The sequence below is a fragment of the Carassius carassius genome, chromosome 33, assembly GCF_963082965.1.
Source record: "Carassius carassius chromosome 33, fCarCar2.1, whole genome shotgun sequence".
NCBI classification, from domain to species: Eukaryota; Metazoa; Chordata; class Actinopteri; order Cypriniformes; family Cyprinidae; genus Carassius; species Carassius carassius.
In genome coordinates this window covers 18284778-18356866 of record NC_081787.1, presented here as the reverse complement: position 1 = coordinate 18356866, position 72089 = coordinate 18284778, and the positions used below count along the sequence as shown (strand labels likewise).

Here is a 72089-nt window from a genome sequence, read left to right as displayed (position 1 = left end):
TAATAAAGCACTTGCGTTGCTATGGTTTTTGCATATTCTTGTGGAATTTGTTACTGATTTTTACAAATTAAAGTTTGTCTATTAAATGTTTCATATGCTGAAAGTATTTCACTTGTGTATTCTTTCTGTTAGATTTTTGGCTAATGGTCAAATGTTTGCAGAGTAAATTCACAAATTTAAAGGGAAAGATCACCCAAAACTTTTCATAATTTATTCACCTTCAAGTTGTTCTGACCAAACCTGTATGAGTATCTTTCTTCTGTTGAACACAAAAGTGGATATTTTGAAGAATGGTGACTAAACCATTGACTATTGCTATTGACTTTATTTTTTTATTATATTATAATTTAGTTTTTTTCATTGGCGTCAACTGTTTGGATACCAATATTCTTCAAAATATATTTCACTTTAATACGTATCACGTATTGCTCATATTTTGCTACAGACATAAAAAAAAAACTCATATTGTGCAGCTTGTTGGGGAGAGAAGAGTTAATAATTTTCCAAGCATCTGGACTTGAGAACACTACATAGATTTTTTTTTTTTTACAAAGATCCATATCTAGAGACCAGAGCAGCATTGACACTTGAAAGCAGGCTCTTTTGACTTGGTTAAGTCAGCAACCACTTACAACACCATAGCAAGGTGCTAAAAACAAAACCACTACCAAACATAGCAAAGCCCTAGCAATTGGCAACAACACAAACAAATCATATTTTCTTTAGAAAATTTAAAATCTAATTCTAAAATAGACCACTTTTTAAATGTCAATGTTTAATAACCCAGCTGAATAAATGATGCATGTTACGTATTTTAAAATGTCTTATTTAAAGAATGGTTAAAAGATTCAGCTACCTTGCTTGCTTGTGGATCCATGCAAGACTGTGTGTTTTTGCTCTTGCCTGTTACATACCCACGCTCATGTTTTCAACGCAAGATGAAGCACATTCACACATGCATCAGTTGCACGCAATCATCCAAATTTGCTGAGTTGGTGCAAGATGATGACTCAATACCGGTAATGGTACCCCCAGCTTGTCTGTGATAACACGTCTTCCCTTTCAATACTTCACTCATACTGCGTCACTAGATGCTTATGGGGAAAAACTCATTTTATATATTGAACCGAGGAGCAGACATGCTATCTCAGAGCAACGTCCCCTCAGAGGAGTGGATGCTCCACCCACAAATCGTACAGAGAATCTGGGAGATCTTTGGCAGGGCAGAGGTCGACCTCTTTGCTTCAGAATACAACTCACATTGCCCAACTTATGATGTGTTGGCCCACAATTGGCCCAACTTCCTCCTGTATGCTTTTCCTCCAATCTTTTTGATCCCACAGGTCATCAGACAAGTCAGGGAACACACTCTGGAAGAACCAACATTGGGTTTCAGAGCTGTCTCAGCTGCTGATAGCAGCCCCATGGCACATTCCCCTGAATGAACCTTCTCTCAGGCGAATAGGATGATTTGGCACCCCTTGCTCGAGCTGTGGACTCTGCACCTCTGGGCTCTCAATGGGAATCAGTAGATCTCCCTGAGAGCATCCTGAATACTATCTCACAGGCTATAGCCCCGTCTACAAGATGCCTCTGTGCCCTTAAGTGGTCAGTCTTTTCTACCGTGTGCAATCCGTGGTGAAGACCTAATTTCATATGACATATTGGTGAAATTGTCCTACCTTCAAGAGCCTTCCATGCTCAAGGCCTATGTAGAAGCAATAGCAGCTTCCCATGCTCCTATAGCTGGACGGTCTGTGGGCCTGACCAACTTAGTTGTCTGTTTCCTGAGAGGATCCAGGAGGCTTGTTCCACCTGGTACCCCCCAGTTCCTGGGTGGGACCTGCACACAGTCTTGAGAGCCCTCAAGGGCTCCCCCTTTGAGCCACTACACTCTGCAGACTTAAAAACCCTGTCGTTGAAAACCACTCTAGCATGGGTCAAATGAGTAGGTGACTTGCAGGCTCTCTCGGTATGTCCTGCCTGTCTTGAAATTGGGTTTAAAGACTCCAAAGTCATCCTAAAACCAAAACATCTGTACGTTCCTAAGGTGTTGTACACCCCGTTTAGAACCCAGGTTATTACTCTCTCTGCACTTCCTCCTTATGAGGAGAACCAGGAGCTTAACCTTTTTGCAAAAAATTTCAAGTGAGCATTCCTTGCCGTTCAGGTGGTCAGAACAACTCTGTGTATGCTTTAAAGCAGAGGATTATTTGATGGATCGTTGATGCTATCATGCTAGTACTCCTCCCTGGGTCTCTAGAGCCCCATAGGAGTCAGAACCCATTCCATTCGGGGTGTAGCCTCGTCCTGGGCATGATCTAGTGGTGTGTCCATAGCAGGTATTTGTGCGGCGGACAGCTGGGCCTCACCGTCCACTTTCACCAGGTTTTAATTTGGAAGTTCCAGACTTGCAGGCTCGGATTCTATCTACTTAAATGGATACGCACCTTCTTAAGGCAGTCTAATTCTTCAGACATTGCCTATTGCCTTGGCCCTTTCAGTAGTGCTGAGGGTAAACAAAATTGTTGGAAGGATTATTCAAGGCCGGGTTGACTCAGTGAGTTCAGCCTCTTGCCTTCTGCAGGGCTCAGCCTGTGGATAATTGGTCCTTCGGAGTCTTTTATGCTCAAGGCCAGTTCATGTTAGTCGTTCCTGTTTCATAACATGGCGGGATTGTATTGGTTCTCCATAAGCATCTAGTAGTGCAGTACGAGTGAAGTATCGAAAGGGAACGTACTTGGTAAGTTACGTAATATCAGGGAACTGAGGTTAATTAAGGAACCGAGTACTTTGCTTCAGTACTTCAGGTACAAAGTTATTATGATTTAGGTCCAATTATGAACAGATGTGGTTTAGAGTCTTGCGAAACAGGACTGAACAAATGTTGCACACTGAATGATATTAAGGCGGACTGATTGACAAGTTTGATCGTGGTCACCTGCTGATATTTACATTTTCATCATATTGCGAGGTTTTATATTACTAACAAACCTTTAGTTAACTCATTAATGTTAGGAATTCGGTGCAAAAAGTGAAGCAAAATGATGTCACCCTGTTAGTGTTTAATGCAAATACTGATAATTCATGATTAATCTGGATAAAATTAAATATAAAATGTTTTAAACGATTGAACTTTTAGAGCACATTTTAAAATTTAAGTACATGTAGGAATGTATTTCTTACACCACTTTCAAAAAAAGATTTTATGCAATATTTGAATGTTGTTATTATTATTATTTACTTCAAATTTTTATAATTTACTTTTACATTAATGCATTTTGCAAACATTTTTATCCAAAGCAACTTGCAAAAGAGGAACAAAAGCAATTGGTTATGGAGCCAGCATTTGTAATATACGATTTAGTGTACAAATGTAATATACAACTAAATTAGGACGCATTCTATAGAAAATGAGAAATGTAGAAAAGGAAAGTTTTAAATTAATCTGGGAGAAATTCTTTTTGGTCCACATATGATTATCTGCAAAGTCAAAAATATTCTACCTTAACTATTGTACACAAACTGCTAAATAATATTCATCCGTATTTGAATATGCAGTGTTAAATTAGAAGTAGGAATTAATTTAGTAGGAATTTTGGCGCCTAGAAACCTGAATGTCAGTGCATTATGGGAATTTAAGTTTTTCATTAACTTAATGGATTTAAAGCATAATTCTTGACGATATGACCCTAAAAGTCATTTATCATGTTCTGTTATTCATTACTATTTCCTTTAGATAATTATATTATATTTAAAGAAATAAAAACCCAGTAGTTGTGTAGTTATTATGGCGGATGCTGCTTGTGCACACAGTCCATGAACAGCAACCATCTGTGATGCTTGAATCTTTCCCTCCCCTTCCCTTCGATCCGAGTGGCTCTGCTGTAGTGTAAACTAGGTGTGGAGAACTGAAAGCTCTTTCACAGGTAAAACTACACCTTGCCGCTGTCAGATATGAACTTAATATACTGTATATGTATATATACCCTAAAATATAAGTAATGGGACAATTGAAGTTTAATTTAAGACAAATAATATTTGTCCATGTATGTGCACTTAAAACAAAAATTAAACATAAAAACAAAATATATGATAATCATCTTCTACAGTAATTTTAGATTATTTTTAATTTAGTTTTTATGTGTACTTTATTATACAGTAAGATAATTTAACCAAACACTATGAACTAGTTTATACAGATATATGGCTAGAATATCATTCCATTCCTCCTATTAAACATGCTTTGTAACTCATGATTTGTCTGGTGTTGTTTGATTGTCCTTTTCATATGTTCTGTTTCATGTCTCTATGCATTAATTCAAGATTAATTAAAGTGAATATTGTTTTCAATAACAAGCACTTAAAAATATCCTAAAGATAAACAACAAGCAAATGTAGTATTCCTTTTGCAAACAAATGCAAAAGTGTATGAACTTCATTGTTAATGTTTCATTTAAATATTAACATGGAGAATATTGATTATAACTTCACATATTTGTTGTATTGATCATTTCTTTATTAAATCAAAATTAAATAGATTTTTACGTTATGCGCCCTCGATCCGAACGTTTCTTCTGAGCCCGCACTGGGGCAAGCTCCGCAGCAGGGTTTAGGGTGTCATTTGGGACAGGGCCTAAGTAAGAAATCTTTCATGTAATTCCCAGTCCATGCTATGCTTTTCCTGCAGTATTGCATATGGATGTTCAAGTCAGAGAGAAGAGGGACAGGTGGACAAGATTGGAGGGGGAAATGCAAACGGATCCTTGGCAGAAGATGCAGAGAGAGGAGGGAAAATTTTATTTAAAATTACAGTAAGAGTTAAACTATTCCTGTTAAAACTATTCCTAAAGGAATATTTCACCCAGAAATGACATTTTGTTAGAAAATCTACTTGTCCTCAAGCCACTGAAGATGCAGATTAGTTTGTTTCTTTATCAGAACAGATTTTGAGAAATCTAGCATTACATCACTTAAACACCAATGGATCCTCTGCAGTGAATGGGGGCTAAAAATGGACTACTATATAATTCTGTGGCTACTGTCAATTGTTTGTTCAAAATATCTTCTTTTTTGTTCAACAGAAGAAAGATACTCATACAGGTTTGAAACTATTTTTATTTTTTGGTGAACTATCCCTTTAAGCTCCATAGTCGACTGATTAATCCACAAAAGTCAAGTCAAGTCACCTTTATTTATATAGCGCTTTAAACAAAATACATTGCGTCAAAGCAACTGAACAACATTAATTAGGAAAACAGTGTGTCAATAATGCAAAATGACTCCCTCTGGAGTCTAAGGGTTTTTTTGGGGCCTGGAGAAGTTTACTCACTTACAGAAAACAATATATTGATTTAAATTTTCTAAGACACTTTTTGTTGGTAAAAGTCATATGCGAGTAGGCGTCAACTATCATGACTATCATTGTGATTTACAACTGAGAAGACAAAGGCCTGCATAATGAGCTGCATAATGAGCCTTTCAGTCAGCTGTAACACTGAGAGGAAGGAGTTACAAGAAAGAATGTGAGAACAAAATAAATCTCTATCATTTTATGTTTGTAGTTTATTTAGAATATATTTAATTATCCCACAACATAATTTAATATCCACTTTGGGGAGCAGTTAAACAGTTTATTAGGAACAATCAAAGCCGACTTTCAAACTAATTTTTTTGCATCATTACTCCAGTCACACAATCCTTCAGAAATCCTTTTAACAATCTTATTTTCTACAAAAAAAAAAAAAAACATTTATTGTTATTATTATTATTATCATTATTATTATTATTAATGTTGAAAAGAGCTGAGAATATTTTTCAGTTTTTTTAGGGGGGATAAATTAAAAGAACACCATTTTTTGTTACAGTCAATGATATCGCTGTAGATGAAGTGACCCCAACTAAGCAAGCCAGAGGCGACAGCGGCAAGGAACCGAAACTCCATCGGTGACAGAATGGAGAACAAAACCTTGGGAGAAACCAGGCTCAGTTGGGGGTCAGTTCTCCTCTGACCAGACGAAACCAGTAGTTCAATTCCAGACTGCAGCAAAGTCAGATTGTGCAGAAGAATCATCTGTTTCCTGTGGTCTTGTCCTGGTGCTCCTCTGAGACAAGGTCTTTACAGGGGATCTGTATCTGGTGCTTTAGTTGTCCTGGTCTCTGCTGTCTTTCAGGGCAGTAGAGGTCCTTTCTAGCTGATCTACCATCTGGTCTGGATACGTACTGGATCCGGGTGACTGCAGTGACCCTCTGATCTGGACACAGACTGGATCTGGTGGCTACGGTGACCTCGGAACAAGAGAGAAACAGACAAATATTAGCGTAGATGCCATTCTTCTAATGATGTAGCAAGTACATCAGGTGTTATGGGAAGTGTTCCCAGTTCCGGTTTACCTAATTAATGCAGCCTAAAAATCCTTTAACGGATTTGGATATTAAAAGCATATTAGTATGTTATGTGTAAGCCAGGTTAAAGAGATGGGTCTTTAATCTAGATTTAAACTACAAGAAGATATTAAACTAGAAAAAGCTAGTAATTAATCTAAACTATGTCTTGATCTCTGTGTGGTTTTTTGCAGTTCCTAACCCTTTTTTTCCAGGGGACCACTATTTTAGCATAATTATTTTTTAATGACCTCTATTAAATAATAATAAAATAAAGTTAAGTTTTAATAAATGCAACCACAGCAGAAACATTAAAATACTGAAATTAACAATTGATTTTAAATAAACAAAAATGTTGGTTGGGTCATACAACATGTTATATAATAACATGTATTACATGTTAAAATAGTTTTGACCAAAAAAAAAAATGTTTTGACCTTTTTCACATTTCTGCATTCTAAAGGTTAAAGCTTGGAATAGTTGTGTAAAATAACTTTCCCTGTAACCTGTATGAATAATGCCCATGTTGTTGTGATTTACTGATGTTCAATTCATCACAGGTGTTTCATCAAAACATATTAACCACAGTTTACAATCATTAATCAGGTATAATGATGTTATTCCTATGCATATTTCATTATTTAAACGGGAGCTCACAAGCCATCCTGATTGTGTGTATAATATTTACATACCAGTAGTCATTTTCCATTGGTTTGAATAGAATGGAAGACAGGCTGAATGAAAATGTAAAAATCCAAATAATGTCTGACAGCAGGTGTCACTTATGGCTTCCACCCCCCACTTTGAGAAGCACTGGTTTATTGCATCTGAAATTTTTACTATTATTTCACAGATCCCATATGGTTAAAAGTATGATAAAAATAGCTTCTAAAATCACAGAATCTCTGCCCCATTAAGTTTCTTCCATTACACATAACCTGTCATTGAATTGTTAAATCACTTAATCACCGGTAACAATATCTTCAAATGAAGTGTTACATCTACGTCTGGCTGTGTGTCTCTGTGTTTTTGTCTAGTACTCCACAGAGGGACATAAAGTTTATTTCTATCTGGAGGATGCTGCTGCTGCCAGTGCTCTGTGCAAACTCACACGCAGAGTCACAGACAGTGAAGGGAACAGAGTACGGTGCCGTTTCATCTGTTGTAAAACATGTTTACTGTCATGTAAAGTGGGCTGACATGTTTCTTGTTCTCCAGCTGGTTGTGTTTATGAACTGTTGTTCCAGTCCCCCTTTCCTCCAAAGAGAGCTGAAGCCACAAGATCTGAACTCTGAAGAGTTTAAAGCAGGGGTGTCGATTCGAGGGCAGGAGCCCTGCAGAGTTTTGTTCCAACCCTGTTCCAACACACAAACCATGTAGTTTTCAAATAAGCCTGAAGGAGTTGATTATTAGGTGTGTTTAATTAGGGTTGAATCGAAACTCTGCAAGGCATTTGGACATCCCTGGTTTAAAGGTTTGACTTACAGCTGCTTCTTGTTGCAGTAACACTTGTGGTCTACAGGTGGCATCTGTATTTTAATGTGAAGCATTGCTTGTCCAAACGCTTTGAAGGTTCCCAGAGATCTCTCGACCTGAACATCATCGGCACTGATCCAGGTAAAACTATAATGTCTGAATAACCAAATTAAAACCCTGACAGAGTACCATAGATTTCCCAAATCAAGATTACCACAGTTAACTGTTTGTCAGAAATTTTATTGAGTTTTTTTATTTTATTTTATTTTGTCATAAAGGAGGATATCCCGTAGGTAAGACTTAAGAGTTTGTTAGGTCATTAACCTAAATGTAAGTAATAGTGATTGTAACTGTAGCTGAATGAAATCCAGTAGTTGTTTTTGACTAATTTTGGGTGCTGATTCCAAAATGAGTGTCTGTTTTACTTGAACATGTCACACTTTCAGACAAAATTTTGTACCATTTTTGCCTTCGACAATAATTTGTAATGTGAAAAAGTCTCGTGTTATCCCATAATCACTAAAAAAAATTAAAACATTATTCCTGTCCTTTCCCTCTGAGCCTCATTACAACTATTGGATTCTCATCCCATTGCCACGTATCTATAATTCTAATACATTATTGTATGCTTAATCCTGATTTTAAAAGTTAGGATTATTGTCAGTGACAAAAGAAAATGCAAACATGACCCAGATGTATTTCTCTCCATCTGTGAGTGTTTTATTACATCCAAACAGCGACAGAAATGATAGATTTTGTGAAAAGGCTTATTTATAAACTCGTGTTTATGTAAAGTTATTTGACTTTAAATTGAGCATTTGATCATACCTTTTCACTCCTTTGCAGACTATAAGTGAATTGATAGACTTTTGAAGAAATTTTTACTGCTTTTTTATTTTGATAAGGACATCAAAACTGATGCATGCATATATAATTTGAAAAATCTCCATTCTTATTTTGTGAAACAACCTGTACATGATGGAATGTTTTTATTGGATATTTTTGAACTTTGAAGTTACTGGACTACATTATCTTTGCATTCAGCTGAATAATGTTTATGACAATAGCTTTAAGTTCCATGATGGTTTACGATGGTCATTTGAGAAGTGTGTTAAAGGAAGGGTATTCAATGCTTCATGACCTATTTCCTCCGTCTGGCAGCACTGAAGAATAAATATAGTAACTTCATCTAATCCAGCAATGTTCAGCCACAATGTCTGGACAAAAATAGGAAATCAAAACATCCTGCTAGTGGAAACATTAAACTATGCAGTTTTATTTCTAGGGTAAACAGCTGTGGGTAGGCCACACTCAGACACTGATTCCAGGAAACACTTTTGTTATTAATCTTATTAACACATTCATGAAAGTAGATGAAAGAATATAGTTGTTGATCATTAATAGTGTCACATGTGGTTCTATAATCAAGAATTAAGATTAAAGCAAAGGGCAACTGTTAAAACAGACAAACTTGCTTTCAGGAGTGTCAGAAGATAGATACAGTGTCCTATATTTCTGAAGTCTTCTGAAACCATAGGCTACAATAACTTAGTATAATGCAGGGATTTTTTTATAGACAAATATTGATTGTTTTCATTTTAATGTAACTAAATGTAAACTTAATATAATTTACTCCTTCTTTGTTAAAAAAAAACCTAAAGATAATAATTAAGAGTTTGAAGTAACAGTTGTCTCTCTTTCTTTGATCCGTCTTAGTTGTTGTGTTTGAATCTGAGTGAATGACATTGCAGAACTTGTGAACACAGCCCTAAACCTAAACCTGTCTCATAATGAGGTGAGAGACACTCGGGTTACTGCTGTTATCGACTGTTATAGTTATCGTCGCACAGTATTAGCCCATTTAATATTTCAGTTTCTATTTACTCGACTGGAAGCTCCACAGAATTTAGTTTCAGTATCTGTTGTGTTGCCATATTGTCTTCTCATTCTCTGTCTGCAGCTGAAGTCAGAGCGAGAGCGAGAGCAGGAACCCTCTGTGTGATGACTTCAAAGATCAAACCACATCAGGTCAGTGACACTGCAAGGTTAAAGGTCGAGGTTGGTATAATTAGTTAGAAGATTTTTTTTATATATATATATATATTTTTTATAATTATTATTATTATTATTGCTTATGCTAAGCTCTAAAATATTGTATTACTGTTAGTAGGAATTGTGAGTAAAAAAAAATGTTAAATCCTTAGGCATTTTGAATATTGTGGTAGATAATGGAGGGCCTTGAAGTCAGAAAGGTTAAGAACCACTGGCCTAAAAGAAGATGGACTATTTTCAATTTAACTAAGTAGAATCCATGATGTTTCACCCTGACACAGTTACAGTTAGTGCCGTAGACTCTTATAGTCCATCTTTTCTTATGTATAGCCTTATAGTTCCGTTCTGTACCACACAGTCTTATAGTACTTAATATACATGGGATATCATCAGAAATAATCATCAAAACCTGGCATTGCAGATGTTAACACATGAACACATTCATAATTCATTGCTTGTGGTTTCTTTCATCCGCTTCAGAGTATCCATCATTATTTAGTTACCGTGATTCAGAGCAAATTATGAGTTGTCTGAATAAATTGTGGTGTTTCTGTCTTTTAAGTTGTAAGTGTATTCACATGTGCAAGTGTGTGATGGACTGACATGTCAAGAATTTATTTTCATTTCGGTTGGATTTTCTTTCTTCCCTCTCTCCAAATCACAGTGGCAGCTGCATCCTGTGTTGATTCTGGGGCTTTCCAAACCCTTCATATTCTTTCTTTCCTCCATAAAGCAGCATTGACTATGCATGAAGTCGATCCCAGCCTTCATAACAGGGAACTGAATAGATAATAATAAAAAAAAATGTAGGTTGTTTTTCAAGACAGTTTAAGTTTAAATCAAAACATCACTTTTTTCCTTCTATCAAGACATCTACAGGAAAAAGTATGGCGGCATTTCAAGGGAAATCAGTCCACATTTTACATTTGCTGTAGAATGTAGTAAATGTTGTTTGCTCATGCTCATCTTTTCCCCATCCCTGTTTTCCTGCTCCAAACAGAGTGCTGTTTTTGGCGAGCATGGAAGGCTGGATAGCCAATGACAGGTAAGATCCCATTAACAGTCTGCATAAAGCTTACTACAAAGAGCCTACAATGAAGAAGGAAGTTGATGGAAGGAAGATGAATGTTCCAAAACTCCATGTTATTGTATTAAAATGGCTTGGGAACATTTATTGTGAGTTGGGAAATTCTCCTGAAAACAGCAATAAATGTATTATTAGTTAATCCTAATACAAAAAAAGAGGGTTGTTTATGTCCATGTGGGAAGCTGTTACAGGTGTAAAGGTGACTCTGTTTTGGAGCTGCTGGGATCGGTTTCATTGTATTACTGTTTCTCTCATAAATAACTTTATTTTAATGACTATGTTAAAATGGGTTTCAGCTGAGGGCCAGATTATCAAACTGAAAATTTGAGGTGGGCCAAGGGGGTGGGAGGCCTTTAAAATGAGAAATTAAACTGAATTGCATATTCAGCAGTAAAACGAACTGATATTAAACAACAGTAAACTCTATAAAAGTTATGACCTAATTTTATAGGGTTAAAGTATTCTGACTGTGTGGCCAAAGGTAAAAGCATTCATGGCTCCTCCTCATTAACACAGTTAAATATAACAATGATTATGGTTAAGGTTTCTATAAAACTGCTTGTAAATATGTATATATAACTACCTAATATACAAGTATATATACTGTACTGTATATACAACAGTTCTGTATACAGAATACCTCAGTTTTAATGTCACAGTTCAGTACAGTTTCGGTACAGCAGGGGGGAAAAATTATTTATGTTTTTGTTTTTCATTAAACAGTGGTTAACTGAACAAAAGGCTTGAAAGATCAAAGACAATTTTTTAAATAACTCCAACCGAATTCGTCTGAAAGAAGAAAGTCATATACACCTAGGATGACTTCAGGGTGAGTAATTTATGGCTTAATTTTTATTTTTTGGCTGAAATAATCCTTTAACATTAATGGCACAGACAGCAAAATGCTCTCAATTTCAGACTGAATGTAGGGATCTGACCACTTATCAATATATATATTCTCAATTATAGATCAGTGGATCTGACACACACATCAGATTTTCTCAGTTTACTTCATTTAAAACTTTTTTTACCGCCAAAGCGGCAATTTTGACTTAAGTGTTTTTTATGTGTATTTGGTCATTCAAGCACAATAAGATGAAAAGTAAACTCAGTTATGTGATGGTGTGCAGTCAGAGATGCGGCTCTCTGTGTGTGGGCACAGAAAACAGTGCTCGATTATCAAATTTAGCTCTCTTTAATGATTTTTTGCACCTGTTTAAAATCTTTTGAATGTTTTAATTGGCAAAACTTAAAAACACATGCACATAATATTTTGAGACGGGTCAAAAATAAAGCATTAAGCTGAAGCGGGAAATTGTCTATTCAAAATTGTTTATTATATACAAGTTTATGTTTGGTCTCACTTATTTTTTCTGTAATCTTGCAGGTGCAAATTAAAAGATTATCATGAACACAGTCACAACATTTGATCAAGTAGCGCTGTGTTCAACTCAGTGTTTGTTTTCCTCTCTTCTATCCCGTGATGACCGTTTGAGAGAACGTGTCAGGGCTTGTTCATCAATGTTCAAGCTCAGAATTCTGGGTAGAAAAAGCCGGCAGCAAATCACAAGTATGACTAAATAAAAACACTTTCTGCTTGGGACTGCTCTTCTTTTGCTTTTGCTGTAATTTTATTACTTAATATTTTAATACTTACCCCATGGATACAGAATTTCCCAGAGTTCATGTATGTGCATGTCTGTCCTTTCAGCAGACAAATAAAACAGTCAACCTTAGTCACTTGGTTCAAAATAACCTCTAAAGTTGACTGGTGCATGTTTATCGGTATTTGTTGCATCCTGCAGTCTGTGTGTCATGAATGACAAGCTTCTTGTGAGGAACACCACCAGCGAGGAGATACGTTGTGCATTTGCAGCACAAAGATCTCCTCTGAGATCAGGTGATTTGTGAACATGTTGTAAATCATTACTGTTAATTTATGTTGATTAGAGTTCAGATAGACAATCTGAGGTGGACCATGTGCGAATTGCATCCATTTTGAGACATTGGGACTTGTCATGTTAATTATTATCTTAAAAGGGTTTTACCTCAGATTTATGCTTGAATAAATAACTTTACCCTGTCTTTAACCAGTCTTAAGTCGCTGGGGTATATTTTTAGTAATAGCCAAAAATACATTGTATGGGTCAAAATTATCGAGTTTTATTCTATGCTTAAAATCATTAGGATATTAAGTAAAGATCATATTCCATGAAGATATTTGGTAAATTTCCTACCGTATATATATAAAAAATGTATTATCATTAGTAATATGCATTGCTAAGAACTTCGTCTGGACAATCTCAAAGGCGATTTTCTCAATAAGTAGATTTTTTTTTTTACACCCTTTCCAAAATACTCAAATAGTTTCTTGGCCAAATATTGCCCTATCCTTACAAAACATACATCAATGAAAAGCTTTTATTCAGCTTTTAGATGACGGATAAATGTCAATTTAAAAATAAAATGACCCTTATGAATGGTTTTTTGGTCCAGTGTCGCATATGTCTAAATCTGGTTGAAGAATTCAAGTTGACCGTCCCAACATGGCGATTTGACGCTTCCAACTTCCGGCATCTTCAGCTACGGTGACGTCATGACGCACACTCGTTCAGTAAGAGTATGAAAACAATAAACAACCCGTTGGCCAGAGGAACCATAGAGGACCTGTCGCATATTTCAGTGACACCTATTATTAAAGGTAGAACCGGAGTGACCCGGTTCAACACAGATATCTTTTTTAAACGCTGCTTTGGACAACCTAGCGTCTAAAAAACGAAGAACCAGGGGATTTTAGTGTCAAAGGACAGGAAGTTAGACGGTTTTGCCCCTTCTTGTCCATCGTAGTACGCTTGAATTATTGTATTCTCATTTTCACAGACTACCGAGGGGGGTTAAATCTGTTATGCAGGACTGGTGTCTTGTTCCGCCGCCTCTCTGCTCCCTCTCCCCGTCTGCTGTGGCCCTATGTCTCACTGGCTCTTCCCCTGGTCGGGCTCGATAAAGAAACGGGCCTGTCGCTACCTCCTGCAACACTATCTGGGCCACTTCTTGGAGGAAAGACTCAGTTTGGACCAGCTGAGCTTGGACCTGTACAATGGCAGCGGGGTCATTAGAGAAATTAACTTGGATGTGTGGGTAAGTGTGGGTTAAGACATGCCCAGGCCAATTACCTTGTCCGAGTGACCCTTATTTCCAGTATTTCGTAATATCTAGACTTGAGTATGAGATCAACACATCCTGTTAGTTGAAGGAACACCGTAAAGTCTATGAGAAACACTCATGTTTCCAAGAGTTTGATGACTTGAGCAGAAAAGGTTGCATCTTAGATCCTCTTCCTGGTCTTAAGTCACAGTGATCAAAGCTTACTAACTTTTGCTTTCACATTTGAGTCTAATTTATAATGCTTCTTCAATTTTTGTGGTGTTGTCATTTAGTTTTTCAAAGTTGGGCCTGCAAGGGAGTGCTAAGAAGTCTGTAAAAAAAATAAATAATAATAATTACATCTAACTCAATTAATAAAATTTTTTTTTCTTAAATCAAACAGTATAGTAATGTAAAACAGCAATGTAAATACTTTTTTATTGTATATATTGGGTCTATATACATACAAACAGTGGCAGCTCCAGGATTTTTTTCAGGATCTAAATAGCATGCAAATTCAGACACCTTGTGTTTATATATATATATATATATATATATATATATATATATATATATATATATATATATATATATATATATATATATATATATATATATATTAACACACACACACACACACACAGCAGCTTCGAAAAAGGCAATAATGTCTGTGGTATTCCAGTTATTAGTAATATAACTTCTAATGCTAAATGCCAGATATGACACTTACATACATCCATCCATCCATCCATCCATCTTCTTCCGCTTATCCGGGGCCGGGTCGCGGGGGCAGCAGTCTAACCAGAGAACCCCAGACTTCCCTCTCCCTAGACACTTCCTCCAGCTCTTCTGGGGGGACACCGAGGCGTTCCCAGGCCAGCCGGGAGACATAGTCTCTCCAGCGTGTCCTAGGTCTTCCCCGGGGTCTCCTCCCAGTGGGACGCGCCCGGAACACCTTCCCGGGAAGGCGTCCAGGAGGCATCCGGAACAGATGCCCGAGCCACCTCAGCTGACCCCTCTCGATGTGGAGGAGCAGCGGCTCTACTCTGAGCTCCTCCCGGGTGACTGAGCTTCTCACCCTATCTCTAAGGGATCGTCCAGCCACCCTGCGGAGAAAGCTCATTTCGGCTGCCTGTATCCGGGATCTTGTCCTTTCGGTCATGACCCAAAGCTCATGACCATAGGTGAGAGTAGGAACGTAGATTGACCGGTAAATCGAGAGCTTCGCCTTGCGGCTCAGCTCTTTCTTCACCACGACAGACCGGTACATCGACCGCATTACTGCAGAAGCTGCACCGATCCGTCTGTCAATCTCCCGTTCCATCCTTCCCTCACTCGTGAACAAGACCCCAAGATACTTAAACTCCTCCACTTGAGGCAGGAACTCTCCACCAACCTGAAGTGGGCCAGCCACCCTTTTCCGACTGAGGACACTTACAAATGAATACAATTCATGAACTCAAATAGAAAAGCGAGAAAGTAGGGATTTCTTTTTTTTATATTGTTTCATTTTTTTTTATTTTTTTTTTACCTTAGCATTTTTTCTGAACATCAAGTGTCAGTCACTCTCAATGCCAACTGGCAGGAAAACATGGTAAATTCTAACCAGTTTTTACAATAGATAAAGTGCCGACATTATTTCAACTCTATTAAACTATAGAACTATTTCCACACAGTGGCATAGCAGATGGGCACACAGTGGGGCCCCGCAATAACCTCCCCGTGCTGAGATGAGTCTTATCATGTGTCGACGATAGACAGATATATTGTCAAAAGCATCATAAATTTGCTTTATTTATTTAGGATAAAGTTTGGGCTAATAGCTTACTCCTCACTGAAAATGTTTAAAAATGTTTTTTTTTATTTTTTTTTATTATTATTTTTTTTTTTAACAGGTCTATTAATTTATACAATGAATTATAGGCCTATAAAAAAAAATATTAACACTGCAGTCATCATTGAAAATTAAAAGCAGCTTTATTTCGTGCACCGATTTTCAAAAGCAACCTGTTTCACACGAAATTCCTTTTTCTTCTCATGTTTTTCACTATACGGGCCACAAGATAAATATTAAGGGAATAATTTAAGACGGTTAAATACCGTTATCAGCATATATTCATATCTCGTTTGTCTCAGAGAATATGCGCCGTTAATGAAGCATTAGAAAGCTCCGTAATTATTCCGCGTTGCTGGCTTGTGTTGCCTGACCCTCCCCCATAATATCAGCTGTTTATAGGCCACATATTGGGCACTTTTTTTTTTAGGTTTTTAACGTTTATTTTTCTGTGTTAATGAAAGTGGCACCAAAAAACAGGAACATCATTAGGAAACCCTTGGGGGGGCTGTGCCGGGGCTAAGCATGTTTCTGATGGGGCTATAGCCCCCACTATGAGAATGATTATATTCTGTTGCATCTAAAACACTGAAAACCCCTGATCATCCTTCCACTCTTTCGCAGTCATTTTGACATCTTCTGTTCTTGTATGTGATCACTTGTTCTTGTTCTTCAGATACTCTGAATCCTCTTTTCAGGCAGTGAACGAGTTGTTGGAGTCATTGGGAGCGCCGCTGGAGATTGTTGAAGGTTTTGTGAACAGCATCACAGTGACTATTCCCTGGGCAGCCCTCGTAACAGAACACTGCACCCTTGAAATCACTGGATTGCAGATAACATGCAGACCCAAATACAGAACCAGTGAGTTCTGTGGACTCTGTTCTTTGTGTGCTCTTTTGGTTTGATGCATATAATCATATTTTATACGGGACTGACTTATTGTTCAATTGTGTTTTCTCTTATCTCTGTTAGATGGAAATTGGGATTCCCAAGGGTGGTCTTCATGCATGACGTCCAGCATGCAGCTGGCCCAGGAGTGCCTGAAGGACCCGCCCGAGGCGTCAGAAGAGCCGCCTGCTCCACTGGAGGGGCTGGAAATGTTTGCACAGACCATCGAGACAGGTGTGTGGCATTTCTTGTGTCTAGGAGTGTGGTTCTGTACATTTGCTTTGTTGATTCATTAAGTAAAACTGTTAGATGACTGGCTGAGTGTGTATTAGCACAAACTACTCAACATTGGAAAACATTAACTTGGTGTATTTAGTGTATTTTACATTTTTTGGCATGTTTGTGTGTTTGCAGTCCTACGTCGAATAAAAGTCACCTTTCTGGACACCATCGTGCGAGTAGAACATCATTCCCTGGACGCTGAGACTGGGGTTGCCTTAGAGATGCGCATTAAACGGTGAGGCCATGAATTACATCTTTGCACATTTATGGATGTATTATGTAGTTTTTTTCTCTTTATTTATAAAGTAGGATGGTTTGGTGTGCCAGATATGGTAATTCGGGTAGATGTGCCGTTAAGGAATGGCATGAATCTTGAAAACTTTCAATCTGATTATTACTCAAAAATGCAGTAATGTTCAAAGGTTTGGGGTCAGATTTTTTTTTCTGTTTTTGAAAGCTCTCCAAGGCTGTATTTATATGTCCAAAATACAGTAGAAACATTTGTATTGTTAAATATTTTATCCTTCAATCATATCCTTCGAAACAATCCACGAGTGCTTAAATTTCCTAGAGTGCATTCCATTGTTTGTGACCGATCTGTGTTCTGCCCCTGGTGGTAACATGTGATACTGCAGGGTGGACTATTGCGATGAAGCTGTGAGAGACTCAAGCCAGACAGTGCCTGTAGACATCCACCAGCCACCAGCCTTCCTGCACAAAATCCTACAGCTCAACTCCGTACAGCTCCTCTATGAAACTCTCGGAGGTTCACAGGTCAGGGAAACTATGCAACCTGTTAGTTAGTGGCTTTGCACTTTCAGTGACTCTTAGTTTTTTTTTTCCTTTTAATGCATTTCAGGAACATGCCAGCTTTTGAATTAATAATTAGCATAATTAGTGTACTGTAAATATTGTTGCCTCTCATGATAAATTGCTTGTGATGTTCCTTATTTGTAAGTTGCTTAAAAGCATCTGCCAAATGAATAAATATAATGTCTTTAATGGGTTGTGTCTTTTCAACTCATCCATTTAGGGGCTGGTTTATTCTGATGACATGGCCAGCAGCAAGGAGATGGATAAGACAGATGAAAATGATGATGATGCATTGGATGCCCCTCAATCATTGCATCCCACCCCAAAGCCCCCAGAGCCTCTGCTGATTGGACAATGCTCCGGATTCATAGAGACAACTGTCAAAATCAAACAGAATGAAATGCTGCCTGGGCCCAAGGTTTGTCTGCACAATAAATAATAGATTTTATGGATGTTCATGATTCTTCTGAATCAGTGAGATCAAATGAGCAAATTATTCGGCTTCATCATTCATAAAGGAGCTTGATCAGTCCAAAACAGAAGATTTATGTTCCTTTCATTGTTAACTGAGTGGAGTTTCCTCTTTTTCATCTTAGTTGGAGTTGGATGGTAAAGTAGGGTGTCTCCACCTGCTGCTGTCCCCCAGTCAGATCACACACCTGACGGACCTCCTGTCCTCACTCTGCATCGAGACATCAGGTAACATGAGCACTCTATTTTCTGTTTGCTTATCGCTTTTAATATGATTTATGTATCACTTTCTCCCTTTTCAAATAAGATAAATCATCATATGGCTGTTTGCATCAGTCTTAATTTAAAGCCTTTATCAGAATCAGAATGTTCTCTGTTTGCCAAGTTTGCACACACGCAAAAGGAATTTGATATGGTTCATAGGAGCTCTAGGTACTTGCATACACATATATTCAAAAATGTAAAAGTATGCAACTTTGTTTTTCTAACTTAATTCTACTCTTCTATTAATTCTATAATTATTAAAATTATAAAACAGATTCTACTGTCTAGGATATTGTTTTATAAAAAACAGCTGGATGGTGGTGGGTGTACTAGCTGTTCAAATTGGAGATCGCCTGTTAAAAAACCAATCCTTTTTTATGTGCCTGGATGTTTTTGCCTGATTGACAGTGTCCCGTGGAATGACTGTGCCTTTTCTTTCTCTGATTGTCAGAGGGCAGTGGTGGTGTGTCCGGTGGGGGTCTTTCTAGGCCTCTGGGTTCTGATGATCTGCGATTGATCGAAGAGGATCTCAGTAAACAGCTGAACTCAGAAATGTATGACAGAGATCTGGAGCTGGACGCAGAGCCCTATGTCATCAGCATGGAGAACGGAGGTGAGATGAGAATAGTTAATATTTCACTGAGATTATTATAGAACATTGATTATAATTATGGGTTCAGACTGGCATACTACTGTACTGCTATTTTTGCAGCAAGTACATGCAGTTTTATCATGCATGTGTATGACTTGCAACATTTGCTAAATTGTGTAGTGTATAACCAGAGTATGGAATAATGTATTCCACAATACAATATACTCGACCTGACCTTCAGTTTCATTTGTAACAGTATCAACATGCCAGAAAGCAATAAGAGTTAGGATATTTAATTTCTCTTTATAGATACTTTTCTGATTAAAATATAAGATATTTCTCAGATGAAAACTGGATTGCCCTTGCTGAAAAAAACACACTATTTCACATACTGTTTTTTATAATTAGTAGGCCCTGTACAGCCATTTTCTCCAAGGGCCTCACTTATAAAGACATGTGTATAATGATCCTAAATCTAAATGTACAGCAGTTTCCAAAATGTTGTTATGAACGATTTAAAAAAGGTTAATATGCACAAAAAAGTTCCTAAATACACCCCTCTTTATAAATCACAGATCATCTTAAATTTAACGCAGTGTGTACAAGCAAATCAATTCGCCCTTACGAATGGCCACAAACATCTTTATGTTTCGGTAGAAGTACCACACTGACTCCTTAGCAGTGTGCAAGGAAATCCAAGAAAACACTCAACTAATTCATGTGATTACCTATTTATTAATGTGATTACTAATTTACATTTTCATAGACAATGTTTAAGTTACTGAATAAGTGTTATAATGAGTGCCAAAAAATGTTGTACACATGCTGTTCAGTGGGTTTATACATAAGAACATTTTCACGTCAGTTTCTGCCTTCATTAAAGCCAATTAGTTCCTCACTTTTGACATTAGATCAAATCCATGAAATGCAGGTTAAAATCCAATCTAACATACATTTTATAAATGAGGCCTCAGGCTCTTGATGCTGGTCAGTTTTTATTTTCTGAAACTATCTGTAGTTTAGTATTTTGCCTTTTTTTTTTTAAGTTTGTCTGTGCTTTGTCTGAGTTTTGCATTTGTGACTGTCTTTCTGTCTCAGAGATGTTTTATTCGATGGGTCCTGGTATGACCAGCAGTGTGTTGTCAACACGCTCTGGGAGTGAATTATCTGACAGTGATATGGAATCGTCCATTCATAGCCAGAGCAGCCTAGGTCAAACAAACCCTCTGTCTCCACAGGTACTTACATATACATTTTAACTTAATATTGTTTCTGATTAAGTCAATAGACCTGTTATGCATCAGCTATCTATGTCCAGTGTGTATGATTAATGTGCACTTTTATATGTCTATTACAGGGAATGCTCAATTGTCCTCGTCGTTATCCTGTACCAGGATCCTTATCTAGTTTGCCTCAATGTAGCAGACCTCCCAGTATGTATTTAAACCTGTTTTAAACAACACATTGTATGTGTGTCAATGTATGCCATTTATGTTTTCTCTTGCAATCAATCATCAGTCTTTGTTTTTCTTCAAATAGAACGGTCGCCCGGAAGCAGTCAATCAGAGCCACTGAAACCAGACTCCTTGCTCCGCCTCTCTCTGGGCGGAGTCACACTTACTCTTTTAGAGCAGGACCCGCCTCCTGGGTCAGATGGGCTCTCCTCATTGGCTGAGGTGTCACAGTTGTTTTTCCAGGAGCTTGCGTTCTTTAAGGACGGGATGTTTAGTGAGCGAGACTTCCACAATCTGAGAGGAAGCTTTGCTAAAGCATGTCCCCATTCCCACATCAGGTATGGTGGGATTTACCTGCTGTACTCCCCTACTGTATATACATGTACACACACACATACTCTTTTTGACTCTCTCTGACTTTTGGTCTTCAGGATGACTGGTGCAGCAGTGCAGCTGACATGTGAGATGCGTAGTGCAGGGCGGCACACCCGAGCTATGACCTCTGACCTCTCCTTCAGCAGGCTGGAACTGCTGGAGTGCCTGTGGGAGTCAGGCGGTCCACAGTACACAGAGGTACACGGCATACCTGCTAACTCTTGCTCCCAAATGTTATTATTTATCAGACCTTTCTGGGTTGCTTTTTTGACCCCTAACACTTGTTTTTTGTTTAATTTGACTGGTGAGTCATCGAGGTTTACCAAAATGCAGCAAAATCTGATTTACGGTGCTGATTGTAAAACCTATTTTTTTTTTCTTTTCTTTTTTTCTTTTTTTCAGCTTAAGTGTGTTAAATGAAACAGTGCTAACTTAGTAACAGTAAAGTGCAGATGGTTCACATATATTAATATTTTGAACTAACTTTTATTTTAATAACATGAATACACTGTCCATTGATCTAGGTTAATGTTGATTTGTAAAAATATTTACAATTGAGAAAAATTGTGATTATCAAATTGAAAAGGCTGCATTTTAATTAAACAAATATATGCATGTCAACAAAATAGCTTTTCTGCTTTATTATAGTTCTCTGCCGATTTCTTTTTATTTTTTTAATAAAAGCATGATGGTTTGAACATTAAAAATGAAGAAAATAGAATTTTATTATTTATAATAATAATAATAATTGTTCAGCCCTACCAACAAGCACAGCAAATCTCAGGGCTTAAAGTTCTCCAGCACCGTGCCGGATTTCCAGCGTGCAGCGTTTAATCCTACATTATATAAAAAAAAATCTTGTTGATTGATATCACTGTTGAGTCCATGCGTTCGTCTACCAATGTTACGAGAGGAGCAACTTTTACTCTAAACCAAACTAACATTACTAGCCAGTCAGAATGTTTTGCTTTTATAAACACAAGACGCGCATAATAGTATTCAATTGCAGAGTCACAGTCCTGATGAATGGAGAAGCGTGACAAAAAGCTGTGGCTGAGGCGAAATGGTCAAATATATCCATCTAGCGGGTATTTACATAGAAACACTAATTCTGAAGAAGCGGAGCTTTGTAAACAGCTCAGAGTAATCATGTCATCTCCATAAGAATGATATGATTGCCAAAACATATTTACCGGGATTTCTGAAAAGGTCCTGTTCACACATGATCTATTAATGGTAACTTTACCAGTAATTAACCAGTGAATACTGTATGTGTGAAAGGGGCTAAACTCTTCCTCTGTATACGCTGTGAATTTTAATTGCTTAACGCAATCTGGAAAAACCGTGTGCATTATCTAACTAGATTTGTAACGTAAATCATTCATAAACCTTTGCCAACACAGGAGATATATCAACCTATTTCTAAATATGCCATTGTATTGTGAATCGCAATTTCAAAATAAATGTTTCTGCACGTGGCCAAATATTAAAATTTAATGGATTTAAACATTGATTAATCGAGTTGTAAAGTGAAATGTCACCAGGCCGTTGGTGCCCTCTGCAGGTGTTTGTTTTAATACATAATGTGCTTAAGTTATGTTCATGTTATATATAGGCATGTTACATTATGTATTTTAACAGTGTTGTTCATTACAATCTTGTAATTTCTTTGTTTTGATGTTTTATTTGAGCCAATTATTATTGCCTCATTGTTAGTTTATATATAAATAGACATACTAAAGCCTGGTTTTGACTTAGATCTGTTTGTGTTACTAAAAATAAAATTGGATTAAACGGTTGTCAAAATAATCAGTAGAATAATTGATTACCAAAATAATCATTAGTTACAGCCCTAGATTAGTTTAAATATTTCTAAACACAACTGCATACTTTTTGCAATAAAAAGACAAACATTTTATTGAAAACTTCTTAAAAACAGTATTAAAATATTGTCATGTTCTAGTGAACCAAGTATCTGTAATTTGTCTCATCTCATTAGCTTAGTGTATTGTCACACCCCTAGTGTCAATAAGCGATGATATAGCTCATAATTTTCCAAGTGTATGATACAGCTTTCATTCTGCAGGTCAATCATACATTCATGAAAAAGAAAATTAGTTTGAATAAAGAAAGCAATAACTTTGCCATAGTATCCTTTCAAATGTTAAAGTCACAGTCATTACATGCTTCGCATGTGCTGCCCTGCCCCCAGAAAAAAGTTCAGGCTCAGGATTTTTTTTTTGCTTTAACCCCTGAAATCTAAACGTGTTTGAAATTGCAATCACAGTTTTTATCAGGAAAATCACAATTATGTTTTTCCTCAAATTGTGCAGCCCAAATAGAAACATCTAGTCTTATGTATTAACTAATGTTAGGGGATTGAACCTTATTGTTAAGTGTTACCCTTAAAGTTATAATAAGATTGGGATTAAATAGTTGGATCTTGAAGATGACCTCCGCTGTGGTTGGCTGTCCTCCACATACCGGCCAAATGATGAAAACTGAATAACTTTGAACTTTCTTACTTAAAGCAAAAAAGCAAGTTAAGTCCTGTTTTTCATTAGACATTCTCTTGAACCACTTTTGTTACATCATTTTTAATCCCTGTTGCACTCTAGACCACAATCTGGACTGTCAAAACAGTCAAGCCCTTATTATTAGAAAATTACCAGTTGGTCATCAAATTATTACAGGGGTGTAATACAGTCACATGTCCGAGGCTTTGCCAGCTGCTCAGGGAGAATCTTAAACAGATGTTAACAGTCTGCGTTACGACGAGTCAGACGGCCAAAGTTTGCAAATCCAGCAGGTGACATCATGCAGGCTGATGAAGGATCTGAAAGGCTTGCTTTAAAATGTGCATGTGTGTCCACATTTTCTTTTCCCAGCTTTTGCAGTTCCAGTCAGCCGGTCTCTTCACCATGGGCACCACTGCCAGACCCTGTGCCCAGTTCCACCACAGTCTCTCTGAGACGCACATGCGTAAGGTACTACAGCTTGACAAAGTCCTATGGCATTCATTTGCGAGAAGTGTTTGTTCTGTCTTTTATACCTTTAGCGATTGATCTATATGAAACTGTTTTTCCTGTTCTCCTATAGAAGGGAAGCAGGCGTCGTGTGATACGCAGGGACAGCTCTCTGCGGATTGAGCTCGGGGAGCTCAACTCTGAGTTGGACCTGGACATTATAGGCCGACTGGAGGACGTCCTGCAAGCCCTGAGGCACTGTCCAGCGCCGCCTCAAAGAAACACAGCACAGGCAGCAGAGGTCACCAGACTCTCTTGATCAAAAACAACAACATGATACCCCTACCTCAGCAAAAAAAACTCTCTCTTTTTCTTTGCAGTCTCATTTGTTGGAGTTCCATTCTTCTCTCCTGCTTCAATCTCCTTATGCCGTGTTGAAGGTCCGTTTCCCCATCCCTGACCTTCGACCCCCGGGGCTGAGACGGCCCCTGAGCCAGCGTGCAGTGCGCAATGAGATCTTGAGCCTGCAGATCTCTAATCTGGAGCTGAAGTCTCAGCAGGGGCCAGACATTCAGCAGGACGGCCCCTGCAGCCCAGGGGCCAAACTCATCAATTTACTGGAGGCCTGTTTCACTGATATGCACGGTGAGGCATCCAAAGATCAAAAAAATATTGTTAAAGTTATAATCAAATATTAGAAATAATATATCAGCTACGTTAGTTCTCCCAAAAATGTATATTTAGTCATCATTTATTCTCTCTCATATTGATCCAAACATGAATGAATCTTTCTTCTGCTGAACACAAAACACAAAATTCATATTTTGATGAATGTTGGCCATTGACTTTTTTCTTCATATTTTAGAAGTGAGTGGCTACCAGCAACTGTTTGGTTGCCAACATTCCTTAAAATTTCTTCTTTACTATCTGTATATAGTAATAATAAAAAGATTTGATCAAATCCTGATGAATAAAATCAAAAATATTTTTTGTTTCTATTAAATTCAGTCTGTTTAGATTCATCTTAAGGCCTAGTGTTCAGGATACAGTGTTTTTTTCTCTCTAAACTCACCTGGAGTGTGAATGTGTGTTTTAGGAGTGTATGAGGGCTGGGATGGGGAGGCGTTTCCCTGTATCCGTGTGCAAAAGAGCCCAGATCCTGACGGCATTCCGAGGTGAGTTTGTGAGTGTATGAGTGTCAGAGATTTAGCTTTGAGTACAAAACAATGTGTTATACAAATCTCCAGTTGGATAAAAACAGAGAATCCCGGGAAAGCATTTGTGGTTCCCTCTCTTTTCCTTCTGTAGGATTCAGGTGCGAGTGAATGAAGGAGCAGGCTCTGACTGTACAGGTGTGTGTGAAGGGGTGAACAGGGATCTGGGGCTGGGCTCCATGTCTCTAGAGAACCCCTGTGAACTTCGAGAGAAGAACAGTTCTCCTTTCTCCTCCAACCGCACTATGTTTGAGACCGAAGAGGTGAGTCCACTCCACCCATCTGCCTGTCTTTCTTTCATTCCTGTACTTGACTCATTCTCTGTCTGTGTCTCAGATGGTGATCCCAGCAGACCCAGAGGAGATGGAGGAGTTTCAGACTCAGTGTATATGTCAGTCTCAGTATGTGGTGGATATCACCTTTCCTGTAGCCTACATTCTCCTGCCCAGCAAAGAGGCTTTTCTGAGCATCTATAACAGGTACAGCTCAACACTTTAAGACAATGAACTTTAAAAAGAATATCTCCAAGCATTGGTTTTTAAATCACCCTCTTCAGTATAAATGATCATTTCACATTATATGCATGTTGTGTTGTGTAAAAAATTAATGTTTTTGTTTTTTTTGGCAAGCAAGCCATAACATAATAAAATAAAGGCATGTTTGACTGAAGTCAAGCTCCACTGTTTGTTTCTCCCTCCCCAGGATTAATAATGATCTGTTGATGTGGGAACCTCCTCCACCTCCTCCGTCCCCTCCTCCTGCTCCTGCTCCTTCTTTTCAAAGTTCTCGTAGCCCCTCCCACCAGCACAGACCTGAGGAGGATGAATTTTACCTCTGTAAATCTGCCTTCAGGCTGGGTTAGTCATGCTCGTCTGTTTCATACTTTGTTTTAAACATTGTGTCTTGTTTTATATACTATTTTTGCATTGATTAATATTTTGTACTTGCTGTTGCTTTTATATTTTCAGATTTTCATATTTTTGTTTTAGTTTCAGCTTAAATAGATTTTATTTATATTGCTTCCATCTGATGACATCTTTTTTTTTTTAAGTTAACAGTAACAATACTGATTTGGCTTCAGTTCAAGAATCTTAATATTTTAACTCATCCTTCCAGAATCTGACTCTGAGGAGGAGGAGCCTAAGTTCTTCTCAGCCAAGCAATCAAAAAAAAGAAAAAATCAGTTAGATCCTCAGACCAGCCATGCCCTCAGTCTGCTCTGTTTAACGGTGCTGATTGGCAAAGGTCGCCTCCAAGCCATGACAGACTGCAAGGTAAAAAAAAATAATAATAATTACATGCTAAATTGTTGCATTGTCGCAATAGCAAAATCATACAAGTCAACACCAGTGGCACTCAAATTTCCCTTTACTCACATCAAATTCTGATACCGTTCTCTTTAAGAATGAAGCTGGACGTAAAATGGACTTCTGTCATGGAGAACTCGTTTTGGATTTGGAAGGAGGGAAGATTTTTAGTGTGTCGCAACACCAGAACAATCCCAATCTCAACTTCCTGACCATAGAAAGCAGAAGAGTAGAGCTGTACCATAAAGGTGAGCTGTTAAACCATTCCAATGACATCTTACCTATAGTTTTGTTGCATGGGACAGTTATTATGCAGTTATTATCCTGTTCTGAATTGCAAAATGTTGTTTTTGCTTCTTTGGCTCTTTATATAGCCGAGGTCCCAGACTCCCCTATTCCTGTGAAACTGGAAATGCCCAGGTTCACTTCCCCGGATCATCTAGAACCTACCATTTACCCCACAGAGGTGGGGGTGAGCAGTGTTGGTGGCCGAGAAACTGACGTTCAGATGCTGTCGACTGCCATCAAGATCACATTAGATCTTGAGAGGAATGTGAAGGTTGGTGTGTTATTTCATCTGCTTAGCACCTGTCAGTTGGGTTGTTTATGGGATGGTTGTTTTTTTTTTTGTCATTTATAAGTATTCATCTCATTTTCTTTGTAGGAGTTTCTAGTCGCGCTGCGACTCCATGGTGCTACTTTACGACATCACATGGCGTTGACAAATCATAGCTGGCATGAGCAGGTACCTGTTGGTAACTAGATTAGATGTAATCTTTAAATAGGAGTGTGGATCTGTAATGAATGTCTGGCTAATGTGTATTTTTAATAATATATGTTTCTGTATTTCTATATATATATATATATATATATGTATATATATATATGTATATATGTATATATATATATACATATATACATATATATATATATTATATATATTTATTATTTGTATTTTTTTTTTTACTAATTTCAATAAGTTGACATGGCAAGTTTTTCTTAAAAATAGTTCGGTTAAGTAGTAAGTTACGTAGTTAATCTTTTTTGTATTCTCTATCAGTGTTATTTTAGTATCATTGAGATACTATTATAGGTTTATTAATATATTAATTTGTTTTTATTTTTATATTTCCCATTTTCATTTTACTTAATGTTTTATTAATGTAATTGTTTGTTTTTGTAGATTTTAGTGTTTTTTGTGTTTTGTTTTGTTTATTAATTTTGAATCCAATTTTAGTTATTTTATTACGTTAAGTTAAATTCAATTAAAATGAGAAATGTTGCTAATATGCTGCAGCTAGCTGAAATAAAAGTGTGTTTTATTTCTATATTTAATCTTATTTCAGTCATTATTTTAATTCAAATAACTGAAATGTTTTTTTGTTATGGTCTTAGTTTCAGTAAACTATAACAACACTGTTGTCTATACAGATTGTTGATTTCCTTGATGTCATTGATGACGACATTTTAGGCTACACCCCACCTGCAGTCATCACCGTTCTTCACACTCACCTGGCCACCTGTGCAGTGGACTACAGGTATTGTAGTAACACTGAATGTTTGTTCTCACAAATACTCTTAGTTCATTCAGTCAACCTTCATGTTCATTTCTTCCTCCAGGCCACTTTATCTTCCTCTGCGGGTTTTGTTTACAGCTGACTCCTTTTCTTTATCCAGCAACATCATTGTGGACACTGCGACCTTTCACCTCAGGTACTGCTCACTGTGATGTGATCCTAAACGGTTGTGCTGAGGATAATTGAGAAGACCTAACAGCTCTGAAATCTTCTTTTAGGTTTATCTTAGATGACTCTGCGTTATACCTGTCGGATAAATGTGAAAGTGATACTGTGGATTTAAGGCGAGGTACAGAACAAGCTTAGCTTTTAAAATCATATTTTGCATTGATATCTATAGATGGGCCACCTCTAATCATATTGTTTTTATCTGTCTCAAGACTATGTGTGTGTGTTAGACATTGATCTGTTGGAACTGGCCATAACAACTTGGAAAGGAACTGATGCGAGTAAACTGGTTAGTTTCATGCCAGCCTTCATTGGCTTAAAGATTTCATAGCATTTCAATATTTTTTTTACAGTGCATTGTAAGTGAATTCATTTATATAAATGTAAGTGTTACATAGGTAGCTGACCTGTGACAGGTCTCAGTTTTATATTTTATATTAATTATTATCTTTAATATATTATTAGACCAATTTTGAGTTAATGTATTATTATTATTATTTAATAAACCCGTTACCATATTATTATTATTTTTTTCCACATTTTGTCTTCTTTACAAATCTCTTAATCATGGGATGTGACATTAATTGTACTGCAAATAAATATAAGTGCATATATTCCCTTTAAGGTTACAAAATTATGCAACAATTATATAAAATGTTGTTTTAGATTAATCATAGCCAAACACAATGCAGTAGCTGCTTAAAATTTCATGTCGTAATTTTAAAAACTTTTTTTTTTTGTTTTGGTTGTTGATAACTATTTACAGACTCAGCCGCTGTTCGAGCTTCGTTGTTCTAATAATGTAGTTCACGTGCACACCTGTGCCGACTCGTGCGCTGCTCTGGTTAACATGCTGCAGTACCTGGTTTCCCAGGGTGATCTTCACCCTCCCCCTCGCCACACATCCCCCACAGAGATCGCCGGACAGAAACTTCTGGTATGATTTCTTGTACAGTTATATTCATTATTTATTTATTGCCATAACAACTTAGTTGTTCCGAATTTTGCTTGGTGAGTTCATCAACAATAACTGAGAAACAGACACTGAGAAAAAACAATACACATACATAAGTACATCCATACATATATGTTCTATCAATTACAGAGAGTGAAGTGCAGATGCATAAATACCAGAGGAATTAAGAGCATGAACAGTCCTACAATAAGTACAGACTACGCTATAATTGAGAAAGTCAGCACTCTTTCAATCACAGCTCTATAAAATTTAACATGCCAACTTTAGATACTGTTATTAGACCAATCAGTATGAAACACAATCATTAGTGTACACAGAGTACAATAATGTGACAGTACAGTTGAACCCCCAATTGCTTCAACTTATCAAAACGTTTAACTGCGATGACTGTATTAAATGCAGATGTGTAGTCCACAAAGATGGCCCTGACATAGGTATCAGGGGCTTCAAGGTGTTGCAAAATTGAATGAAGACCAATTGGTAAGAATCCAGACAGAATGATAAATTAAAATTCCCAAGTACCAATCGTTCAAAGATTTTGAAAACAACTGTAGTTAGTAATCTAAGCAGCTGATATTCAGCTTTTTTACAGCTCTAAAATAATGTCTTTTAGCTTTCAGAAAGTCCCGCCTCCCTTCCTCCCTGCCCACCAGCAGAGACAGCAGAGATCAACCAATGTGACCTCACAGATGCCTTGATTGACACCGAGAGAATCCTACAGGAAGAGTCCCAAGACTCTGGTAAGACTTTGGAAGTTGTTTATATATAAAAGGCATATCTATCACAGCAAAACTTGTAGAAGCTAATGTTGTTATTTTATGACTAATCTTTTCTAAATGGGAAAAAAGTTTGGGTTGGTATAATTTTGAATGAAGTCTCTGATGCTCACCAAGGCGGCATTTATTTAATCTAAAATACGGTGAAATCAATTGTTGGAATTTCAAATAACTCTTCAGTCCAGTCTTGTGTGTCACATGATGCTTCAGAAATCCTTCTAATATGCTGATCTGCTGCTCAAGAAACATTTCTTATGTCAAAAACAGTTGTGCTGCTTAATATTTCTGTGGAAACTTTTTTCAGGAGCCTTTGAACATATAAAAAAGTATAAAAGAACAGAATTTATTTGAAATAGAACATTATAAATTTATGTACTGTCACTTATGATCAGTTGAATGCGTCCTTGATGAATTAAAGTATAACCAAAGAGACAAAACTTCAGTGTTAAAGATTAATGGTTACTTACTTCTGTGTATTTGAAAACCAGGTTCTCCGTCCATCCGCCGAGCCTCCCCTGTCTCAGTCTATCTGTTCCCGGGAGAAGCCCCCAAGCTCCGCCCCTCTGTTCTAGAAGGGGAGGAGTCTGATATTGATGGACTGGTCAGCACAGCTATGGAAGCTCATGCAGATATGATGTCAGAGGAAGGATCAGAGGGTTCCACCGACAACGACGACTTCTGCATCCTAGAGGCTCCTGGGATGGGCATCCCAGTATGTACCCAAAGTTTTCAGATTTTTGGTTACAGTTTTAATTATAACTTCGAAAAATCATTTTTATTTTTACAGTACTATTTTTCTCTCTCTCTCTGACAGCCTAGAGATGGTGAGCCTGTGGTGACAGTGCTCTCCCAGGATCCTATAAAGGTTCGGGATGGATACTACTCGCGGCCTCGGGGCAGTTCAGATCTGCTGCGCGCCCCGGCACGCTTCCCAGTGCCTCAGAACAGAGTGGTGCTCCGAGAAGTGTCTGTCGTCTGGCACCTGTATGGCGGCAAAGACTTTGGCTGCAAACCCAGCTCGGCCCACACACTGCACAGCCATAAGTGAGTGCAGCAGACGTTTCTGAGAAGCCAGAGTTTGAGGATGTCTGTAGATTGTGTGCTTTGTTTTGAAACAGGGACATGTCACAGATTGTTACAATGTTGCATTTTCTTTATGGTTCTAAAACAAACAGGTGTGAAAACGTCCTAACGTTGCATTCACATGCTATGAAATATTTGTGTCTCTCAGGGTTCGTTCAGCTGCTCCCGGAGCCCGTGGTTCTCCCTCTCGTTCAGCAGGGCCCTCACGGCCCCAAAACTCTTGGCGGTGGGTTGGAGGAAGTGCGCGGCAGCACACACTGCTCATGGAAATACAACTGACAAAGGTGTAATGTGTTTTAATCAGCGGTTTGAAGATTTAAAAACCCTTCTTTGTAGTTTTATAACCTCTTTCTCTCTCTTCAGGTCAGTTTCCAGCATGAGACGTATCCAGTGGTGGCGCCCCCTGCTGCAGGACCAGATGCAGACGGGCTGGGCCTCGGAGAGCAGCCTATTTCCCGCCAAGTGTTTATCGTCCAGGAACTGGAGGTCCGAGACCGTCTGGCTTCCTCTCAAATGAACAAGTTCCTGTACCTGTACACCAGTGAGAGCATGCCGCGCAGAGCCCACTCCAACATGGTGAGTTATAGAGGGGGATAGAAAGAGAAGGAGTTTCGGTTGGTGGTTATCGTCTTACCTGGTCCAATTGTTGCTGTAGTTGACGGTGAAAGCGCTGCAGTTGATGCCTGAATCGGGTCTGGGTGGACCGGAGTGCTGTCTGAGAGTCAGTCTGTTACCACTGCGACTCAATATTGACCAGGTACAGATTATGCATTAACCTTTTTTTGAGACAGTACAAATAATGTTTCATATCAGGCTCAGTAAAAACCACATTTGTTTTCATTTCCTAGGATGCACTTTTCTTCTTGAAGGACTTTTTCAGTAACATGGCTGCAGGAGTTCATCCTTACCTGTCCATCGACCCTGCAGCTGAGGGTATGTCTACCCCCCCATGAATGAACAAATGAATGAATTAATTTATGTATGTATGTATGCGTGTATTTATTTATTTATTTAAAAAAAAAAATTAATTGCCTTTTTATAGTTTTTTTTTCTTTATTATTATTTGTTTATTAATATTTTCATTTGGCTTTTATTTTATATTTCCAGTTTTCATTTTAAATGTAGTTATTTTTAATCATTTTATATATATATATATATATATATATATATATATATATATATATATATATATATATATATATATATATATATATATATATATATATATATATATATATATATATATATATATATATTTGTTTTTTTACTTCTTTTTCTATTAGCCTAGTTTTTATATATTGCTATTTCGGTCTCATACATTTTTTTTATATTTTTACGTTTGTTTATTTAGGTTTACTTATTTTTTACTTATATTTACTTATGTGGTTTTGCCTATTTTTAATTCGTTTTCTTTACTGTTTAGTAAAAAAAAATTATATTTCAGTTTTAGCTTACTTAGTTTTTCATCTGATATTTACATTTTTTTTTACCAGCTTTTTTAAATTAACAAAAAAATGTTTATTTAATAGTTTTTTATATGAATTTAAAAGTATAATTATAATTGTACTCATGTATTTAGCCTATTTATTTGAACTGTAATTGTGTATGGGCATTCATCGTCTTTATTTCTGATCTTCTGCTCCCAGTGAGGACGGATGTTCCTCAGAAGGCTTCAGACGACACAGATCCTGGCTCCGGATTGGACCATGATCTCACTGCTTCTGTAGAAACGACCTATAGTGAGCAGAGTTCCTCCTCGGCTGGCTCCTCGTCCTCCTCTGACCAGCCCATCTACTTCAGGTAGAAGATCTATCATCGCACCACATGACAATATCCAACAAAACAAATGTGTAATCATAATTAATATCCTTTCGCACTCTTTCTCTTTAAGAGAGTTTCGTTTTACCTCTGAAGTTCCCATCTGGCTGGACTATCAGGGGAAGCATGTGGTTATTGAGCAGGTTGGCGATCACCTTTATCTTAACTGATGCTTTATGTTCATGTGGTCATAAAGTCATATGTAGTTTGACCGCTGAGCTTAAACACAACAACAAAGTTTTTCTGAATAAGAACAGTGGTTTGTTTTAGTCTAGCTTCTGTTATACTAATGTCTATCATCTCTGGTGTGCTAGGGAACGTTTGCAGGCATCCTGATTGGACTGGCCCAGCTGAACTGCTCTGAACTAAAGCTGAAGAGACTGTGCTGTAGACATGGGTAAAAAACTCTTCATCTCTACTTCTTGCCTGCTTTACCTTTAAATCTAGTTCTGAAAAGTGAGTTGTTGTTTTGTTTCAGGCTGCTGGGTGTTGATAAGGTGATTCAGTATGCTGTGAATGAGTGGCTTACAGACATCAGGAAGAACCAGCTGCCAGGGATTCTGGGAGGAGTTGGTCCTATGCATTCTGTCGTACAACTATGTGAGTATGATGTCTTTTCTGCTCAGGCTACTTAAAGGAAAAAACTGCATTCAGTAAAGTAAATTCAATAAAGTACTGTATTCAGGTTTTTTTTATTCTTTGCAGTCCATGGTGTGCGTGATTTGTTCTGGATGCCAATAGAGCAGTACCGGAAAGATGGGCGTATTATCCGAGGCCTCCAGAGGGGAGCAGCATCATTCGGCACTTCTACAGCCTCTGCTGCTCTAGAGCTCAGCAACAGACTAGTGCAGGCAATTCAGGTATAAACACTCACACATATGACCATAGTGTGTGTGTGTGTATATATATATATATATATATAAGCCTAAACTAATGTGTTCCTTTGTTGCTGATAGATTTTTTTATTTTATTTATTTTTATATTATATTTTTGATACTTGTAAAAACATTTTTTTAAATTAAGTTTAGTATATCTTATTCTTTTTTATATATATGCCTTACATTTTAATTATATATTTAAATGATATATTATTTTATTTGTTGCTGGTTTGCCATGTTACCAGAGAGTCAGAATTTTTTAACTGTAGATTTTCTTAATAAAAAAAAAATCATGTTATATTTAAAAAAAAAATTATGTTTATTTGTTATTATGTAGAATTTTATTCTTATTATAGTTTAATTATATTTTTTAAATGATTATTATATTTGATACTGGTTTGCCATGTTACTGCTAAAAACAATTATTGGTAGTTTTTTTTTATTAATTTTTATTTTACATGGTAATTATATTATCTTATTTGTATATGTTTCTTTTTTGTTATTTCAATAAATTCAATATTTATGTTTTTATTAAATATATTGTTTATTTATTATATTTTAATGTTTAAATTATATATTGCTATATTTTTTGGTATTATTTGATATATTTATTATTAGATTTTTTTATGTATATTTCCAGGCTACTGCGGAGACAGTATATGACATCTTATCTCCGACTCCACCTCTGACACGTTACATCACTGAGGGACGTCCCACTCCCCGTCCCAGACGCACCCCTCAACCAGCTGACCTCAGAGAGGGCGTGGCCAAAGCCTATGATACCGTCAGAGAGGTCCATCCCTATATTATTGACAACATGTTCATCTCTGAGACTATTCAGTTTAATAAATGTATAATATCAAATGTTTACCTCTAATCTTTTATCATTTAATTTAACGTCCTCATGCCGTCTTTGCCTTTCCCAGGGAGTGATTGACACCGCTCAGACCCTGTGTGATGTTGCGTCTCGTGGACACGAGCAGAAAGGTCTTCCTGGAGCGGTGGGCGGAGTTTTGCGCCAGATCCCGCCCACCGTGGTCCGTCCACTTATAGTTGCCTCAGAGGCCACTTCAAACCTACTGGGAGGAATGCGGAACCAAATTAAACCAGATGCGCGGAAAGAGGACTTCTTGAAATGGCGCACCGAAGATAGCCAAGAATGAAACTGACTGGCGTTAATGAAGTCTAATTTTTGTTAGTGTGAATATGAGAGAGTGAATGCGAGTTCATCTGTGAATATCAATGCACAAACAAAGGACAAAAAAATGGAAATTGAACCATTTTTACGTGGCTTCCACATAGTTGCATGCATTGTTTCATGCAATGCAAATGTTTTGTTCTTGCACTTTTGCTAGAAGTGGAGCGGTCTACACAGCTAAGTGCAGCTCAGTCTCATCTTGTCGTATTGAAACGTATGCAGTCATATCAGTCTATAACTCTGTTTCCCTGTGAGCTCAGGACCAGATGTGTCTTTCCCCTCTCCGAAACACTCTTTTAACATCTGACTGAATCGCTATTCCCCCTCTGAAGTATTTCAAACTTAATGTTGAAGTTAATTACTGATCTAGGTAAGATGAAACACTCAATAAATGCATTGAGGTGGACTTACCATACTTTTCATTTAACACTAAGAAAGTGGTTCTTTGTCCTCTCTATCCTGATGTCTGTGTGCCATAATTCTACTTCACTGATATTATGAAGATCTTAAACTCTTAAAGCCTAAATTAATGCGTTCGTTATTTGAGTGAGGCAGTCACTCTCTAGGGGTCACTCTTGTTTTCTATTCATCTTTATGTCTTTCAGAATTTGATGAAGAGTTGTTGTCTTGTCCTTTTTGGGTGAAACTTGCAAAATGTCCTCATATTTCACTCAGAAATCAAAAGATAAAAGTAATTAGATTTTACGTAAAGAAAATGAAGCCTATTTTAGGGTTTCCTTCATTGTAACTATATATATATATATATATATATATATATATATATATATATATATATATATATATTATTAAATTGTCATTTTAAAAAATGCATTATGCAAACTTTATTTTCTTTAGGTAAAATAAAATTTTTCTTTTGTTTTGTGTTGAAATATGACAGACATGTTCTTGACAGATTCAGCCTTTTATCGGTCATTTACTCCTAAATCCAGCATGCTTGCTTTCGTCTCATTAGTTGCCTTCCTACATGTTTTAAATCTTTTATTTCATATGTGTAATAACAGCTATTGAAATGTAAAAACTGAAGATGTTGAACATTTGATGTCCTTGTGTATGAAGAAGCGTTGGGGAGCAGGTCGGTTGACAAAGGGCTTATGGGTAATGTTACATTCACCTTTTTGTTAATTGCATAACCGCGTGAGGGAAGTGAGATTTTCACGTGTTTTTATTAGTCAAAAATCTGTACAGCGTGTGTTTGAGTGAGTTACAGGACATGCATGCTTGTTTATTGATGGTTGACTGGCTGGCTATGTGATTCATAGCTATCAGTGTGTGTTTGTTTCTTCTGTAATTATTACAACTATATCATACGCTGTAAGAATTACTTGTATAGCACCAAGATGATGTGTAAACAAATTAATACAAAAAAAGGAATAAAAATGTGCATTTGAAAAATATTGTTTATTACTATTTTATGTTGTAAATGTTGCATCAGCATAGGCAATGCTGTGATTTAATAAAGCATTGTATGTAGCTTAAGGCAGATTTTTATTTCTGTACCATCCTAGAAAATTACATTAATAGAGTTAAACAAATACATTTTATGCTCTCTCTCTCTCTCTCTCTCTCTCTCTCTCTCTCTCTCTCTCTCTCTCTCTCTCTCTCTCTCAAACGTACATAGTCTAAAACCAATACACTAAGTAATTACATGTTTAAAGATATTCAATTATTCTATAAAGTGGTAACCTAGAAATCTAAACGCACCCTAGCGGCAGCAAAATGTATTTCGCAGCCTAGAGTACAGTCTAGCACAGGGGTTGGCAACCTACGGCACGCTTGCCAACAGTGGCACGCAGAGGGATAATCGCTGGCACGCAAGCAATAAGGAAAACTGTATAATGACGAACAGTTTGATGTAATAACTTCTCATAGTCACACAGCCTGTTAGGAGCTACAAATACTATTAAAGTGTGAGAATTAACTTGCATGGATGCACGTGCAAACACTGCACATACTAGGTGCTTCAGATCAAAGCCTCGGTCTAACAGCACTCGTCAATGTCAAAATGACTGAGATGGCCAATCAGATCAAAGTAGGCGGGGTTTACTGTTCACAGAAGCAGAGCGCGAAGCGTCAGTTTAACGTTAAAGAGAGTGAGGTAAGATAAAGCTGCAAATCAATTAACATTAGTCAACTTTTAATAATACGTTTTACCATAGAAATGTTAAATGACCTAAAGCTATATCCAGTGATGAAAAATTTTCTGAAATATGGCCATTTTGAGAGAAAGAAAGTGGGGGGGGGGGGGTAAATTGTCTCTCTCTGCAGACAATGAAGCGATTTTGCCCCTTTGTTGTTGAGAAATATAATGTAGCGATTTAGTATCGATTAATAAAAGTAGCGTGACAACACTCAGGTTTATGAGCTTCTGAATGCTACTTTTTGCACAGCACGATCTCAGATCTCTGTGTGCGAGTGGTGTGTGTTGTGTGTGTGTGTGTGTCTGTGTGTGCACGTTCATCAATTAAAGCAGTCCATTAACGTTGATTAAACGTTAAAAAAACTTTTTTTATCGTATAATAAAAAAATTTATATGTACCGTTTAAATACAGAATTATATCGGGGTGTGGGGGGGGGGCTGTGCACACTTGGCACAGTGGTTAACCATAAAAATAAAAAATGGCACGTCATGCCGAAAAGGTTGCTTGGGTCAGGCCAATCACGTCGTGTATAGAGCAGGCGGGGCGGGCTTAACATATGACGACAGAGAGTTGCGACGGCTGCCACTTGAAAACAAAGAATGGCGGCTGCAGCTGTCGAACAACGATCTTTTGAATCGGCTTTGGCCGCGACTCTGGAGGACTTGGAGTTAAGTTTCTCTTTAAGAAAAGAGCAAAGAACGGCATTTAAGTCATTTTTTAAAAAGGAAGATGTGTTTGGAGTTTTGCCGACTGGATACGTCACCTTCTTCGTTGCTCTGATTGGTTGTAGCGCTATCCTATTGCGTGCAAAGGGATTTTGAGAGACAGCCGTTTATCCCGCCCCTCGGAGTAAGCCTCGTCTATGGAGAGTTTCCAGACTAAACATCTTGATTTAAGTCTGGCTGGCCAGGCTAATAAAGTGGGGTAAAAATGTCAAATTTGGAGTCTGCCATTGAATAGTCTAAACAATCAGCAAAAATGTCAAATGATTTGGGCTAGTTATATCAAACCCTTGTTTTACCCATCGTATAATCTATAATGTTAGTACGTGTAAAAAAAAATGAGTAGGTTTATTGTGTTCGTTTTACCCAGCCGCTATTACAAAAAGGATAAAAAATTTGAGTTTGGAGGACATTATTAAAATTGAACACCTTTTTGAACAAGACGTTTGACACATTCAGAACCATTAGAGAAACACATATTGTATAATAGTAAGTTAGACTCAGCAAAGAAGCCACTGAGATTTAGCCATAATATTACACCTTAAACTGAAATTATTACAGTTATTCCACTTATAACGATATTATGCAGTTTTTATCCGGTTCGCTGTGCATGCGGAACCAAATACAGCAGGCTTTGTTTCCAGGGTGCTTGTTTCAGTAGCTGCATCCAGTCATCGTGAAGTCGCATGTGTGTGATGCTTCTGTTTGTAACTCAAACGCTCCTGCTTTGTTTGTGAAAAATATATATAGCCACATACTGCCGAGATGAAGCTGTTAACGCATAACATGCTAACATCTCACGTGCAAGGTGTGACTAAAGGATACCCACTTATTATTAAGGTGAGATAGCCTTACAGTGTTTCCATTATTAATCATTATTATTTTTGGGATGCAGATTAATGCAGCAGTAATTTAGGGCGAATTCCAAACTGTCTTCACCTTCCTCGCTCAAAAATCACATATTATAATAATATCAGAAAGTTATAGGAAAGGAAACCTAAATATCCATGAACTTAAAAAAAAAAAAACACCATGAAGATATGAGACAGAATAAGGGAAAGTGTGTTTTTATGTCTTGTATTTTTATCGCTATTAATGTTTAAAAGTGCAAATGTTACATTGTTACATGAACGTTACGAATTTTACGCTCGTGAGTTAACATGAACGTGAGAATTTCAGAGCTTGAAATGTCAGCTGCCCAAGAAAAATAGGCTACATATTAATATGCACCTATAGAAAAACCTACAATTTCTTAAAGTTCTAGGTCACTGCTTGGTCCTATTTGAAGTTATCGTAACATAAATAGAATATCAGTTATTTAATCATATTTCATAAACTAACTGTATTCTAAAGCAAAGTATAAAAACTTAAATGAGATATTTGAAAAAGTATTCACTTACAGATACCTCCCAAGTTATTGGTGTTAATCTGGCACCTGCTAATTTCCTTAATTATATGACAAACCATATTTAACTGGGAGAATTCCTCAAATTTTCACTGAGATTGTAAAATGGCTGGATAATCCTTGGCGACATGGTTAAGGCCAAGAAACCCACTACGGTTACCAAACTTACAATATTTCAGAAAGAATCAAGTATTTTTGGATTGTTCTCTAATTTTCATCTCCTGTGCATGTGCGTTTGTCTAATGCTTTTGAATGTCAAATCTGACATTAGTTCTGTCTTGGCTCATGAATGAAGGCAACAGAAGTGAAGGTGAATCAGTTGGAGTTCAATGCTCAGTTTGTGAGCCGGATGATCCCTAAGCTGGAGTGGAAGGCATTGATCCAGGCAGCAGAATGGGTGAGGGAAGATGATGTTTCATGTCTTTTCACTGATATTTATTAAGGAGGGTGAATTTGAACAGCCTTCCAGTAAGTATGGTTTAAAAAGCAGGAGGTGTTTTGTCTTTGCATGATATGAAAGTGAAAGTGACGAGACATACAGCCAAGTATGGTGACCCATACTCAGAATTTGTGCTCCGCTTTTAACCCATCCAAAGTGCACACACACAGCAGTGAACACACACACACACCATAAACACACACCCGGAGCAGTGGGCAGCCATTTATCCTGCAGCGCCCGGGGAGCAGTTGGGGGTTCGATGCCTTGCTCAAGGTCACCTCAGTCGTGGTATTGAAGGTGGAGAGAGCACTGTACATGCACTCCCTCCCACCTACAATTCCTGCCGGCCCGAGACTCGAACTTGCAACCCTTGGATTGCAAGTCCAACACTCTAACCGTTAGGCCACGACTGCCACTTTATATGAGTATCTATGAGCATCAGTTTATTTGTTTTTAACAGCTAGGACAATCTCAAGACCTGCCCAGCACTCCCAAACCAAACTATGAAAGTGATGAGGACTTCCTGCGTAAAGTTCACAGAATTCTTCTGGAGGTGAGACGCATCAGATGAACAACATTTTCAAAGAAATTAGTTTGTCAACTTCCAGAAAGTTCTGCTGGACCCTTTTCACATTTCCGGTGCTCCGGTGGAATTGAAAGATTATGTTGATCAGAAAAGAGAAAGATGTCAAATTTGCCAAATAATCTGTTTTCTGTAATTTAATGCCACAGTAAGAAAACGAATATTATAGTGTTATACATGAACAGAAACATTTTGTGATGAAAAATATAAAAAAACTCTTTGGTAGATTTACAGTGTTAAAAACACATCACAGTTTGTGAAAAGGGTCCATTATTAAAAATACAGCAGAAGTGCAAGCTATTTATGATGTGTGACCAATAAAACTAGATTTGTGCCTCATATTGTTTTCTGCTATTCAATATTTGTTCTGTACAAGCCAATGGTATTTTAGTGTTACTGTTTTAGTTATGTTATATATATTAGTTTTTGTCATTTTTATTAGTTTTATATGTATACATACATACATATATATATATATATATATATATATATATATATATATATATATATACATACATTAGACTTGTGCCGGTATTCGTTAATGCGATATATTGCGGTGATTAATATGCACGATATTGTTATCGTGGGCACTTCTAAATACAGTGAATAAATATGCATTACAAATTATTCAGAATTTCGAATGCATTTTAAGGATAGTATTCCCATCAGCTGCTTAAAATGCACATTTCTAAACCATATTTAAATAATCTTAAATAACCATTCAGATTTGTGTTTTCCCTATGGTGTTTATTACAGAGCCAACTACTGAAATATTTAGACTTAATAGGCTATTTATCTTCAAACAATCTTTTTTTTTTTTAATCTGGACTACAAATGCCCTAGATATTGTTTGAAAGTGTTTTGATCTTTTATTGTTCATTCACACTTTACATTATGGCTTCATTAGTTAACAAACTGCCAATGAAAAAATTATTCTGAACATTCATTAATCTTAGGTATTCCAATATTTAATAACACATTGTTAAAATTGAAAGTTGCAACTGTGTTATTTAATGAGCTAAAATGAACTAAGACTTGTATTTTTTAACAAAGAATAATAACTTCTATAGTAAATGTAGCTATTGCTCACTGTTTAGCTGTGCATTTATTGAATGAGAACTATGCTATGTCCGAACTGATTAAACTATATTTTATGTATTGCACTGTATTTTATGTAAAATAATTTTCTATTTTTAAACTGTCTTAAATTCATTTTAAGTCAATTTTTTTATTATTTTCATTTTCAAGTTCTTAAATTTAATGTGTAAAACATTTAACTTTTATATATTTTTCTGTATTGCTTTATTGTTATAAATGTTTAGTTATTTTTGTTATAAGAAAAAAAGTTATTAAACCTGTTATACTGTATTATGAACACTTTTTTAAAACAAAATATCAATACCGTGATAATAACCGTATACTGTGATAAAAGCATTATCAATTAACCGCAACAGGAAAATTTGATAGCGGCATATCCCTAATATATATATATATATATATATATATATATCTATACACACACACACACACACACACGCGTATGTATGTAGCTTTAGTTCAAGTAACACTTTTTTTATGATTTTATATAACCGTAATAACCCTGGTACAAACCCATTTTCAACATGAATATTTAATATTGTATGGAAGTGAATGAGTGCTAATAGCAGTGTTCTCTCCTCGTAGGTGGAGGTTGTAGAGGGGTGTTTACAGTGTCCTGAATCAGGCAGAGAGTTCCCCATCTCCAAAGGTGTTCCTAACATGTTACTCATTGAAGACGAGTAGATCAAGCTGCTACATACGTCCCAGAAGAACAGAATATCAGACCCACGTTTATTTGAGAAACTTTTGGGGGTCCCATTTTTATTTAAAGAATAGTGGAGAGAAACATAAGACCATAATTCAGAAGTAATTCTGATTAACACAGTCATGTTCAACTACTGTCTCAAAACATGTGGCTGCTTTGCGTTTGGTTATGAGAAGTGACTTTTTGTTGTTTCTGTTATTGTAAATTGTTATTGTAAAATATTAGATAAATTTGTATTAAGTTAGGCTTCAGAAGGCTCTTTTTTTAAATACAAATCATCTTATTAATTACTTGTTGGTGCGACCTGTAAATGATAATGTAAAAAAAAAAATTTTTTTATAATACTAATGTGTGTATGATTTTTCAGTTGCTTATGGCTACAAGTTATTTTATGGACATTAATGCTGAAATATGTTTTTATGTTAAGATATGTCCCTAAATTTTAGGCCAAGATGATGTTTATATATTCATATTTTAAAATGCATCATATTTTTTTGGGATGTAATTTTAAGCACCAAGTTCAGTGTGCGAATTACCCCACCATAATTGGGGGGTACTGCTCCTTCACTTCTATGACCATCATGGTCCACAACCATATCAATCCCCACCGTGATCGCCAAGTGCAACATGTGTTGTGCAACACACACACAAGGTCTAAACATGCGACAAACTGATAATCAGTAGGCTACAGAACATCTCATTGTTATTATATATTCAAAAGAGAACTGTTTTGATCAACTCCCAAAAGTTAGAAGTTAAGTGCACTGAAATACCATTCTAATTACTAGTAAAAGTGATACCTTTACAGGAAGCCTATTGCCTATTTCATGAAATATTGATTTGGTTTATTTTTAGATTTCATAAGACCTGGAGGTAAGACCCAACCCTCTCATATACTGTATAAACAGAAACCAATTTTCCATTATAGTCTATGGTAGTCAGTGCCAAATCAACACAATGACTTGGAGATATGTGAAACCTGAGCAATCTTTAATGTGATTAAGGAGCATACTATGAAAAACCATACCACCACAGAACTACATAGCGGTAACATACAAGAATCCGATAACCTGTTAATGTCAGAACAAGCTGGGTATCATCAACACTACAGTATCCTACAAATGAGTCACATATACACACATGCACAAACACAGATACACTACTTCCAGACATTGTATTTACATTATATAGCACTACATTTCTAGACCTGTCCAAATCTGACATAAGTATGTTATGTATGAGTATGTGTAAAAGGTGTATATTGTATATGTATTATGCTTGAAGTGCACTGAAAAATAGTAAACGACTATGTATTCCAACAAACACTTGTAATATATGCAGCAAAGCAGGCTTGTTTTATAATACTGACCACAGTGGTCAGGGTTTTGCCTCTTTTGCCTTCCTCCCTGGCACCCATGATTTAGAAAGGCGATGCCCTGCCTTTACCCAGGACATCACATATGGAGCAGGGTTAAAGATCTCCAAACGAGGGCCATTAAGGTCCACAAAAAGCAGAGAAGACAGACTCTTTGCACGGAGCTTGTTGCGCGTTTTTCTATCTGTATCATTTACTGCCGAAAATCCTCTCTCACATTCAGCAGAGGTGGCCAAGTACGTGTTACTTGCAATGATAAGTTTTTTCAGAGTCCCTCCCTCCAGTGTTCCTTGTAATTTATAATTTCTGAACTCCTCCACTGCTTCTCTCCCTGGCTCACCAAGGAGCTTTGCCAATGTACCGACCTCAGTCTCTCCAAACAGTACTAGGTCCTCACGTTTTTCTGGCCAGCTGGACTTCTCAAGTGGCTGGAGGTTGCAAATGAGGTCATCAGCTGATATTCGGGCCGTCAGATTGTCCACTACCGCTTGATAAAATTGTTGCCTGTTGATCTTTCCTTCTCTGTCACCCACAATGTTCACCCCCTTAAAAACACCAGCTGACAAGCCTTGTTGTGCCTTTGTGGCAGACTTTCCACCTTGCGATTTCATGGCATTTAGAATTTCTGTTGTCTGTTTGATGTGGTGGTAACTCTGGACAATGGTTGTCTCCCGTTTTTGTAGTTTAAGTGACAGGCTCTTCAATTCACGCAAGACATCTTTCATACAGGCTAAATCATGCACAAAGCTGGCATTGCTAAGGTATTTCAATAGTCCCAGGAACTTCTTCCTCACTTTATCAGAGTTGCCAGTATTTTCACTTTCAATTTGAAAAAGTCTAGCCAGTGCAGGGTAATTTTTCCAAACAGCTCTCACAGTGTTAAAGCTGCTGGCAACCCATCTGATTGTAAAGATCTCCCCTATCCTCAGAATTTGAACATTGAGCTCATCTGCTACTTCTTGTAGCAATCGGGCCAGTTTGTGGGATTGATTAAATAAACTGTACAATTTAGAGATGAATATTTCAAAATGATTGCTGGCAGTCAGGGATTTTATGGAGTCATGGACAGCCAATTCCAACCTGTGAGCCATACAGTGGATGGATTTTAGCTTTGGAAATTCAGATTTAAATCTAGTAATGACACCAGACTTGCACCCTGTCAAAACTGAGGCCCCATCAGTTGCAATGCTTATGAGTTTTTTTTTGTAAGAAGTCATCATCTAATCCAGCTGTCTTTAGGCTTTGTCTCAATGCATCATAAATGGAACTGGGATCTGTACCCTCCTTTAATTCAACAAGATCTAAGATGATGTTCTCAACATCCCCATCACCTGTAACATCACACCTGATAAACACTATCAAATACCAGCCCAAATACTGTGCTCTCATCAACTGTCAATGAAATGTGTGAGTTTTTTTCTTTAATGTTCTTCACTACTACTTTTTTCATTTCTGTGGCAATGTGGTTCACAATTTCAGCACAAGAATGATCTGACCTATGCACATTCCCTATGACAGAACCATTAAGTTCTTGCAGAATCATGAGAGGTGGCATCTTTCTGAAAGCTACCCTTTCTTTCGCTACTGCATATGCAGTTCTGAAAGAGCTGGTTGTTTCTTGCACTAAAGCTGCATTGATTTCCAAAATGGCTTTTGGCAGGACCTCCTTTTGTTTCTGTTGTGCTATCTCAGTAGACCTCTTGTGCGAAGCACTATCTCTGTGTTTGTATATTTTTTTTGCTAATGTCCTTTTGCAGGTACTCCCCACTGCCCCATTAACCCATTCACTAGCAAAATTCATCCCCGGACATTTACCAGACAATAGCATTTCTTTGCGTCTCTGCATGGCTTGCAACCAAGGCATCCATCTTTTATGTATAACCAGGGGTTACGTTCTATCCAGCCCTGCCATTGCTCTCTGGTCCAGCAGTGTGGTTTCTCTGTCCTCTCTGTCCCTCCATCTCCAATGGCCTTCAGACATAAATATTTGCTTGTAAGACTAATTTCATTCTTGATGACACAGTAGGCCTTAAAGGGATTATCTGGAGTGAATCAACCCATAGCCCTGTTGTTTGATGTTGCAGAGTGCTGTAGGGAGGTATAAGAACAACAGAATTTGGTACAACATGGGCCAAATAGCGAAATAACAGCCAACTCTAACTCATGAGGGTAAGGAAGCTTTGTTTTAGTTTTGTTCTTCTATGCCCCCATTAGTTAGCATTAGCTAGCAGTTTGCAAATTCGGTTTACATGAACCAAATTCTCTCTTTCCTATACCTGCCCGGACAACAGGGCTATGAGTTGATTCAGTCCAGACAATCCGTTTAAGTACAGCCTAATTTCTAACTCACCTCTTTGCCACATGCTGCCTGCTCAATGTCCTGCATTCTGCCCTCATCCTGTTGTGTGCCTGCTGCCTGCTCAGTGCCCTGTACACTCTCATCTTCCTGCCATCTCCTTTCTGCCTGCCGAATGTCCTGCACACTGTCGTCTGCCTGTTGCCTGCTGAATGTTCTGTATACCGTTGTCCTGCCGTCTGCCTGCTGAATGTCCTGCACACTGTCATCCTCCTCCCGCCCTCCTGCTGCCTGCTGAATGTCTTGTGCAATGTCGTCCTCCAGCCATCTATCAACTGCCTGCTGTATGTCCTGCACTCTGCCCTCATCCTGTCGTCTCCCTGCGGCCTGCTCACGGCTTTCATCCTGTGCCTCTCCTGTCTGCTGGGCACCCCTTTCCTTAACACATATTCAGTGTATAAAACCTAACCGCACCTACACTTTTAATGTAATTGTTTGTAGATCTTAGTGCTAATATTTCCTGCTTACTCTTTTAGCACCAAAAAAGTGCCTGATGTCTGTGTGCCCTTTCCTTTTCCTCATAGTGTCTCTGTGAATAAAATCAAATCCTAGTTTCATTAAGATATTATTAGGGTTCTCAGATGAAACTACATTTATATGATACGAACAAAAAATCATACGAACATAAAATATGAAATAATAGAATGTAAAAACAATACTAACCAATTAAAAACAAATTCAAATACTAGCATGTACTATTTAGCCTAGGCTACATGGCTCTTTTATATGTTTCTCTCAGTCTCAGTCTCATCTTGCCCTGTCTCTTCCCCTCCTAAAGCTGAACTTTTTTAATTTACTAAAGGCTACAAAATGTATATTAATTCTCAACATGTACACATTCATTATTAATCTTCTGCCAAACATGATGAAAATGGCTTTGTTAATGCTCTGTTAATGTCCCCTTACAATGACAGTAAACTTATTATTAGTCACATTACATAAGTTAGGCCTATTTTCAGTTAAAAATGGCGAAATTCGACAATAGTATATTCGTTTGTCTGATTATTTTTGTCATTCGTTTCACATCCATAACTTAAAAAAGCGGTCAAATATGAAATGTTTCAGTTACTTACATCTCATCTCGCACTCGACGTAAACTGAAGCGAGTCACCCTGCTCAAATTCGCGCTCAGCAGCCTCTGTGTATATAAAGCCCGCCTACTTTGATTTGATTGGCCATTTCAAAAATTCTGACATTGACAGACCAATGAGACTCAGGTGAACACAAACACACACACACACACACACACACACACACACCATGCACTCTGTTTCTGACGTCTGCTCTGCTTGGCGCCGCTGCGGATTGAAGATGAAGAACGCGCTGAATCTGATTATAACAAGACTGAAGCGAACAATATTTCAGATAGCCCTTCGGGCAGGCCGGTTATGCATTTTGGTAGCCCGACTGGAAAACACAATAGCCCCGGGACGTCGGGCAGGCGATTTTGCGAGCCCTGGTTGCTTCTAGCCACGGTGGTTAAAAATGGTACGGTCCACAATAGGGATGTCTGAAATCGCTTTACATTAAAATGTTCCTACAGTGAAAATAGGAGTTGACTTGTATTGTAACTATAATTATATTTTTTCACAATATCAGAAAAATTATCTGACCCCCCCAAAACTGATATTTCTGTCCCTTTGGGGGGTATAGTACCCCCCAGTACCCCCTGTAATTCGAACTATGACCAAGTTAAAGCACTAAAATAATTAACTGCAGATTGGCCTATATACAGTTTACATAGAGCGAGTGGTTCATTTTTGTTTTTAGTTCAGTTTTAGTTTTTATTTCCAGTTAGTAATTTTAGTGCTTTAACATATACAGTTGTCAAGTCAACATTTCAGTCATTTCAGTTCATCTAAATTCAATGTTTTTCATCTAATATTTATTGGGGTTTTTTCAGCTATATTTCATTGAACAACAATGTTTTAATAGTTTTATTTACAATAATAACCCAGTAGCTAAGGTATATCTACAATATATAAGATCATCCAGGTCAGCTGTAGTAGTTTCATGGCTCTGCCAAGGACTCTCTCACAGAAACCTCTGAGCACAAGATGACGTGGCAGGCCCAAGACTATATTTAGTTTGAGGGAGGTGAAAAGGAAAAAAAACAGGATAAGCTGTTTTCGAGCTCTCTATGTTTAAAACTTAAATTGCAATACCGCAACGAACCGTCCGCGGCCGCCTGAAGGCGCTCGAGGCTCCCTCTCCTCTGGTGGCTCTTTCTAGTCCCTAATATCTCATTTCTTCAAGGCCTTTGGTGTCTGATACCTTCTGCTTTCTCTTAAATTTCAATTATAGCCCTCTTGGCCAAACTATAATTATGTCATAATGGAGAGCTGGAGAGAGAGCAGCTATAAAGCTGTTTTTGAAAGATTAACGGTCATGTAGATGCTGAACTGTAATTAACAAAGAGAAGAAAGATAGGGAGTAAAGTAAGGACCTACAATGAATCGATGGGAAAACCTAGACTGACGCCTTGGATAGCTATCATTTCTCTCCAGGAAACAAAATGGAAGGTGAAATGAATATCCAGTAAATCTTTTTTAAATGTGTCCAGTGGGTCTTTTGGGTCTGTTAAATGCATGAGGGAAATATTGGATTGGAAAAGCACATTGTCTTATTTCCAAGGTAAACAAATGAAGAGGCAGTCAGTCAGTAACTTCAGCCTGCTGTGGGGGATATTTGACCGTTTGTAAAGATTTTTGTTAAGTAAGTAAACACGGTTGTCAAGGAAAGATTCCAAAAAAGTGTCACCATTGTTATGCAATGATGCCGTCTGGAAAAGTCTGAGAAATACTGACATAACATGTCACAGGAAAACTGCTCGGTAGACTTCTGCAGCTTTGTTTTGGTGACTTTTTATGATAGCACTACCAAACTTATTATATAATGCTTAACAGAGCTTCTGTTAAGATCTATGAAGTTATTCAAAATGCATTCAAATGTAATTCATATAAATAAAAATATCACATGAACATGTTTTACATTTCTGAATCAGTTCATTTAGATATTTTTGTGGTGATTAAATGTCTAGGTTGTGTAAATGTCCAGAGATAGTAAAAATAAATATTAAAACGTTGATTTAAATTTTTGACAAATAAAATATTATTTAATAATAATAGTTTGAAATAATATTTTACCATCATTTCTTTCACAACAAACATTAAGGTTAACATTTGACAACCAAGTCAAAGTCATGAGCCACATGCTTTGAAATATATGGCCTTTTTACCTCAGGTTAAATGGAGTGACACTAGGAAAACTCCTAATAATTCATGACTCAAAAATTCATGATATTTATGAAAATATAAAGTTTATGATAAAGTGAAAAAATTATAAAGATGTGCAATATGTTAAAACCTTTCTTTCAATGTTTAAACCAGCTGACCTGAGTTCTAAGAACTTGACGTTTCAAACTAAATTCCAAAAGATCTCTCCTTTTTATCATTCCAGACATCCTAGTAATTTCTGTGCTTCTCTTGTCCTCTCTCTCTCTCTCTCTCTCACACACACACACACACTCTCTCTCTCTCTCTCTCTCCCTTTCCTTCCCTCCCTCCCTTTCTCCCAAACACAGCTGCTGTTTTTTCTTCCTTTCAAAAACTTTAGGGGCTTGTTTTGTTGATGAGATGTTTTTGATAGGTCTGAAAACCTAAGTTTATATATATATATATATTATATATATTGCAGAGTAATTTAGCTCACACCTTCAAAGACTTTCTTTTGACGTCTGAAGGTTTTTTTTTTTTTTTTTTTTGATCTTGTTTTTCCCCTACTTTTAAATGGATTACTCTTCGTAAAAGATCTATTTTGGTAGGCCAAGCCTAAACTAGCATTTTTTCGTTTTGTTTATATTAAATCCAGTTCAACTTCATGCTGCTGGAGACAGTCAGTCTTTGTCATGGGATAATTTTATTTTCCTAAAGCAACTTCAAGGGCTTGATTGAACATTTGGACGGCAGATCTGCTTCTTGACTTGAGGCTGTGAGAAAAGAGAATAAAATCTGACCTGATCTCTTATAGCTGTCATGGGAGAGGACCTGGCGAGTCACTTTAAAAGAAAGTTCTAGCGGTCCTCACTGAAGCTCCAAGACAAACCACAAGAATTCAGAGCAGCACTTGGAGTTTCTCTCTGAATCACTGGATACCAGACGAGCATGAGGAACTCTTCTGTTTATTTCCTGACCGGTAAATACTTAAAACCCGGGGAAGCATGATGGAAAGGCTCAGTTTATAGATTCCATATGGTTTGTAATAATGCACGCGTGTATTCTGTTTGTCATCACAACATGCACAAAAATCTGGCCAAATTACGTTACGTAATTAGTACCTTACACGTTTGCTCCTCGAAAATTACCTTTAGGGAAAAAAAGGATCTCCTTTAAGTTAGCGTGGAATTCACACATTCACATATTGAGCTCAGCAATCTTATTTCCTTCTCTTTTTTAAACCCTAATAGTCTACACGAATACATAAATTAGATGTGAGGCAGAGGGGAGGTATAAACTCGTATCTGACAGCAGAGCGGTTCATTCACCTGGAGAACACAGAGCGCGATCAGAGCAGCCTACGCACTTTGGGTTTGTCCCATTGAAAGAGACGCGCTCAGTGCGCGCTCCCCCGAGGACGTCATCCAGCGGCCCGTTCGTTATAGAGGAGCGCACCCGAGCCTCTCATCTGTCAATCAAACATGTGGTTCATCAATCTAACTTTGCTCGTTCTCAAGCTGTCTGTGTCTGCGGAGGGATTCTCCACGTGCCAGTCCTACAATTTGGACGACCACAAATCTAAAAGGATCGAGGCGGTGCGCGGACAGATTTTGAGCAAGCTGCGCATCCGGAGTCCTCCGGATCCCGAGGCCAGCCCGCCAGCGGAGTCGGTACCAGTGGAGGTGATGTTACTTTACAACAGCACGAAGGAGCTGCTGAAGGAGCGCGCGCGCCAGGCCGAGGCCGCGTGCGAGCGGGAGAGCAGCGAGGAGGACTATTACGCTAAAGAGGTGCAGCGGATCAATATGATCCCACTGCGCACAGATACAAGTGAGTGATAGTTTTATCTCACATGGTTTGTTAATGCATATTCAAAGAATGCATTGTGGTAGTGGATGTTTAATTAAACCTATATTTTGTTTAATGAAAGAAAGAAGAAATGTCAAACTGTGTAAATATGAGGTGGGCTACATTATCTTTATTCCCAATAACCGATATGCAGTATTTTCATTTTTGGTTTATTTCTGCTTTTTAACACAATGATAACAACATGATTTATATTGTATTAAATTCTAATTATAGTAGCATTTATTAGACCAGTATTGCCTTTTTATGACCGATATGTTGCACATTTTTTAATCCTGATAACCGATGGGCAATGTAATGTTTTCTGCTTTTATTTCGCTTTTTAACTCATTAATAACAAAAGTATCATTATATAGCCACAATAACATGTAATGTATGAGTATCTTTTAGGCCTATGCCAGTGTATTTTTTTTTTGCAATCAAAATTGTCAAACGTATTGTCGTCTTTTGATTTTAATACATTTAGTAATTGTAACTAATGCAATATTTCTATTCTGCACAAATCACGTATTGCTGAACTAATAATCAAATGTACATTATAATAATGTTACAATGTCACAGTTGTTGTTGCCCTAAAAAGAAATTAATTAAAAAATAGGCTGCTTCATGCAAAATAATTATTGGTTTTCTTTTGATTTTGGGTGAAATATGACCAAGAGAAGCTTTTGTGACATTCTCTTACATACATAGTTTATATGTTTATTCACAATAAAGGTATAGTGTTGAGCATGTCAAGGCATATACCTGATCTAACAGCTATATAGTGTACCTATAATATACAATTTTGTTGCTAATAATAAAGCAGCCTTAGCTCGGTGAGGCCTCTGAGAAGCTGAAAGGGTTTAGTCATTACATCTGCTGCTTTGGCACCAAGGCAAGTTTTATTTTCTTGAGGCTGACCCTCAGAAAACCACGCACAGACCACAAAGTGTAAACAAGTCCAAAGTGAATCCTGCTTTTGTTCCACAGACTCAATCAACCCTGTTCCTCAGAGCCCGTACTTCAGGATAGTGGGCTTTGACGTCACCAACGTTGAGCGAAATTCCAGTACTTTGGTCAAAGCAGAATTTCGCATCTTCAGAGCGCCAAACCCACAGGCGCGCAACACAGAGCAGCGTGTGGAAATATACCAGGTGAGAGAATCGCATGTGGTTTTTCCAGACAAAAGCCTTGGGTCATTTCATTGATGAGCAGCGAGTGACAGCACTTGAAAGTGTTTGATCCCTCATATATTTTTTAATGGTGTATAGTGCAAGATATAGACCAGCAGATGCATGAATGAGCAAATAAGCTTGTGGTTTTTTTCTTCACACCCACAGATTCTCAAATCTGATGACGTGACGGCACCGTCTCAGAGGTACATCGACTCCAGAACAGTTGAGCCTCGAGCCAAGGGGGCGTGGCTTTCTGTTGATGTCACAGAGACTGTGAAGGAGTGGATGGCGTTCAGAGGTCAGTGAGTTCACCTGGAGGTTTGAACGTATATTTACTGCTCAATGAAGCAGAAGAGCAAGTAAAATGCGAAGTATTTCCTTCTCTAAGTCAAATAATCTTTTTCTCTTTTAGAGAGAAATCTCGGACTCAAGATCAGCGTTCACTGTCCCTGCTGTACATTTGTCCCATCCACGAATAATATTGTCCCTAACAAGAGTGAAGAGTTGGAAGCCAGATTTGCAGGTCATTTTCTAATCAATCTAAATTTTTATGAAAAATAAGGAAGGAAATCAATAACAGAAAATTAAAAACCTTTTAAAATATAGGCTAAATTGTTAAAAATGATGCGTTTAGACTTTTAACAGCCTACTTCAGTGTCCAAATCCATTGTGTACAGAAACAAATTGTACTACATACAATCATTGCTGGTTAAAAATTGAGAGTGCCTACAAACATTAAACTCAAACAACAGCTAAGCATCCTAACATGTCAGAGAATAGTGAAAAATTAATATATGCAAATAATAATAATGACATAAATATATATATACAGTACAGACCAAAAGTTTGGGTCACACTGAAGGCATCAAGTTTCAAACTTTAGAAGAAAATTGCAATAAAAAAGGACTTTAATCCCTTGAAAACAGTGATGTTTTGGCCAACTTCAGTGTCATAGGAAATGCATTGCTTCATTTGTTGTTATTGATATTTTTGATTGATTCCTTTCCAGGCATTGATGATGATCTAATAAAGCATAACCGAAGACCTGGCATGACTAAAGGACAGATTGAATTTAGCACAAAAACTCCTCATTTGATACTAACCCTGCTGCCCACCGACCGTCTGGAGAGTCCCACCAAGAATAACCGCAAGAAGAGAGCAGCAGCAGACACATCCATATGCTCACGGTACAGAGAGAAAGAGTGCTGGAGTGTGTGTGTGTGTGTAGCATGTGTGCTTGAAAATATTATTTATTATTATTACCTTCTCTGGAATGCTTGATTATTTTATTTTTTTTACTTGGAATCAGATATTTTTGTGTAATGCTTGCTTGACTGTATGTTCCATGCTAACATGCGTTAGAAAAGCTAAGATGAGACTAAAAAATGAATGCAATTATAAAAACAGATGCAAAAATCCAGTACAAATGGCTTTGCGCTTACAGTATTTTGTCAAGTCACCACTATTTATATAGCACTCTATACAATACAGATGGTTTCAAAGCAGCATCACAATAATAAGCAGGAAAATAACAGAATCAATGATACAAACTTCATAAAAATCCAAATTTTGTTGTGAAGCAGCTCTAAAAAGACAACCGTGTCATTATTCAGCTCAAGCCTGTTCAGTGTTGGTTCAGTTCTGTTCAATAACTGTGTAAAGCTAATCAATTATAAAATAAGTTCAACTCCGCTATAAGCAGCTCTATGGAAGACAATAGTGTCAGTTAGTTCAAGTTTTGTTCTCATCTGTTCTCCGTGTCTGTCAGAAGTCCCCAGTTAATGCAAGAAACCAAAAGCATTGCATGAAAAACCAATTAAGAACCAATAACGAGGCACTGGATGAGACTGATCCTAATGTGTGTGCATGTAAAATAAAGGTCTAGATTGTATTGCATCACACACCCACAGAACACATGCTGCGACTCGCCCAGGGAGTGTCACGTCTGATATTCAGTCTATCCCGGGAGTAAATGCTCTTTTAATGTGTATTTGTTATGTGGAGTGGTTCCTTTGTGCTAAGCAACATAGACATGGTCATTAGGGTCACATTTAAGTCAAATCAGAATTTGTTGCTGGAGTCAAAACTGGACAGCAATTATTTAAGGGTTAGTCCAGCCAAAAATGACAAATCTGTCATCATTTACTCACATAATCATTCCAAAGTGACTTGATTTCTTCAACGGAGCACAAAGGGTGAATTATTTATTTATTTATTTAAAGAATATCCTGCCCAGAGCTATTATTGTTATCTAAAATGAATTGTTAATAGAAATATAAATGAAATAAAATATAGATATTAGATTCAAAACTTTAACGTTCTTCAGTTAGTTCAAGTGGAAGCACTACAATTTGAAGTAACTGGAAATAAAATGAAAAACTTGTAAAATTGTCAAAAGCACTTTTAAAAAAAGAGCAATTAAATTTCAGTCTGTTGCTCTTATAAAGCATTTGACTTCAGAACACTTGAAATATGGGAAAGTTATTGTCTACGTTTATGATATTTTTACGGTGCTTTTTCTTTCCCCGTTCATTGTAACTGCATGGAGAAGAACAACTGGAATAAAATTCAAACTATATTACATAGAAGACAGTAATGTAGACAAGTAATATGTTTAAAATGAATATGAGCAAATAAGGTTCACATAAATAATTTGTAAAAAATAATTTCACTCATTTTTAGGTAAACTTCTCTTATAACACAGCATGATGCATTGCAGCAAATCATTTTCTCCTCTCCAGGACTGATCAGGGCTGCTGTCTGAGGTCTCTGTATATTGATTTTCGTCGGGACTTGAACTGGAAGTGGATCCATGAACCAAAAGGGTACAAAGCAAATTTCTGTGCAGGGAACTGTCCTTACCTATGGAGCGCAGACAACCACTACAACATGGTGAATATTGATCAGGCTGAGCATGTTTCACAAAAATAGTGAACAGTTAAGTGTTGGATGTTAAAGGATCAGGAGCTCAAAGATCTCACCACCCTGCATCATATTTGCTAAAGGAAATCCAGTGCTTGTTTCTTACAAATTTTGAGCTGCTGATTGCAAACGTAATATCTGTTTTGCTCTAGCACATCACACTTTCTCACAAAATCTGATTTTGTAGCATTTTTGTTATAATGTGAATCCTTTCTTCCTATAGATTTCAAAATTTAATATTTGTTCAGTTCTCAGCCCATTTTCACATGCATGGTGTATAACTAGATCTAAAAACATAATTTTATGACTAAAATCCTAAATCCCCCTTTTTCACTCTATTGCAGATTGCATGTTAAATGATGCATTTTGAATAGTCCTCTTTGTCATTAAAACGGAAAACTTTGTCCCTTGAATGCTTTAGTTATTTTAATAAGTGCATTATAGCTGATACATGTGTATAATTTGAGAAATATAGTTAAACTAGATTTCTATTCAAACTTGTGCAGTCTTTGACAGAGTTCGCTCTAAAATGTTGCATTTAGATGTTGCTTTCCATGTTTGCTTACTGTATTTCTCTGTCTGTCTTCCTTTGAGATTCTCCCGCTGTATAATAAAATGAATCCAGAGGCATCAGCATCCCCGTGTTGTGTTCCTCAAGACCTGGAGCCCCTCCCCATTGTTTATTACCTAGGCCGAAACCCCCGTGTGGAACAGCTCTCCAACATGGTGGTCCGGTCCTGCAAGTGCCGTTGAAGCAGTAGAGGCGAAGACATAGAGATCTCAGACGGAGGACAGGACACAGGTGCAAACTAACATCTCAATGGAATGCATCTTAAAGGGATGCTCCTCCCAAAAATGAAAATTGTCATAATTTACATACTCTCATGTCGTTCCAAATTTGTATGCATTTCTTTCTTCGGGCAAACATCAAAGACAATGTTCTGAAGAATGCTGGGAACCAAACATTGGACCTCCAATGTGACACTGAGGCATTTTTCAAAATATCTTCCTTTATGGTCTACAGAAGAAAGAGGTGAAATGTTATTTTTGGGTGAACTACAGTTAAAAACTTGTGGGATGTGGAAAAGCCTATAATCATTCATCAGCGAAAACCGTCATTGGTAATAGTCTAATAAATAAGCTTTTTTGTCTAATATTTCCTCGCATTTTCAGTGACACACAAAATACACACCAGCAGCGCATCCTTTTTCGATTTTGTACGAAGTTTACTGTAGATCAGTTTATATTTTTGCAAATGTAAATAGTTTTTGGTGACGTTTATATGTGTTTATTTGCTAAATACAATAAATTTTGATTATATAATATATTTTGTGGCCTTTTTATAAATTTATTACACATTTCTTGAAGTTTCTCAAAGTAGATCATTGGCTGTGGCCTTTATATTTATTCATTCACTACTCTCAAGGTTTCCTTTTTTTTTTCTTCAAACGATAACTGTGTGGTCTGCACTTGCTGGAAATGCAGATTTGACTAGTGGATTCTATGGCCAGATGCAGTTCAAGGTTAGAAAATCTCCGACGTAAACAGGATGTGAACAATTTCCAGACACCAACCACTCATGGAACACCAAATTTAAACACTTGGGGTTCAGGGTTTGTGGTGACATGGCAGAAAGAACAGTGGGCGAAAAGCGGGTGACCCACTGAGTCGAAATGGCCTGTAGGACGCATTTCAAACGCACCACGTGATGGCTTTGATTTGTATAATCTGGCAATCCCATCCACACCCTATAATGCTGAGCGATATAATTTTGTCTGATGTGTGGGAAGTAGGAAGGAATGTTGACTTGACCTACATACTGGTCTGTTTGTTTTCATTCCTCCTATCAAGCTTCAACGTGTCCTTTAAAAACCTATAGCTGCTGGCATGGCATTAAAAGTTTGTTTTTGAGTGAAAAGCACTGCTTAAATGTTTATCTGTGGCTACCAGAGCTAAAACGAGCAAATTCCTCTGTCTCTCGCTCTGTGAATAAAACCTTTATAACTTGATAGGAAATGGGGGATGCAAAGGGAGAGAGGGAGAGCATGTTGTTACATAACAGTCCTTAAAACGAATATACAAAAGTACTTATTGTCGCTTACACAATGTTGACTCAGCATCCTCTGCAAAAGGCTGATTGGTGGAGCGCAAATATGAAACCTCAGGGCATGAAAGAGGACGATCTGCCGTCTGAGGGCCGTGTGGTTTGGGAAGAGCAGTCTGGGAGTGAGAGCAGCCTCGGGACACATGGTTTTGACGGGGTGTGAATGTGCACAAGTGTTGTGAGAGTTACACTGGAGTCTAGACACAGCAGACTGTGATCTCAGTTATCAGCCACTGGTTGAATCCTTTCTGAAGCTGAATGTGCTCCGAATCATAAATATTGAATTTAATATTATCCAAAACCAATATGACCGTCTCACTAACTGAGAGCAGTTTGTGTGTGTGTGTCACTGATAACCAGGTGAAAAAGAATTACTCTTAAATTTATTAAAATGTGTTTGAAATTCCGGTAGTATATTAATTATACAATTGTACATGGATTTAAATTTTTTTATTTTAGGAGTACTTTGGAAATAGGTTAATTCTTCGTTGAGAAATGTGCTAAAACACAAGAATACTTTTTGAGACATTTTAGTGTTTATACAGAAACCATACTTATTTTATGTTTACTTTCTGTAAGAACGTAATAAAATGATTCAGCTTTTAGTGGGTTTAAAGTATATGCATCTTATTTATTACCATATTTAGACCTTCTACGATATATTTTACATATTTATGTAATGAGCATGTGCTTCAGTCTGATTTTCAAAGTAAAAAAACAACAGTAACATTTATTAATTCACACACACATTGTACATTACAGCGATAAGTTATGCAAGTGAATTCTTACATTGTATCAATTTATAATTTAGTATTATAAGGTTTAGATAATTTAGTCAACTATGGCTTAGTAAGCATACCTAAAATCAGTGTTGTTCTGTTTTGCTTGTTTTTACTTAAAAAGAATACTCACAAATTAGTTTTTTTCTGCTTATGCTATTAATCAGTGCTAGAACCAAAAAAGAAGAAACAACATTTTCTGTATCATTTCTAGGTTAAAAATGAAAAATGAATGAACGCAAAAGTACACGGACCAAGCAGTATATTTTAATCTCATATCAATGAATCTCAAAGGTTTCATTCTGGCTGACTTATTTCTTATAAAGTGACTTTTGGGGCTCTTGAGTGTCATAATAACTTTGGATTATAAAATAATGCAGCCTGTAATACACATGGTTTGCTTTATTGCTTTGAATAACAATATCAGTTTTTCAGTATTCAACAATATCATTAAAGTTGATATCAAAAAAATAAAAATTAAAGATGAAGATGGTTACATTTCAAATTTTCTGTTCCTTTGTTTGGTTCAGCTATTTGAAGGCTTAACTTGGGTTTGTAAAAATGCACTTTTATGTGCTTTGTTTTTTTATATATGAATTTATTTATTTGGTGCAATAAAATATACATTTTGATGCACTTTAACAACTAAATATATAAAAATATATTGCAATTAGCTTATAATTTATGAAGCATATCTTAAAGAAAACTTAACATACAGTAAAAGTTGCTCCAAAATAACACACTTAACATGAATTTAGTATAGTAGAATTAAAATATAATAAGTGCAACTTAGTGTTGTACAATAATATAAGTACAACATCAGTGTATTTTTCTTTTTTTACCTGGGTATTCATTTTTTTTATTCATGTTTTAAATCTGATTTTATTTTTATATTTCCCTTTTCATTTCAAGCTAAAGTTATTTTGTTGTGTTTTACGGTTTTGAATTTTTAGCAGGTGTATTTTATAGAGTATCTTAAGTAGATTTTATTCATTTTTATTTCATTTTGTTTTCGTTATTTAAGTAGATCAAGTTAAAATAAATGAAAATTAAAAAATGTTGCTTTGGCAACTAGCCGAAACAAATAAAATAAATATATATATATATATATATATTTAAAAAATATATATATTATAAAAAATAATAAAAAAAAAAAATATATATATATATATATATATATATATATATATATATATATATATATATATATATATATGTAACTTTCTTTTTCTTTTCTAAAATAACCCTGCATCTCTGGTCTGTTCAAAGTGATTAGACAGATATACTGAAAATTACTTCAAAAATTAGCAATCTTCAGCACAAAAGTATGCCAAGATCCAAGATTATGGAGTCAAAATAACGCCTTATATATACGCAAAAAAAATTACGATTTGCAAAAGAAAATAAAGTTTTGCAAATTAAAATTAAAGTATTGAGGAAAATAAATTTGCTTTTTGCAAACAAAAATTAAGAATTGCAAAACATAAATGATACAGCGTGAAAGCAATGATTTTGCAATACATATTTTCCATGGTCATATCTATTAATTTATCTGCAGCGCTGCTTTTATTTTTCGTGTCAATCTAGTTTGAGCTTGCGATACCTTTCTTCCCTTTGCGCTTCACTTTTCTGCACGTCTCTCTTTGTGGCACTGTTTTGACGTGGGGTTGGAGTCAAGGGATGGGGGCGTGTACAACATGCCTCCCTGGAAGTGACGTCATCGGCCCGAGACAAAGCTCACCGATCCTGGTCCTGTCATGATAAGCGAGACTTTCAAGTGGATCGTTTCTTTTTATTCAATAGCATTAAAACATTCATGTTTTCATGTTTTGAACACCGAGCCGAGCCAGATAAGAATCGAGGAGCTGATGATACTGCGCATCTGGCTCGGCTCGGTGTTCATCTTCAGTTCTCTCTTCACAGCAGTTCAGTCAGTGTACTGTTTGAGTGCATGAATTACTCCGGGATATTGGTTTGTTTGAACTCAGAGGGAGTGTCAGCCACATTAAAAAATTTAACAACTTAAGTCATTTGTTGATTAATGCGTATTAGAGATGCGAACCGTTTAAAACGATTCAGTTCGATTTGGTGAACTGAATGATTCGTTCGCGAACCGGAAATCCAAACTGCTTTTTTTTAACTCTCTCACACAACAGACACGGAAGAGAAGACAATGCTGAATAAAGTCGTCGTTTTTGCTATTTTTGGACCAAAATGTATTTTCGATGCTTCAAAAAATTCTACCTGACCATCTGATATGACATGGACTACTTTGATGATGTTTTTCTTACCTTTCTGGACATGGACAGTAGACTGTACACACAGCTTCAATGGAGGGACTGAGAGCTCTCGGACTAAATCTAAAATATCTTAAACTGTGTTCTGAAGATAAACGGAGGTGTCACGGGTTTGGAACAACATGAGGGTGAGTTATTAATTACATAACTTTGCTATCTGGGTGAACTAACCCTTTAACTTGTGGAGGACGCCAGCGCACACAAGCGTTCTTTGTTTACATTAGTTCAGAGGAAAACGCAGCCCTGAAGAGTTTTGTAAATAATAGCCTATACTGTAAAAGCCCGACATGCCAATAAAGCTTTGATTATGCTATGTGACAGGAATTTTTACTGGAAGTGCACTTTAGAGGATGAATTTAACAATAACTATATAAATATCCTAACCCCATAATAATATATTTTTATATATAATATACTAGTGAATAATTCACTAGTTTCATTTGTAAATGAAAACACTCATTTATCACAGAACGTTAATTAGGTAAGCAATACACGAATTGAAAGGGGAAGTAAGCATAACAATAAATATAAAAATATAGCCCAAATTAATATAATATTATTATCAATTATATATGGTTAGCCTATATGAATCAATGAATAAATGAATGATGCATTTATATAGAGCTTTATTGTGTATTGTTGTCCACCCAAAGCGCTGTATAATCATGTGTGTCTCTCCTCAACCACCAGCAGTGTGCAGTATCCACTTGGATATATTATATACTGTATACCGTATTTTCTCGACTATAAGTTGCACTTTTTTTCATAGTTTGGCTAGTCCTGCGACTTATAGTCAGGTGCGACTTATTTATCAAAAAAAAATTGAGATGAACCAAGAGAAAACATTACAGTCTACAGCGGTTTGTTAATAAAGTAAATAAAATGAAAACATGAATGTTTTAATGCTATTGAATAAAAAGAAACGATCCACTTGAAAGTCTCGCTTATCATGACAGGACCAGGATCGGTGAGCTGTGTCTCGGGCCGATGACGTCACTTCCAGGGAGGCATGTTGTACACGCCCCCATCCCTTGACTCCAACCCCACGTCAAAACAGTGCCACAAAGAGAGACGTGCAGAAAAGTGAAGCGCAAAGGGAAGAAAGGTATCGCAAGCTCAAACTAGATTGACACGGAAAAATAAAAGCAGCGCTGCAGATAAATTAATAGATATGACCATGGAAAATATGTATTGCAAAATCATTGCTTTCACGCTGTTTCATTTATGTTTTGCAATTCTTTATATTGTTTGCAAAAAGCAAATTTATTTTGCTCAATATTTTAATATTTGTTTGCAATACTTTATTTTCTTTTGCAAAACGTAATTTTTTTGCGTATATATAAGGCGTTATTTTGACTCCATACAAGATATGATGTTCTAAACACTAGACTTTATGGGGCTTCATGACCACTTATCTTCTTCCAGAACCCGGGACAGTCACGGATTTTGAAAAGGTAGTAAATATTTATAAACTCTAAGCGGTAATAATAACTTTTCAGATGATCTCTTTGGCATTACTGATTGAGTCTGTGTTTGTCTTTGTCTGAATCAGAGTCTGGATGGAGAGACAGACAGATGTTCTGGCAGCTCATGAACAGGAAGATTCTTGGCCATAGCAGAGTGTGTGAGTACTCATACAACAGACCTTAATAATTATAAAAACATATGCTAAAGATAAACGTCCACTGCAGCAGTTACAATATGGCTTCTGAATGCATACATGAATACAAAAAGCTCTTATTCATAGTTTGTTTATATATGTAGAGTCTAGAGGAGACAGTGATTTAAATTAAAATGAAATTAAATTTATGCATTTAGTAGACGCTTTTATCCAAAGTGACTTACAGTGCATTCAGGCTATCAATTTTTACCTATCATGTGTTCCCGGGGAATCGAACCCCCAACCTTGCACTTGACAACGCAATTTATTTATACATTTATAAAGATTTATAAAGCTAATGTAAAGCTGCCACAATATACAACCTGAAACTCTCTCAAAGAGAGTGTTTTATTGCAGGATGCCACCCTAATGCAAACTTATGCTAGGTTAGTTTTATGTGATATACTAGTTTATCAAACTGTAGTTTTCACCAACTCATGCTTTGAGAAATATTATAGAACACTGTGTTTGTGGAATTTGACAAAGATTACCGTATTTGCCAATGAGAAAAAACTAGAAAGAGAAGAACAGAGAAAGCATTTAGAAAAGCTATAACTGATTGAATGAAAGCATTATGTCATTTAGTGTGTATTTTGTAAGACTCACGTCATACGCAGAGGTTGGTGTTATTGAAATTTTCGCCCCCTAATGCCCAGAAGCCAATCTGTGGATGAGCTCTCCGGCCAAAAGTGAATAAGTTTTTTAAATGGAAACCCGAGCATGGAAACACCAATTAAGTGGTTAAGAAATGACTTGATGTCATCTTAGACAACTTCATAGTTAGATTTGTTTGGACCTCTCTCTTTATAAATGTGGTTTTTAGCTAATCAAGAATGTGATATTGACCCTTCAGAAGTCCAAATATTGTGGCCTAAACTTTAATTTTCCCTTTTGTGGTATCAGAAACAGTAAAGCGAATAATTCTAGAATGTTCTTCTAGATAGAAACCAGCACACCATCATCGCCAAGGTTTTTGTATTCTTTCAATTCAGAATGCAAAATCTCCAACCACACAAATGGAAGTGAACAAATCAGAAACACAGTCACTGAATATGTCATGTTCATGCAGTGAAGCTGATGAGATGTTGTGTGTGTGATGTGTGGGGGTCACTTGAACATGCCTTGCATCCTGTTTTTACATCATCAACTCCTAAGACAAAAAAGATATTGGAGAACACAATTATGCAATTACCGAGGATTTTCTCTGCCATAGGTGGAAATGTACTAGAAGACTTTCCTGGACTGTTATTTATATAAGATAATCTGAACTTAATATAATATTGTACTTAAATCTTTGCTTAAGCAGGGGTTCTCGACTCTCCATCCTTCATCACAGCTTGTTCAGGTCTGTTTGATGAGGGTTGGAGCTAAACTCTGCAGGAAAGTGGACCTCAAGGGCAAGTGTTGAGAACCCCTGCTTTAGTGGTTATATGTTATTTTATGGGACCATACTCATGCAGATGAAATGATTTCTGTTTCTGTCTCTATATCTGGATTGATAGATGCCTGGACTGAACTGTCAACATTCGGTTCTCTCTTTAAACAGATATTGATGTTTGTTATTCAAAATAAATAAAAAAAAATCCATCCTGGTTTTAACTCTTTGGGAGTTTTCAAGAGTTTTATTGAAGTTCCTAAACCTGCGATTCATTTATTCTATGATTACCTTACTCTGTATAAGATTTATGGAACACAGCCTTTATTCATAAACGGTATTCAACATAATTATATAGTAAAATATTTTTTTCTTCAACATTAAACTTATTGTCATGTTTTCCAAGTCCCGGTGTGTCAATGCATTTCCACTCAGAAATCGATTACAGTCACGCACGGGTAACGAAAGGAAACCGCTTCCGTTTCGAGTCTTAGGTGTTCTGGGTGTAGAACTTGTGTTAGGCGGGGATGAAGAGGTAGAATTTAATGGTGCTTTGGAAGCCCTGCGGAAAAGCTCCTCTGTAAAGCTCCACCATGTGTTTGTCCTTTTCCCTCTAAATACCCCCTTCACTCTGCAACCGGCATTTATCCCCACAGCCAGGGCCTTACAAAAGCCATTCCTGGATCTGTCTCACGCTGGAACATGCTCGCTTCCTCTCATTCGCCTCGTCTTCCCACACCAAGGGCATTTAAATGCTAATCTAGCTCCTTCTGTGCAAATCCACCATCGAAATTGCTTCTTTGTGTAAACATTCTGTTTGTGTACACGCTGTAAAATGTGTTTGGGTGGATATATAGATGTCCGCTCTGCAAAGTGAGCAGTGTGTTCAGAGCAGGTCTGTGTGTGTGTGTGTGTAAGCCACAAGCTGCAGAGCAAATATAACATTTGTACAAACATCCGACTGATTTATGTTCTGTTGAGCTTTTTTTTTTTTAAATAATCTAATACAGCTTAAGACATTTTTTGAGGTTTGCCCAGTTCAGAAGACCACAAAAGGGCGCTAACTAATGGGTTCGTGTTAACCAGCTTCATTTGGCGCGGGTTTACTCCTACTGGTAGATTCTGAAACTACATCCTCCAACCAACCAAAAAAAAATAAAAATAATAATAATAAGAATAAAAAAAATCATGGATGGAGGTTCCAAAGTAGACATGTAATAATAAAAAGAATGCAATTTTCTAGAGGTATTCTAGATCTCCTTTGTCTGAAATCACAAAAAAACAAAAAAACAAAAAAAAAACAAATGAAACATCAATAAACAACCAAAACATTGTTTTCATGACAATAAAATTATAACAAATTTGGCACACACATTAAATGATATTTCAATAAATAATGTGCTAATCTTACAACAAATTGTCTCCTATTTCCTGAAAGTATATCATGCTAAATTTTTTTAATCTAAATCATATAATACTAAAAAACAACTAGGGGAAAATTAACAAGCAGTTCAAATAAAATATCACTCCTAAAAACATAACAGTATTTACCATTAACTTTTTTGTGATTACAAATCAAAACAGTAAGCTATCACACTGACAACATACAATTTACAGTGAATTCATAATATTAAATATCATGACTAAAATATGACAAATGGTGGCAGTGACGAATTAAACATTAAAACAATTTACAGATTTGCTGAATAATCACATTGCTAAAATATCCTCAAATTGGAAAATGTAAGCAAATTGCATTGTGGGATAGGCTGCAGCACTACAGTGTGCTCTATTGTCTTTTGCACATTTCAGAAAATGCTGTAGGCCTTTGGGGTCAGTAAATTATTTTTTAAAGAAATTCATATTTTTACTCGGCAAAGATGCATTCAATTGATTTAAAGTAACAGTTAAGGCATTTACAGACTAATGTTCCAAACATTTCTATTTCAAATAAACGCTGGAGAAAATAGCTTTGCATCACAGAAATAAATTACATTTTAGAATACATTACAATAGAAAACAGTTTTTTTGAATTGTTAAAAAAAGGCACAATATTACTGTTTTTACTGTATTTTTGATCAAATAAATGCAGCCTTGGACGTTAAAAAAGAAAAAAAAAAATGTATCCCAAACTTTTGACACAAGTACATCCTGCACAAATGGTAGTGAGCTATTCTGAACAAAGCCACTTTATGTTTGCATGGGAGGCAATAAATTGTTTTTGTACAATGAGCAAATAATTTTCATTTAAGCTCTATTTATATGTGTATTTGTGATGGTCTGCATCAGTCACGTTTGGCATCTTCAAACTGTGATGCTGAAAGCTAACAGCTCGTGGTCAAACGCTTATTTGTCAGGTTGGAGGTGGAGGTGTTGGAGGGTGTGATGGAGGCTGTAGTTCATTACTGATCTCCCTCTCCAGTCCTACAGAATCTGAGTGGGGAATCTGTCTCGTCATGCTCCTCCTCTTGGCTTTGCGTTGGCGGTTCTGTCCAGCCGGTTTGATCCGATCACTAAGAGCATCTGAGGACTCATCAATGTACGCCAGGTTCTCACCAAAGAAGTCCAGGAGGGAGGGACGAGGTGGACTGCAGCTATCAACCACGACGACAGGAACATCCTTCTGACTTCCCAGTGATCCGAGAGTCCCTTCAGCTCCAGATTCCAGGTCTTCTGAGTTACGGGAATTTGAATCATATTCATATTCAGACCAGGATTCCGACGGTGTCTCAGATCCAGAGACTGATCCTGTTCCAGATTCTGAAGGGGACCTGGAAATGGTTCTGGACCCGGGTCTTGATGGTGGTCTAAGCTCTAACCTTGAGATAGATCTTGACGCTGGTCCTACCATCAGCCTCGATCCTGGTCTCACCTCATACGCCCCATCGAACCTACCCCATGACCTGGATTGGGACAGCGCTTCAGACCTGATATCAGACCCTGGGGTGTACTTACATGCAGGCCATCCGAGAATCAGGTGTCCATTCTCTCGGACAACATCGGCATCGAGGGAGATCCCATGAGCCAATCCCGCCGCTCTCAGTCTTGGATGGCGATGATGGCGGTGTCGTTTCCGTCTACGCCGCCGTTGGAGCTGAAAGGGGTCGTTGAGATCCAGTGGCACGGGAATACGGAAGTCCATGGACATGTTCTGGATGTTCTGAGTCCAGTCTGTTGCATGGGCTCTCAGCTCCTCCATCTAAAAGAAAAACACTGTACCATTTAAAAAATTCACTCATAGGGAGAAAAATGTAAGCAAGTGATTTTTTGCAATACAATAGTAAGAAGGTGGTTAATGACACCCTAAAAATACAATTTCTTAAAAAAATTATCATTTAGGTCATACATACTATACACTATCATTCAAACGTTTGGGCTAAGGTTTTTAAAATATTTTTAAAAGAAGTCTATTGCTCATCAAGACTGCATTTATTTGATCAAAAATAAAAAGCATTTATTTGAAAGCAAATAATAACAGCATTTATGTGAAACATATAAATGTCATTGCTGTCACTTTTGCTCAGTTTAATGGATCCTTACTGAATGAAAGTATGAATTACTTTCACCAAAAAAAAAAAAAAAAATTCAACAGTAGTATATATCTTGCATATAAATGATAGATTTTGATTTTACTTTTAGATTCAGATTTTAGATCAGTTGTTCATTCTCTCTCTCACCTCTGCACGCGTCTTCTTTGACAGCACTCTAAGCCAGTTTCCAATCATTGTGAGGATGGAAGCAAAATACGCCAGACCGAACACTATCCACAACCACACCAAGGGCTTGTACAGGGGCGTTCCATCTCTCCTGTTCTCTGAAACAGAGGAAAAGGAAAGATAATGACACAGGGTTCGTTCACAGGGGTGGTGTGGCCTAGTGGTTAAAGGCTCTGGGCTGGTTTAGTATAATGGGAAGATTGCTGGTTTGAAGATTGAGCCATGGGCAAGCACCATTGTTCAAATGAGCAAAAAAGAAAATATTCAGAGTTAAATACAACTTAAGCTCTACCAAAAATATACACAACCACTCAAATGTTTTGGGTCAGTTTTCGGTCTTTTTGAAGTTTCTTTATGCTCAACAATAAAAAAAAAAAAAAAAAATATATATATATATATATATATATATAACTGTTCAATTTTAATATATTAGATGTAATTTATTTATGTAATGTACAGCTAAATTTCAGCCGCCATTACATTCTCCTTCAGAAATCATTCTAATATAGTGATTTGATGATAATAATCAATTTAGAAAACAGTTGTGCTGATTAATATATTTATGGAAATTGTCATACACTTTTTTGATGATTTAATGTTAATGAAAGAACAAGGGAATAGCATTTATTTGAAACATATTCTCTTCTGTAACAATCTAAATGTCTTTATTGTAACATCTATTAAAATTATATATATATATATATATATATATATATATATATATATATATATATATTACAATAAAGACATTTAGATTGTTACAGAAGAGAATATGTTTCAAATAATGTATACACACACACACACACCACCAACAGGTAGTGTACGTATATGTGATGCAAAGTTACTACAAGAAAAAATATTACATAAATTTATCACTGACTAAAATAACAGATAATGTAGTCAGTAAAATGGTAAATTGACTTAATGAATATGGCATAAAGAAATACTAAATACAAATGACAAACAAGTATGACAAAAAAAAGTAAAAAAAAAAAACCCAGAGAGGCTGAGTTTGGAGTTTGATTCTTGATTAAATGACATGAAAACAGTGGGAAGACTTCATTTAAACTGAGTTCATGAAACTGCTCCTTTATTAGGTTTGCTGTAAGTCAGTTTTTTATATCTGTTAAATGACAAATTACTAACATCTCAAAGGATTCTCAAAGATAAAAGATAAGTGCCTGCTCTGGTCTAAAATTACAGCTATCACAATTAACTCTATTACAGGTAATGTCTATGGCTTTAAAAACAGATAATTAGATGATGTAAATGTCTGTAACTTCATGGCTGTCTGGATCCAATGACCACAAAACATCCTGCAATTCCAGGCGTAATACAATATTGAGCTCCTTAACAGAATTATCATAGGGTCACATGACATAGTAAACTAAATCATATGTAATGATTATTGTATGTAGACATCATATATCTGTGCACCTGCCACATAGTCCCCAAAGCCCACCGTGGTCAGGGTGATCACGACAAAGTACACCGCTTCCAACAGGCTCCAGCTCTCCACTTCCTGAAACACCATGGTGGGCACCGCGATGAAGACTATGCAGCCAATCAGGATGGAGAAGACAGCGGAGATTACACGGACACTGGTGGGCTTCACACCCTTGCGCTGTTCAGCAGGGGGGGAAAAATCATGATGAAAACCAAGATGATTTTCAACATACCCTGACAGGCTTTAGTGTGTTCTGATTGTATGGTGGTTCTTGCTGAAGAATTGCTGGATGACAACTCAAGGCTGTCTTTTTGCGCTGCAGGCAGTTTACAGTAATAATCATAAAAAGGCAAGACACTACAGGCAATAACATTGGTTTTGTTTTGTTTTCATGCACTGATCAGTTTTAAGATTAAAATTCACTCTGTACAAACCTTTGCGTCTAAAATGTCAACAAATTGAAACAAGAATTTTGAATGAACTGGCTCTGTTTGTGTGTCCGTGAGTTGCCACTGTAATGAGAAGCGTTTCAACCTGCTGTCCAACAAAACAGAAGGTTTTTACTCCACAACATCAGTCCAATGTTTGAAATAACCTTTTGTAGTCTGATGTAGCTTCTTATCACAGAATGTGGCTGAAAATATACTGTAATAAAGGCTATGTCGATTAGCAATGGATTATAAATATACTTAATTATTATGAAAATACCTGAGATGGCTTGAAGAACACAGATAAACTATACTTTGTTGCAGTCAAGTGTTTGTCTTCATGCTTCATCATTCAGAACGTTTCTATTTTCTTTTCCTTCAGTAACAGCGACAGCTGACTGTCTTTGTCTATATTAGGGATTTCCTGGAGCGTCATCAGTTCTATTACTTCTGAAACATTACATGTGTTTATAGAGCTCAATAATGGACAATTCATCCTATTTTGGGGACGAACAGGAAAAATAATACTTCTTTCCAAGTAAATGTGAAGTAGACATGATAATCTATGTTTTTCTCCATTGTACAGAGAAAAAAAAAAAAACCTAGCTATGTATTGAACCGTGGCCTAACTGTATTGTTGCATCCCTACTGGAAGTTGTGCATATTAGTATATATTTAATTAGATAATGGCTCATTTACATATGTTTTTTTGCAATTCCTAATGTAATCAATCATCTGGGCAAGTATTGTGATATTTTATTATTATTCTTTTTTTATTCTATTCACCTGTTTACTGTTGCCATAAGTCGGCACACTATTTCCATAGCAACTGGTTTAATGGGAGTCCAGCGCTTGTCTTGTCCTTTAAACAGTTATTTTTTAAAGAGCCTGGTTCAAGATGGAGCTCAAGTTGAAAGTTATCCTTTATTACTGTCTTTAGAACAACCTTAAAAGATTTAGCACTTAGTATTATTAAATTACTATGAAATGTTTTATAATACAAAGACAGATATTCTGTGTCAAAAGTTCATCCTGCCAATGCTTAATACAATTATTACATTATTAATCTAATCAGTGGTCTGAATATTGAGAAGTCACTTACCAAGAACAGAGTTTCTGTCTTTGCCACTGCTCTCCTCAGAAGGGTTCCCAGGTGGTCTCCAACCCCTGCTAACAGTATCCCAAACATGGGGATCCCCACCAGAGCATAAAATATACAGAACAACTGACCACCTTTAGTTTTGGGCGAGATGTTTCCAAAGCCTGGAGGAGAGGAGAACATTTGAACCCAAGCTCCTACAATGGTGCTATTCTAAAGTGATAAATGTGTTTATCCCACCGATAGTGGTTATGATGGTACCACAGAAGAAGAAAGCATTGGATAGATCCCATCTGCTGGTATAATTTGATGTGCTTCTGCCATCCACACCTGCTTCAATGGCATCAACCACTTTCTGAAGTGAAAAGATGATATTTTATCAATTTGCCCCAGTATTTTATATAAAATACCTGTTGTTATTGTTAACTAAAACCAATACAATTTGTATTACATTTTAAATGTTAATTAATATTAAGATAAAATATTAATTAATTTAAAATTACATTAAAAATTAATTTCACACAACCATTTTTTTTAATTAGAACTGTTCTCTTGTTGAAATAAAGTAATAACTAAAATAAAATAGAAATATTTAAAACAACAATACAATTTAAAAAAATGCAGAAAATTTTTGTAAAACTAAAATTTACTATAGTATTTGAATACAATTGTTTTATTTATTTTATAGTTGATTTAATATTTTCAGTTATCAGTTTTATATTTTGATTTATATTTTCATTTTTTAAGTTTTAAAATGTTTACGTGTTTTTGTCATTTTATTATTTTTTGTTGTTTTTTAATATTTCTAGCTTTTTTATTTATTTTTAATTTTCTTTTTTGTAATTTTAGTTAGTATTTCATCTTAAACATATTTTAAGTTTTTCAGTTTCAGTAAGTTTATATCTAATACGTATACTTTATTTTACTTTTATGTTACTAACCATTTCTTTGTAGTTATTTTTTGAAACTTTTATAATAATAAAAGAAATATTATTAAATAATATTTCAAATATTTCAAATAAATATTTTATTTAAATAAATAAAAAACATATCGCAAGGTCAGGTTGAAGCCTTTCATTTATTCAATTAAAATGACTTTGATATTGCAAATAATAGACGTTTCTCAGACCTTACTTTATTAACCTAAGTAGCCTAACTGATACACCCTATAATAAATAGACTTTCATACTATACAATGTCTCTATATGCTTAAGATTTACATTCAAACAAAGCAAATTCATAATAATTCATAATTTATCTTCACAATCAAAAAAGAAAAAAAAAAGTACAAAAGCATTCAGTGGGTTGGTTCCTTTTTTTAATTAGAACTGTTCTCTTGTTGAAATAAAGTAATAACTAAAATAAAATAGAAATATTTAAAACAACAATACAATTTAAAAAAATGCAGAAACATTTTGTAAAACTAAAATTTACTATAGTATTTGAATACAATTGTTTTATTTATTTTATAGTTGATTTAATATTTTCAGTTATCAGTTTTATATTTTGATTTATATTTTCATTTTTTAAGTTTTAAAATGTTTACGTGTTTTTGTCATTTTATTATTTTTTGTTGTTTTTTAATATTTCTAGCTTTTTTATTTATTTTTAATTTTCTTTTTTGTAATTTTAGTTAGTATTTCAACTTAAACATATTTTAAGTTTTTCAGTTTCAGTAAGTTTATATCTAATACGTATACTTTATTTTACTTTTATGTTACTAACCATTTCTTTGTAGTTATTTTTTGAAACTTACTAGCAATTTCTGAGCAAAAAATGTCTCTACGTCAATTTTTTTTTTTCAGTGTAACAAATTGTACTTTCGCTTAAGTTTTTTATGTTTAAGTTTTCAAACTGACCTCTGTGAACTCTTTCAGACTGTAAGGAGTGACGCAGCTGTGGTTCTGTAGGAAAGCCATTTGAGACATCAGCAGCTCACGGTGAGCCCATTCCTCCCTGGACGACTCCAGCCAGCCGAACACCAGAGCCCCCAACACCAAATACAGCAGCACAGCTGCCAGGATGGTCAACAGTGTTGTGTACCGCATGGCTACGAGGTGCTGATGACGTCAAACAAGATGCCACATACTGTGGAGAAATGTTCTGG

At 36.6% G+C, this 72089-nt stretch overlaps 4 protein-coding genes across 6 annotated transcripts in view; 3 read left to right on the top strand and 1 right to left on the bottom strand.

Annotated features, from left to right (window-relative positions):
- The first annotated feature begins 13621 nt into the window (after positions 1 to 13621).
- On the top strand, positions 13622 to 36490 carry LOC132113907 (autophagy-related protein 2 homolog A-like). 2 transcript variants are annotated; one of them, XM_059521960.1, is made up of 43 exons: positions 13622 to 14137; positions 16676 to 16838; positions 16950 to 17099; positions 17280 to 17382; positions 17783 to 17921; positions 18181 to 18378; positions 18557 to 18659; positions 19147 to 19308; positions 20386 to 20525; positions 20645 to 20720; positions 20827 to 21079; positions 21173 to 21314; positions 24005 to 24103; positions 24216 to 24383; positions 24463 to 24727; positions 25179 to 25257; positions 25391 to 25559; positions 25633 to 25775; positions 25999 to 26153; positions 26413 to 26570; positions 26701 to 26851; positions 26978 to 27162; positions 27268 to 27348; positions 28035 to 28141; positions 28224 to 28316; positions 28399 to 28469; positions 28561 to 28637; positions 29115 to 29285; positions 29938 to 30064; positions 30589 to 30812; positions 30915 to 31144; positions 31332 to 31467; positions 31547 to 31759; positions 31839 to 31940; positions 32032 to 32116; positions 32830 to 32983; positions 33075 to 33144; positions 33316 to 33398; positions 33480 to 33601; positions 33707 to 33861; positions 34520 to 34672; positions 34806 to 35307; positions 35338 to 36490. In XM_059521960.1, the coding sequence occupies exons 1-42, from the start codon at positions 13967 to 13969 to the stop codon at positions 35040 to 35042; spliced, it is 6063 nt and encodes a 2020-aa protein (XP_059377943.1). In that variant the 5' UTR covers positions 13622 to 13966; the 3' UTR covers positions 35043 to 35307; positions 35338 to 36490. The 2 variants fall into 2 exon arrangements, with proteins under 2 accessions (XP_059377943.1, XP_059377942.1); XM_059521959.1 differs by having other exon boundaries at positions 30586 to 30812.
- Positions 36491 to 38601: 2111 nt separating this feature from the next.
- Positions 38602 to 42433, top strand: LOC132114282 (multifunctional methyltransferase subunit TRM112-like protein). Its single transcript, XM_059522395.1, has 4 exons — positions 38602 to 38798; positions 39659 to 39760; positions 40263 to 40355; positions 42069 to 42433. Exons 1-4 carry the CDS (start codon positions 38724 to 38726, stop codon positions 42165 to 42167), a joined length of 369 nt encoding a protein of 122 aa, XP_059378378.1. The 5' UTR covers positions 38602 to 38723; the 3' UTR covers positions 42168 to 42433.
- A 7333-nt stretch (positions 42434 to 49766) lies between these two features.
- Positions 49767 to 56404, top strand: LOC132113906 (transforming growth factor beta-2 proprotein-like). Its single transcript, XM_059521958.1, has 7 exons — positions 49767 to 50965; positions 51971 to 52134; positions 52321 to 52453; positions 52568 to 52678; positions 53165 to 53342; positions 54897 to 55047; positions 55672 to 56404. Exons 1-7 carry the CDS (start codon positions 50617 to 50619, stop codon positions 55828 to 55830), a joined length of 1245 nt encoding a protein of 414 aa, XP_059377941.1. The 5' UTR covers positions 49767 to 50616; the 3' UTR covers positions 55831 to 56404.
- An 8932-nt stretch (positions 56405 to 65336) lies between these two features.
- LOC132114281 (potassium channel subfamily K member 4-like) overlaps positions 65337 to 72089 on the bottom strand; it is an 8311-nt gene continuing 1558 nt past the window's right edge. Inside the window, exons 3-8 of one of the 2 annotated variants that reach the window (XM_059522393.1) lie at positions 71842 to 72070; positions 70223 to 70337; positions 69986 to 70146; positions 68446 to 68632; positions 66970 to 67106; positions 65337 to 66491 (exon numbers count right to left, since the gene is read on the bottom strand). In XM_059522393.1, coding sequence (XP_059378376.1) covers positions 65646 to 66491; positions 66970 to 67106; positions 68446 to 68632; positions 69986 to 70146; positions 70223 to 70337; positions 71842 to 72030 — 1635 coding nt within the window. In that variant the 5' untranslated portion in view covers positions 72031 to 72070 and the 3' untranslated portion in view covers positions 65337 to 65645. The remainder of the gene's footprint in view (positions 66492 to 66969; positions 67107 to 68445; positions 68633 to 69985; positions 70147 to 70222; positions 70338 to 71841; positions 72071 to 72089) is intronic. The other variant, XM_059522394.1, reaches the window with a different exon arrangement.

Bases quoted from the DNA above. Each gene is read 5' to 3' on its own strand.
- LOC132114282 (XM_059522395.1), top strand. From the start codon at position 38,724: ATGAAGCTGTTAACGCATAACATGCTAACATCTCACGTGCAAGGTGTG. The intron at 38,799-39,658 runs GTGAGATAGCCT...TCATGAATGAAG, and splicing joins GATACCCACTTATTATTAAG to GCAACAGAAGTGAAGGTGAA. The intron at 40,356-42,068 runs GTGAGACGCATC...CTCTCCTCGTAG, and splicing joins TTCACAGAATTCTTCTGGAG to GTGGAGGTTGTAGAGGGGTG.
- LOC132113906 (XM_059521958.1), top strand. From the start codon at position 50,617: ATGTGGTTCATCAATCTAACTTTGCTCGTTCTCAAGCTGTCTGTGTCT. The intron at 52,454-52,567 runs GTCAGTGAGTTC...TTTCTCTTTTAG, and splicing joins GGAGTGGATGGCGTTCAGAG to AGAGAAATCTCGGACTCAAG. The intron at 52,679-53,164 runs GTCATTTTCTAA...ATTCCTTTCCAG, and splicing joins GTTGGAAGCCAGATTTGCAG to GCATTGATGATGATCTAATA.
- LOC132113907 (XM_059521959.1), top strand. From the start codon at position 13,967: ATGTCTCACTGGCTCTTCCCCTGGTCGGGCTCGATAAAGAAACGGGCC. The intron at 33,862-34,519 runs GTATAAACACTC...GTATATTTCCAG, and splicing joins GACTAGTGCAGGCAATTCAG to GCTACTGCGGAGACAGTATA. The intron at 34,673-34,805 runs GTCCATCCCTAT...TGCCTTTCCCAG, and splicing joins CCTATGATACCGTCAGAGAG to GGAGTGATTGACACCGCTCA.